This window comes from Solanum verrucosum, unplaced genomic scaffold (assembly GCF_900185275.1).
Source record: "Solanum verrucosum unplaced genomic scaffold, falcon-dt-bn FXZP01000180.1, whole genome shotgun sequence".
Taxonomy (NCBI): Eukaryota; Viridiplantae; Streptophyta; class Magnoliopsida; order Solanales; family Solanaceae; genus Solanum; species Solanum verrucosum.
Window position 1 is genome coordinate 630322 of NW_026020402.1, and position 61317 is coordinate 691638.

The window sequence follows — 61317 nt, forward strand, 5'->3', positions numbered from 1 at the left end:
TGTGACAGAGAAATAAATGAATCTATCTTAGAAAATGGTCCCCATACCTAGACCTCCACCACCTTTTCCATAGAGGTTAGTGAAGAAGACTGAAGATGGTAAATATCGCAGGTTTATTACTATGTTGAAGCAACTTTCCATTAACATTCTGTTGATAGAAGCTTTGAAGCAAATGCGTGGGTATGCGAAGTTTATGAAAGATATGGTGACAAAGAAAAGGTCTGTGAGTTTTGAAGATGATGATAGATTGCAGCATTGTAGCGCTATTGCTACAAGGTATCTTGTGCAGAAGAAGGAATATCCTAGTGCTTTCACGATTCCATGTACTATAGGGTTGTTACATTTTGCTAAGGCATTGTGTGATCATGGTGCTAGCATCACTTCATGCCATTTTCTATTTATAAGAAGTTGAGTCTAGGGGATCCAAATCGTACTACGAGGCGGTTACTTATAACCGATCGAACCGTGAAAAGGCCCATTGGTGTACTCCATGATGTGCTAGTGAAAGTGGAGCCGTTCATCATTCCGACGAATTTTGTGATTCTTGACTGTGAGGTTGATTTTGAAGTTCCCATCATCCTTGGGAGACCAATCCTTGCCACATGACGTGCGTTGGTTGATATGGAGAAGGGGCAGATGAAGTTCAGACTAAACAATAAAGAAGCAACTTTCAATATTTGTAGGTCTATGAAGTAGAGTGGTGAGCTCCAAACGGTATCTACTATAACTTACAGAGTTGAGAGTGAAACATAAGTGCAAATTGAAGAGCGACTAGGTGTTGAGGCACTAACAATAGTTATGATGAATTTCGATAGTGATGGTATTGAAGAGTACGATGAGTTGGTAGCTGCACTCGATAGGTGCGAATATCGATTAAAACTAAAGAGGTATGAGTTAGACATAAAGAATCATGAGTCCCCACCCGCGAGACCATCTATTGTGGAGGCACCGAAATTGGAGCTTAAGGCTCTACTACCGCATTTAAGGAATGTATTGTTGGGTAGAGATAATACTTTTGCAGTTATTAATGCGGCATATTTAAATGCGAGACATGTAGAGTGTTTGGTGCCTGTGTTAAAGAGGTTCAAGCGAGCTATTGGGTGGACTATTGCGGATATTAATGGGATTCCTCTCGATATTTGTTCTCAAAAAATCCAATTCATGCCAGATCACAAGCCTAGTATCGAGCACCAGAGAAGATTAAATCCACATATGCAAGAGGTAGTTAAAAAGGAAATCATCAAGTGGTTGGATGCCGGAGTTATTTATCCCATTGTAGATAGTAATTGGATATGTCCTGTGCAGTGTGTGCCTAAAAAATGTGGTATTACTGTGGTTCCAAATGAGGGAAACGAGCTTGTTCCAATGCGGCCCGTGACCGGATGGAGAGTCTGCATGGATTACCGGAAGTTGAATGCGTAGACAGAGAAAGACCACTTTCCTATGCCATTCATGTACCAGATGTTGTTTAGACTTGCATGCAAGGGTTGGTATTATTTTCTTGATGGGTATTCGGGCTACAATCAAATTTCTATAGCTCCGAGAGACCAAGAGAAGACCACATTCACTTTCCCTTATGGAACTTTTGATTTTAAACGAATGTCATTTAGGTTGTGCAATGCTCCAACGACCTTTCAGCGCTGTATGATGTCGATATTTTCTGATATAAAGGAGGACACTATTGAAGTGTTCATGGATGATTTCTCTGTAGTAGGCTACTCTTTTGATCGATGTTTGGATCATCTGGTTGAGGTTCTTAAAAAGTGTGAAGACTGCAATCTGGTGCTAAATTGGGAAAAGTACCACTTTATAGTGAAATAAGGGATAGTTCTGGGTCATCGGATTTCTGATAAGGGCATTGAGGTTGATAGAGCAAAAGTAGAGGTAATAGAAAAGCTTCCACCACCTATCTCTGTAAAAGGTGTTAGAAGTTTCCTTGGGCATGCAGGTTTCTATAGGTGGTTCTTTAAGGACTTCTCTAAAATTGCACATCCATTGTGCAAACTGCTCAAAAAGGAGTATAAGTTTGATTTTGATGATGATTGTCTGAGAGAATTTGGAGAGTTGAAGGAGAAGTTGACTACTGCACCTATCATTATTTCACCGGATTGGGGATAATCGTTTGAGGTAATGTGTGATGTGAGTGGAGTGACGCTTGGTGTAGTATTAGGACAGAGGAGAGAGAAAATTCTTCACCCTATTTACTATGCTAGCAAAGTACTAAATGTGGCCCAGAAGAATTATACTGTGATGAAACAAGAACTTCTCGCGGTGGTTTTCGCATTTGAGATATTTCGATCCTACTTGTTCGGTACTAAGGTCATAGTGCATACTGACCGTTCTGCATTGAGGTATTTGATGGTAAAGAAGGATGCAAAACTGAGGTTGATTAGATAGGTATTGTTGTTGCAAGATTTTGATTTTGCGGTAAAAGATAGAAAAGGGACTGAAAATCAAGTTGCCGATCACTTGTCTAGATTAGAGAAAGAGGCTATGCTAAAGCTTGGTGATAGGGCTTTAATTAGTGATGCTTTTCCAGATGAACATGTATTGGCTGCTTTTCATGATCTGATTCCTTGGTTCACAGACTTTGCTAATTATTTGGCAAGCGATTTGGTGCCCCCGAATTTGTCTTTTCACCAAAGGAAGAAGTTTATGCATGATGTGAAGAAATTCTTTTGGGATTAGCCTTACTTATATCGTAGTTGTGCTGATGGGATTATTCGTCGATGTGGGCCCGAGGTTGAGATGTTGAGTGTACTTGAAGCATGTCATTCATCGCCTTTTGGTGAGCATCATAGTGGTATTCGGACTGCGCATATGATTTTGCACTGTGGGTACTACTGGCGTACCATCCACCAAGATGCTCATGATTTCACCAAGTCTTGTGATCGTTGCCAAAGAGAAAGAGGGATTTCAAAGAGGCAATAGCTTCCTATGAATCCTATATTGGTGATAGAGTTGTTTGATGTATGGGGCATTGATTTTATGGGTCCATTTGTGAGTTCACATGGGATGAAGTATATTCTTGTTGCGGTTCATTATGTATCGTAGTGGGGGGAAGCAGTTGCGCTCCCCAACAATGAATGTAAAAGTGTCATCGCATTTTTGAAGAAGAATATCTTCTCCAGATTTGGTACACCGAGGGCGATTATCAGTGATGGAGGTTTCTACTTTTGTAATAAGTTGTTCAAGGCGCTACTTGAGAAATATGGTGTCCGCCACAATGTAACCACTCCTTACCATCCGCAGACTAGTGGGCAAGTTGAAGTGTCCAACAGAGAGATCAAACAGATTTTGGCGAAGACTGTGAATGCTAATAAAACGGATTGGTCAATGAAGCTTGATGATGCTCTATGGGCATATCGCACTGCATACAAGACTCTCATAGGTATGTCTCTTTACCAACTTGTATATGGGAAGTCTTGCCATTTACTGGTAGAGCTAGAGTATAAGGCTTTGTGGGCGATGAAGAAGCTAAATTTGGATTGGGGAGCCACATCTATCCAAAGAATGAATGACTTGAATATTTTGATGAGTTTCGCCTAAAAGCTTATGAAAGTTCACCTTTGTACAAATAGAAGATAAAGAGGTATCATGATCAAAGAATTGAAAAGCGAGAATTTGTTGTGGGTGATCTTGTGCTTCTATTCAACTCTAGGTTGCGCTTGTTTTCGGGCAAACTCAAATCCAAATGGACCGGGCCATTTTCGCTCACAAAAGTGCTCCCCCATGGAGCGGTTGAGCTTGAGAACAATGAAGGAACAAGGTTCATGGTTAGCGGGTAAATGATCAAGATCTATTTGGGAAACGTAGAAAGTGTGCAAGAAGTTGTTGAGGCCTATCATCTTGATGAAGTCTGAGTAATCAAGAGGCATGCGTCGTGCCGCGACGTTAAATCAAGCGCTACTTGAGAGGCAACCCAATATGTACAATCTAGCCAACGATAGGTTTTTGTTTTCCATCTAGTAGTTTTCTTTGTTTAGTTGATTCTCTGTATTAAGTGTATGTAATTATATGCTAAAATTTAAGTACTAAAACCCTTAGAACGATAGATTGTGATTGTGTTACCTAGATAGTGTGATAAACCTGTCTAAATGCTAGTCTATATGTAATTTTCGACTTAGGGTTCTGAACCTTGTATGAAATAATTATCAAATTGAGTAATTGGAACCCTTATAATGATGAACTAGTATGGCTAACTATTGAAATGCATGGTTAGATAGGATACTATTGAAAATGGTCAAATATGTGGGCTTGAAAATAAAGAATGTCTAAAACATGGCACAGAACGTCCACGAGATCCCGTCTACGGACCATAGTTCAATCTACGGACCGTAGATCAGGTTCGTGGTTGGATGCACTTGAAAATTTTACCAAGTGCAAAACTACGGAGGTGAAATACGATCCGTAGATCAATCTACGGACCATTCTGTACAGCTGTGGTTTCCATCTGTGGCCAATATTGTTGGTCCTCTGATCCACGGAAGGGTTCCACGGATCGTAGATCAATCTACGGACCGTAGGTCCTCATCATAGATGACCATTATAGCCACTATCTGAATTTTTTTTTGGGTCTTTGTTGTTGTTCATTTTTAGTTCTAAAATTATTTTGGGTGTGTTTTTAGTTAGTTTTGGTACTGATAACGCTTCCACTGTGTACTATGGCACCCAAAAAGCTTGTCACCTATACAAAACAGGGTAAGTCAAAATCTGTTGCCCCCTAGCTTCCGGTTAATCGACAAAGATAACGATGTGGAGACGGATCCGGCATACGTTCCTCGCAACAAAAAGACCTCTCCCACGCACCCCGAGTCACCAGAGGCAACCCTCGGAAGGTGATTCCCGACGTAGTCATTGTCTCCCAGTCTGATGAGGAGCACACACTGATCAGGTCACCAACTGGGCTGCTTCCAGTTCAGAGAATGGGTCTACGTCCGGCTCTGAGTCTGCCCATCCTTCGAGCTTTGAGTCTAGCCATGCTTTAAGGTCCGAGTTTGCCCATGTTGCAGGGGCCATTGCTAAATCAGCCACATGTTCTGGTGAAAATGAACAAACAACCTCGTTTGATGAGGCCACTAGCTCGGAGTCAGTCCCAGCACCACAGAATGATGACCCTACTCCAGTGGACGGCGATCCAAATAGATGGTGTGTTGAGGGCTAATGGCAAATATATCGGGATGCCAAGATGAAAAATTACAAAGAGAAGATGGTCGGACTTATTACATAGGAGCGCAGAGTCCTCACGGGGAGCTTGCATACTGTCCCCGACATCCACTGGTTTTTTAAACTTCACAAGTGTGACTGGATGGATCGAGACCCAGGGACTTATAGCATGGAGATTGTGTGGGAGTTTTACGCCTCCTATGCTGCCATTCTCCGAGGTTTGAACTCCAAGCAGTCCAAGACCACAGCCCAGGACCCTCTCATTTCCACTATGGTTCGAAGTTGTTCGGTGGACATATCACATGCCACCATCAGCCGCTTTCTCTATGGCCCTACCACTGGACTCTTTTTGTCACTGAACACAACAAAGTTTGATTACCGATGGGACATCGTGCGGGGCAGCGCTTTATAGAGAATTGGCTAAATATATTTCTGCAGATGGCGAGTGTGCGGAGTGGGTCACAACACCACGGTTTGGTATCTGTAATGCCATATTAAATTTTGTGTCCAAGTTCTTCTGGTTGTTGGTGCGTAACATGGTGTCGCCTACAAAAGCTGACAACCAACTCACATGGGACAGAGCCGTCATGGTTGCTGCATTAGTAGCAGGATTGGAGATTGACTTTGCCCGCATGCTACTGACAGATATTCACGAGAAGGAATTCAAGACCTCCACTACTTACCCCTTTCCATGTTTGATAATTGTGCAGGGCCTCTGGAGTGCCGATCTGGCATTGTGATAGGTTGATCCACCCCACTAGGACTTTGGATATAGGCCTCATTCGAGATGAGGCAAATGTGGCGGCACCACGTCGAGAGCCCCAGGTTGAGGTACCTCCCTTGGGCACAGATTTTGTAGACACGGTAGAGCAGGCACATGGTGGTGATCCCATTATACCAGACCACACCGAAACTGTCCCGACCTCCTCTTCTCATGCAGCTAGTAAGGCTCCTAGCTCATCAAGGTCCACACCACTATCAGGAGTTGCCGTTGTCCCGATGGCCAGAATATAGAAACTAGAGGCTCAGATGGCCACGCTGCTGCACTACATCTAACCTTGGGTGTAAAAGTCGATAGCAGATTCTAAGGCTATAAATGAGAAAAGGGTGGCAAAGTAGACAGAGCAGCAGATTCAGGCCGTTCATAAACGCTTGGATGCGTTTGAGTTGAGGGTTCTGACCTGACCAACCCCCGACACCGATCTTTCCTCCATTCAGGCGGAGTTGGCTAGTCTCTGAGCTGATGTGGATGCCATTCTTGAGATTCATGCGAATGAGCCAGAGCATGCACTGACGGTATTGTGTGCGGATACCGTTCTTGATGTCTTATTCTGGGTGCACGCATAGACACAACCCAATCCCACCCGTGCTCGTGGAAAGAGACACCATTGTAGTCACCCTTCTGAGGCCATTGATGATGCTCGAACTAGAAAAAAGGAGCATTAGCAGGAGGAGCAGGCTAGGAGAGCATCGATATTAGATGAAGAGTTGCACCAGAAAAGGGTGCTTGAGGCTGCTGCTGGGGCATCGAGTTCTGTGCCCGTGAGGATTGATGTGAGCACCACTTAGGGTGCAGTTAGAGTGGCAGATAGCACTACTGATGGTGTTGTCCTTGTTGATGTGGGCACTATTGAGGGTGACCCGAGTGTTGATTTAGCGGGCTCCAAGAAACCAAACCCACCCGATTGTTGATGGTTGGTTCGTTGACGCTATGCGCCACTGGTTTGCTTCACCCAAATCCATTACTTTGGTTGTGTGCATTGGGGACATATGCACCTATTTTTTGTTGGGGGTGGGGTAAATGGATTGTGAGTGATAGAGTGAAGTTTGAGTAACCCAACTCATAATTCTCTCTTGAGGTTTTCTTGCCTGTGTTCGTTTTCCTCAAGAGACTGTTTAATTTCTGTTGAACCGCTATGTGTTAGGATCGTATGTGTCGAAACATGAAAAAGAATGAAGCATAATGGCTTATGAAAAATGGTACCCGTCCAAAATGTGTGATGTGTGCTAGAATTTGTTGGCTAAGTTAAGTTGAATGTGTTGGCTCTGACTATGACATGATAATGAATCAGCTTCCTGGCATGACTTAAGCTAAAACTTGAACTGGGTAATCTGATAACCTGATAATGAAACTATGTGCCAAAAGTGTGTGAGAATAGTTGATTGTTCAAACAGGTTTTGTGCCAATCTAGAACTTTCCCGGTTAGTCCTGCTAAGACAATCTACTCTAGAGGCTAGGAAGTGATCATAGACCCCTGTTCTGATAAGTCCACAAATTGCCTAAAAGATAAATCCAACCAAATGAAATAAATGTTCCTTTTGATCCAAATGCTTTGAGCCTAAATTAGACCATTTTTTCTAAACCCCAACTTACCTTCCCATTATCTACTATGTTGGCCCCGGTCCCTTCTTGGACATGTGCACCTCGACTTAGGTCAAAAGCCTAAGTTGAGGGTGACTAATGTAAAAAGTAACTTCAATCTTGGCCCTGATCGACATCGGGTATTGTGCACCTCAACCAATGGAAAATCCATAAGTTGAGGGTGGCTATGAAAGAGGAAACCAAAACAAAAATGGATATGAAAAAAGTTTGATGTTGAAAAAAGAAAGAAAAGAGAGGAAATGATGTGACTTGTTGAAAGCTAAAGAAAAGAATAAAATGCACGAAAAAAAAGAAAGTGAAAAAAATAAAATAAAGAGCTACAAGAAATAACGTTACATCCATGGTTGAAGAAAATCAAGGGAAAGAAGGTAAAACAGTAGGATGTCAAAAATAGGGCAAAAAGAGGTTGAAAGCCTAGTGTAATGTCAAGGAGGGCAGAAAGTCATTAAGAAGTACCCAAATGTACCACACCTGACCCTGATCCTATGTTACAAGCTAAGAAAGTCCTATAGTGATCCTAGAATCTAGTTTGGAGAGTCTAAGCAGTGAAAATAAGGGCAAACCTATGGTATTGAGCACTAATTGTATTTGAAGTTACTTCTGAGTGTGAGTGTTGAATGAATCCTTGTAATCAAATTTGTATGAATTGTGAAAAAAAAGATTTCGTTTGAAGTACGGGCATTAGTTGCATTGTCGGAAAGTTGGTACCTTGGTGATAGTGAAACAGTGTATGTTGTGTGTTGGTTGGTCGATCTATGTCATATTTGATCGCATAAATTAGCTTGTCGAGTCTAAAAGATCAGATTTTGCTCCCGAAAAGAGAGTTGGGATAGAGAGCCATGTGATTGATTGTGCTTAAGTTGCTTACTTCTGTACAAGTGTCGTTTAGAGTCTTAGTGCGTCGCTAGAGGACAAACAACGAATTTAAGTTGAGGGTGTTCTTCTTCTTCTTCAATTGAGTCTTAGAGAGAAAAATATTTGAGAGGGAGTTTGGGTTCATTGAAGAATAAATTAATTGATTTAGTTTAAGGGTCTATTTGGCTTATATAGGGAGTTTAATAACTAACTAACCAACCTTCCTTAACCCCTAACTAATTACTAATTAACTCCATAACCCTTAACTTAAGAACTAAAGTTGAAAATCTGCTCACACCTACAACTCCCCCACCCACGGACCGTGGGTGGATCTATTGAGCGTGCTGCACCTTCGTAGGTGAGGTACTGCAGCTGAAAAATGCAGGCCAACTCAGGCCTTGACCCACGACCCCAACCCATGGGGAGTGGATCCATCTACGACCAGTAGGTCGCATCCATAGGTGCTGCCAATTTGACAGCTTTTGGGGTTGTTTTGAGGTCCTCCTCAAGGACCCCTTGGGGGGTCGAACCTCGACGTTTTATCCCCTAAAACCTCTATTCTAAGTATGGGAATTATTTTTGTGATTTTTAATCCTCACACCACACTCTAAAACTCTTACGAAAAGCTCTAGAACTCTCTAGGTCAACTTTCTAGTTTCCGGGCTATTATAATATATCCCCATTGGGATCATTCGTCCTCGAATGACAATTCTAAACACTTTTTAAAGTCACAACTCTAAACTAACAGCCCATCATGCATGCACTACATCTAAATGCACACAACCAATAAAGAATACTTCAATTCCAAGCTAAACAAATTCAATGCAACACAAGGGAGTAGGAACTACCTCTACCAACCCAAAATGCATGAAACTCTATATTTACTCATTTTCAAGGAGGAACTACCATCTTCCAACTAAAACAGGCTCAACACACACTCGTGGAGCCTAAATGCAATTTACTCTCATAAAACATTTATTCAAGGAGGAATCTTTCAACTCCAAACAAAGGCATGCTCATATATCCATCTCATGAAATCTATATGGAACTCTTCAAATGCACTACAACATTAGGAAAACAATGCATATAAGTCATTTCGAACAAGACCTAAGCATTTTCATGAACATGCATATTAGGAAGTCATGGCAACACACAAATCACCCATGGCTTCATATAAAAGCAAATCAAGAGGAACTTATAATCTCAAGATCTTAAATGCTAAAGTAGGAATACAAGGAAAAATGATGAGGATATCGGGACATCTCATTGGCCCTTGGCCTCCCAAGTAGCACTCTTAACCAAATTCCTTACTAAAGAACATTCCCTACCACTTCATGGAACAATTTCCTTGATTTTCTATGTCTTAACTTGCCGGTCTAAGATCCCCACTAGTACTTCTAATTTAGAGAGGTTCTCTTTAAGCAATTCTAGCTCACAAACAACCTTACTAACACCACTCAAGATCTCATATGAGCCTACCAAACCGGGACTAAACTTCTCATATTCACTACACCTCTCAAGGTGAGAATTTCAAGAAAACCTAACTCATGAACATCAAGGATACTCAATGACCTTGCTATCTAAGCACATTATCTACCCCTTGGGAGCAAGCCTATACAAACTCTTTTAAGCATCTCTTCTTTCAATTCTAAGGCCGGAGAAAGTCATCACTAAACTTTCACATCCATCACACAAGGTGATTCTAAACCATGGTGAATTACACTTCTACCCTTCTTTGAGTAGTCTACTCACTTAACACATTTAGGCATTACTATAACATCACATTCATCAAATCTATCAACATACCTCAAAACTCATCATGACTAAGTCAGGTCCTATCATCAACTAAACATAACCATAATGTAACCCATTCATACTAATGGCAACATCAAAGTATATCATATCGAATTCATCAAGTGATGAAAGACAAGCAAAACTAGAATCTAGATAAAGCATAAAGCACATACCGGTAGCAACATAAGGAGATCACTCTTGTTCACCTCTAAATTGGAGAACTTAAGGCCTATTCTTCATTGGAGACTTCTCACCCATACCAATTGGACCGGAGAAAGGGTAGGGTTGGGACCTACGACGACTATCCTCTTCATTTCTAGCAACCTTAGGGCAATGCCTTATCTTGTTGCCTAACTCACCACAACTAAAACAAACATTAGAGCTCATTAAGCATTCACCCTCATGCCTTCTATCGCACTTATTACACCTCGGTAATAGAATCTCACTACCATCTTCTTGAGACTTGGGGTTACACACCCTCTTTTGGTTGAACTTAGGAGTACTTAAGAGACCTTGCCCGGGGAACTTTTGTCTAAACCTAGGGCAACCATGTCCATCAGACTCATCATCCAAGGACTTATCATCATCTAACCTAGACCTCTTTTTCTCCTTAGATTCTTTCTTAAGTTTTGACTCTTCCATTCGTTGGGCGAAAACCATAAGACGTGAGATATCCATATCATCTATAAGCATTTCCACACAACATTTATTTTCTACTAATTTGGATACTCCCATCATGAAATGGTTCATCTCAGCCCTTGAATTCTCCACTAAGGTTAGAGCATACTTAGAGAGTTGAGTAAACTTTAGGGAATACTCTTGAACACTCATGCTACCTCCCTCAACTCTAGGGGAAAAAACCTATCAAGGAATGCCTTCTCAAACACATCCCACTCTATAGGACCCGCTTCTACCGGTTTACTCACTTTCCATTGACCATACCATATTTGAGCTACCCCTTTCAATTGGTAAGCGGTTAACTCTGTTTTCTCTACCAAAGTCACCCCCCATGATATCAATAATCCTACACATCTCATCTACAAAATCCTTGGGATCTTCCTCCACCTTGGAGCCCTCTGGAGGTTTCATCTTAATAAACTCCCTCACTCTTAAGGCTGCGAAATTCACATTAGGGTTCACATGGGGCCCAACATCCCTATTGGCTTGAGCTGTTATAGCTTGAGCCAACAATTACATAGAGAACCCAAATTCTACATGAGTCACATTCTCCACTATATGGTCAATTGGAGCTTGAGGAGGATCTTGGGGTGGAACTTGGAGAGGAACCTCTTGATCCACATTTCCTTTCTCATTTCTCATAATATTAGCCCTTGTATTAGCCATACCCTAAAAATCATAGGGCACAGATTAGAAGAAGGACCTACTAAAGCCAAACTCTATGGTACAACTAAGAGAATGAAGAAGTGAGATATCCTAAACAACCAATATCCTCCTATTCATAAATGTGGCACGCTTCACATTTATGAACAAGACTCTACTAGACATGGTTTGAGACAATCCTTGAACCATTCTAAACCGTGTGCTCTGATTACCAAGTTTGTCACGACCCAGGGGTATACCTTAGAGGTAACACGACGTACTTGACCCCGAAGGGATCTCATACAAGCCCTTAGCATATCATGAACATAAGATAATAGAAAAGTACAAAAAATTTAAAACTTTATCCATACAATCAAAATCTTTTTAAAAACAAGCGGTAGTCTTTCTATAGTTTGTCTCAAACTATCTAATACTCCCTCCGTTTCGAAAAGATTGACCTCCTTTCCTTTTTAGTCAGTTTCAAAATGAATGACATCTTTCTTTTTTTGGTAACATTTTAATTTCAACTTTCCATGTGGCATGTTTAAGGCCACAAGATTAAAGGACAATTTTGTACATTTGACATATCTTTAATTTAGGACCACAAGATTCAAAAGTCTTCTTTATTTTCTTAAACTCCGTGCCAAGTCAAACTAGACCATTCTTTGTGAAATAGAGGGAGTACAACTTTAGAATAAAACTATTGGGACACATCCCATACAATAGTCTCCAAAAACATGAAATAAAAGACATAAATGAAATGGTGGGTTTTGTCCTCGAAGCTATGAGGACTCACCAAGATCTTCAACTCCTTAGCTCCTTAGAAACCTATCTCCAAAATAGCACTCAAGTCTCCAAACCCTACATTTGATTAGAATGTAGGCAAAGTATGTGTTAGTACAAAATGTACTAAATATGTTAGCTAGCTGATAACGTTCAAATATACTTCTTGAAAAGAAATATAAACGATCGTATGCAATATATTTACCCAACTATGAGTCGGGGTCGATCCCACAGAGAATATGGAAGAATATTGTCAATAGTAAATATTTAACTCGATAGTCGTTATAAAAATGAGGGATTTAAATTGAAATAAAATAAAATAAAAATAATAAAAAGATAGCTTTGAACTAAGTATTTATTTATATTCAGATTTTGAAAAGTAACTAGGAATGTGTTCCCCATAAGCTCATAACGCAGTAATTCTAATAATAGTAATCCTTTTCTAGTGTATTACATGCAAAGTGATAGGTTAGGTATCTCTATATCCCTGGTCCGACATCTAGAGAATTTCACCCCGTACCTTAGTCCGGCTACGTGTGTATAATTCACTAACCCTTACCTTTACCTCATATTAGACATCATAATCGATGTTTGGCTTAGTTATTACTTCGCACCAATCGACACTAGCCTATTAGATAGTATCACACTAAATCTATGTTGATAATTCTTTTCTTGTTAACTACCTCCTTGGTCCGACAAGTAGTAACAAGGCGAGTTCTAACGTTGGCCACCGTTAAAAAGAGTTCTAAACTAAAGAATTATCAATGCATGCAAAATACTAGTCAAGAATTGCTTATTTACTATTCATACTTTGTTAATCGATCATGGTTCCCACAACCCTAGTTATGAAAGTTAGCTACTCATTATCTCAAAAACACAATCAAAATATATTAAAATAAATATGCTTGTGTTAATCATAAAAATTTAAGAACAATAGCTAAACTATCTTTTATTAATCACGAATACAAATAAATAATAAAGGAGAAGAAAGAATAAACCACAATTCTCCGGCCTCCACGGCGGCTCTTCCAAAGTTCCTAAGCTAGAAGAAAATTTATATTATGTCTTGTATCTTGGTTCTTGGCCCCCTTTTTTTCTCAAATAATTATTTCTATGCACTATTTATAGATGTAGGAATCCTAAATAAAACAATTAAGTTCAAGACAAATTAGGAAAACAAAACCCAATTAAATTGGGTTGTCCGTCTCTTTTTTTTTTCCGCGTTGCTGGAAGTGTGCGCCGCTTCAATACTTGGCACGTGTACAGCAAACATAGCAATTAAAATTCATCAATTTGCAGCCGCCGTTTCCTTATATATATAAATATATTATTTTATTCAATTTAATCCATTAAGCTGTCTGCTTGATTTCCATCTTTAATTCGTTTAAGCTTCAAACTTCTCCAATTTTCCACCAATTTAATCCTACAAATAAAATACCCAATTTAGCATAATCCATCAAATTAATGCTCAAAAAGGACAAATATAAATAATAAATGTGATGAAATAATGATTAAAAATATGTATTTTTAGCCTCACATCACTAGCATAGCCATAAGAGCATAAGACAAGGGCTAGTCAATATAAGACATAATCCAAAATCATATGAAATACTTCATGAAATATAAACTATAAGCATAAGAGACAATATCATAATAATAAGCAAAGTCTCCAACATAAGCATCATATAAACATTATTCAACTCTTGGTCATTTGTACCATAATAGGACTATTCTCAAGTAACCTCCAAAGCATAGTTATGCAATGCATGAATAGCATCCCATAATACCATCCAAGCTAAGTATCCATTTATGGTCATCTTAATCATAGTCTATATGCATAGTCAAGACCTAGGCTTCATGTACTAAGAGCACTATACTTCTAAGTAACCTCAAGACACACGTGTGCCATGCATGAAAGGCATCCCATAATATCATTCACACTAAGCATACCCTTGAAGTCACCATATGCATACTTACCACTCATTGGTCTCATTCTTAGCTTACTTCATAACCAAGGAAATCTCTCACCTTTAGTCAATCATAACGTAACAAGGAAGGCAACTATAACACAATCTTATCTAAGTATACATCATATAAGAGAAACACTTCATGAGTCACCTTAAGGCCAACTTGTGTCATGCATGAACAAGACCCCATAATCCTACCCATGCTAATCTAGACACTTTAGGTTGATCATTCATGTTTATCATCTCTTAACATCATAAAGACAAGGGGAATAACCTATTAGTCATGCCTGTATTGAAGGGGCCTCTAAAGCTACAATCAAATCTAATCATACTCATGCTCATGCTCATGTTCATAAATGCAAGGGGGAGTCACCTCAAGGCATACATGTTTAGTTCATCATGAAGGTGTCACGCCCCGAGCCTACACCCTGGACGTGGTCGGCACTCGGAGACCATTGATGTCCCCAAGCGAACCCTTGGCCTGGCTTACTTACTCATCGGAAGACAATATTCATATCTATAATGATACGTGAACTTAACTGAACTGAATAACAAAATAACTGGGAATGTTTTAAAGATTAAACATTCAACTTGGCCAAAAGTGGCAACCCAAGTATTAACAATAAGAAAAGATAATGAAAAGACTCAAGGACTAACATCTGACTGTCTATGAAACCTCTAATAACAACTGAGATGGATGTTGGGACAGACCCCACAACATCATAATAAACTAAACTAGAAAGCAATGAAATGGATCCTCCGAAAAGCAAGGAGGCTCACCAACAGACTCTCAACTACTCATTGGATCAACAATGCGTCGGAATGCCGATTCTAGTTACCTGTGTTTGCATCATAATAAGATGCAGGCCAACTGGCATCAGTACATTGAATGTACGAGTATGCGAGTTGGAAATCTAAAACAACATAGGCTTGAGAGGGAAATCTGAAAGAAACACTTATCTTGGGTCTTCTCAACTCATGAATACTTTCTGAACTCATTTCAATATAAAGCAGTTTAAACAAATGCAATATAAAGAAAAGCTGTTTAAAAACATGATGTCAACTCTGTGTATATACAAGGATACAACATAACTCTAAAATATATGTAAAAATACAGTAAACTGATGTATATAAAAATACAATAACTTCTGTGGGAGTTTCTCTAACCGACAACCATCACATAAGAGCTATAGTGATGATACAACGATCTACCTCATGCTGCCAGCGCATCCTATACCCGGCCAAAGGTATAGAACTTGAACTGCCTAATGGATCCACTAGTCTATTGCGAAAAGGATTCATCTAGAAAGTATGACCCATTTCTACTCATGATGGATACATGGTTCTATGGTGACGTGAGTTATCTAAACTCATGCTCGTCCCCAATTCGGTGCCCAATACTACCCCTAAAATATACTGGCTCTTATGTTTTAAAATCAATCTTCTTCTGTGATTTAAGATTAGTGCTAAAAAACTTTGCTCAAAGGCTATCTTGGAAATCAAAGTTTCCTCTCTTGCTTCATTTAGAAAGCTATTTCTTTTTCTGAAAACTAGCCCGAAGGCTCTTTGGAAATCTCATTTTCCGTTCTTATTTAAATGTGAAAACATTTAAAATCTCCTTGGGAATACTTAGTCCTCATATATTTTGAAGAAATGAACTTCAAACTTTACTCTTACTCTTTACTCAACTTGAACTGTAAGTCTTCAAACCAAGTTAAAACATTTGGAAAAGACTCTTGGAAAACTCGAGGAACTTATCTTGACTTGACTCTTACTTCTCTTGACTTTGATATTAACTTTCCTTGAATTGGATTATGGATTCAAGGTTCATGATCTTATGTTTATGGATGATTTCATAATGTTTAGATATACCTTAGAGTGTTAGAATCAACTAGGAAATATAGGTACATCACTTAGGAACTAGTACGGAAAGGTAGGGGAAGAATGGGGTGAACTGGCGTCCTTGGCGCTCTGAGAGGCGTGGGGCGCCAGGCCCCAAACTTCAGAGAAGTTTGTGGGGCGCGCTGGCAGGCACGGTGCCCCAAGGCCAAAACTTCAGAGGCTGCTTTGGGGCCCGCTGGCTGGCACGACGCCCCAGCCCCGTTGCCCAAGTTTTCTCGATTTTTCTTCGCCGATTTTCATCTCTAAACCCTCCAACCTTCCCTAGTTCTTTACCCAAACACTTAGGATCATTAGTTCCCTCAATACCCAATATATTTAACTCAAAAAACAACCCAGAAACACGAATTAAATCAACACTAGGCATTCAACAATCAACCAACAAGAATTCAACAATGTTCTTCAAGAACTTCACTTCTTAACATGTAAACAACTCCAAATCGCTTAATTGAAACAAATTGGTGTGTGGGTGAACTAACCCACCACTAAAATATCTCACATACCTTAATAGGGATCACCCCCGATGAATTCCACTTCAAACGCTTGACGTTCTTGGCGAAATCTTGGCTTTTCTCCTTTCTTTCTTCTTTTCTCTTTTCTCCAAGCCCTAAGCGTATTCTAATTTTTCAAAACTGAATTAAGTTCTGTTTTTACCCCAATAAATCCCTAAAATGAATTAGGAAATTAATTAGAGAAAAGACTACTTTGCCCTTCCCTAAATCCGGATTGGGACTTTCCTCAATCAAACAACCCAACTTCCGAAAGGCATATCTCACTCATACGATGTCAAAATCGCGCAAACTCAGCGGCGTTGGAAAGATCTCTCCAAGGGATTTCCAACTATATCAACAACTTCTCCTAACTCATCCTGAGCTAGGAGTTATGGCCGTTTGAAAATGGCCAAAACTCACTTTCTTAACTTAGACAATTTTCTAGATTTCCTTATTCTTTCCAAAATCATTATTTTCAGATATTAAACTCTTTCTAGTCGTATCTAGGTGCGAGATGTTACAGAAGGATCGGGGGAGTCACCTCAAGCCACACATATCATGGAATCATAAAGATATGGGTATTCATCTCTAGTCATACATACTTAATGAGTCATAGGTAATCGCTTCCATGTTCATTTTAATGGGATATAGGTATTCGGCTCCATATCCATTTTTATGTGTAATGTAGGTATTCACCTCCACATCATCACATAAGGATCATAGGTAATCACCTCCATGATCAACATAAAGGCTAATGGGTAAGCACCGCTTGCCTTGGGAGTCACACATATACAAAGGGTAATCACCTCACACTCCTCATGCTTAACTAATTAGGAGTAAGGTAATTCACCACATATTCCTATCATGTAAAGGTCTTTTAGGGGAATCACCACTAGCCTCATCACATCTCATAGTCCTAGGACTTAGATTCATTTTAGGTGAGAATATACTTTAAACTTAGAATCATTCTATGTGAGAGAATCTTTTATGTCATATCATATTCATGCATAATACCATATCTGGAATTCTACATTAGACATAGATACTAGCATAACCCAAGTGATTTGTGCACTTAAGCACTCATAATGTAGATTAGGTAGGTATAGGCCTTCTACCACAACTCTATACTTTTAATCTTCTATTCTCACATATAGACTTTACTCTCAAAGCCTTAACGTTCATAGTTCATCATATTGGATTTACCTTCAAACCCTAGTGATCAACATTCATGACTACAAGCCTTACTCTCAAAGCTTTACTTTTTACAATCATCATTCATACCTAAATTTTAAGGTAATCTAATCACATTCTTCATTACTAGGTGATTCTAGTCATAATTCATCATAAAGGTTCAACTTCAGTTTACTTAGGCAAGATCCATCATATATATACCATGATCTAGTTCAATTCATGTCTAATTACCTTTAATCTTGAACAATTACTATACAAGTCAACAATTCTAGAGGATCAATTAAGATTCATCAACTTCCCTCTACAAGACTTAGACCCACATACTTTGATTTCCTCAATTTGGACTCAGGGTTAGCCATAGAAACACATAATATCATCAATACATCATGATCCAATACTAAAACAATCATAATTGAGTATTATCCAACCAGTTGGAATCATACTCAAACACTACCCACACTTTGGAAGAAACCCTAGCTTAGATTGAGGGTTTTCTTCTCAATTTGGGGGAAATCTAGGGGGCTCTATTGGTGGAAGAACCCATAGATGATTAAGCTAACATACCTTAGGTGAGGATTATCCACGAATTTAAGGAGGAAAGGCAGCCCCTTGAACCCTAGACTTGACCTTCTTCTTCTTCAATGGAGTCTTAGAGAGAAATATTTGAGAATGAGTTTGGGTTCTTTGAAGAATGAATTAATTGATTTAGTTTAGGGGTCTGTTAGGCTTATATAGGGGGTTTAATAACTAACTAACCGACCTCCCTTAACCCCTAACTAATTACTAATTAACTCTCAAACCCCTAACTTAAAAACTAAAGTTGAAAATCTGCTCACACCTACGACACCCCCACCCACGAACCGTGGGTGGATCTACTCATGAGTGTGTTGCACCTTCGTAGGTGAGGTACTGCAGCTGAAAATTGCAGGCCAACTCAGGCCTTAACCCACGACCCCAACCCACGGGGTGTGAGTCCATATACGGCCAGTAGGTGGCATCCGTAGGTGCTGCCAATTTGACAGCTTTTGGGGCTGTTTTGAGGTCCTCCTCAAGGACCCCTTGGAAGGTCCTTGGGGGGTCGTACCTCGACTTTTAGCCCCTAAGACCTCCGTTCTAAGTACGGGAATCATTTTTGTGATTTTTAATTCTCATACCACACTCTAAAACTCTTACGAAAAGCTCTAGAACTCTCTAGTTCAACTTTCTAGTTTCCGGGATATTACACCATCCCATTTTAATATTTTATTTTTATACATTTTATACTTTTAAAAAAATAATACTAAACAATATTTAAGTATGACTGTTATAGAAAGATAATTTTACAAAGAGTATACCGCTATAATTAGGTAGTTTCCCAAATTTAAGTTACTTTCCCAAATTTTTATGGTAGAAAGTAAAAACTAATTTGTTGGTGTCAACTGGCAAGTTAAGCGGGGCTTGGGCCTAATAAGAGGAATGGGCTAAGAGGCCCAAGTTTGATAGAAAAAGCAAGGAATGTTGGGCTTAACTTCCCAAGCGTTTTCGTAAAATTTCAGTTTTGTCCTTTTTAACACATAAGTTAATGAAGGGAACTATTTGCAACTTATGGTCTTACTTGAGATCACTTTAAATTTTGTCCAGCTTACATTGTGAACTTTGAACCTTATGGTAAGTTTTGAACTCCCTAACCTCTAAGTTTATGTTTAAGAAATTCAAATTTATACATTAAAATTTGTAAAAAATATCTTATATTTTCTACAAAGTTGTCTTTGAGTATCAAAGTTGGCTTAGAGCCACTATTTTAGAATAAAGGTCACTATGAATAAACGAAACAGGGACACCTTAATAACTATACATATGTTATACCCCTGCCTAAATATATACTCTAATACTCCATCCGTTTCACTTTACTCTATCTTAATATCAAAATAGATGTTTTATTTTATTTGTTCTTATTAATTTGCAACAAATAAAGTAAATAAAATAATTTAATCTAATTTTAAAATAGACTAAATTAAAAAATTAAAATAAGCTCAATTAATAAACACAAGCGACGTGATCGAGCCATGATTTATTTATGACAGAAATTGTCACCCATACCTTAAATCTCCATCACGAGAGTGTGATTTCGATTAACTGATTTGTCAGGCACACGTGCTTGTTGATTGAACGTGCAATATATTAAAATTATTTTTATTGTATTAATGGTTTGATTTCTAATTGTATGATTTTAGTTAACAGTTAAATCGATAATTTAATAATGAGAAAATTTCAAAAATAGCAAATATTAGGTATTCTATAGATTTAGAGTTTAATTTGTTTATTTACGAATAATAGCAAAATGTTAGGGGAAGAGAGAGGCGAGCGAGAGAGAGGCGAGCGAGAGAGAGGAGAAAGTGTATTTTCTCTGTAAATTTTGGAGAAAAAAATACAAATACAAAATGTTTTGTATCAATATGAATACATATTAAGAGGAGAGAGACAAACGAGATCGAGAGAGGGAGGAGAGAGGCAAGCGAGATCGAGAGAGAGGAGTGTATTTTGTATTTATTTTGTATCAATTGTATCTGAAATACAACGAATTGTATTTTGTATTTGTAATGCATTGCATTCTTTATTTATTTTGTATCAATTGTATTCGAAATACAACGAATATGATTGTATTCATCCTCTCTTTGATTGGATACAAATACATTTGACAGAGAGGATGAATGCATATTATATTCATACGAATACAAATACAATTATATAAAAATGTAAAATATTCCTTTTCAAATACAATTGAAATAAATACAAAACTCTCACATATATTTGATTGAATACAATTGATAATAATACGTTTGAATGAATTTCTTCCTATTGACATGAGAGAAAAATAGAGAGGGGGGCGAGAGAGGGGAAGGATTTGCTATAATAGCAATATGTTGCTTCTTCTATTTATATAGTCAATTTTGCAATTTTGTGAGTATGTTGTTAGGCATTGAAAGCTTTATCATAATATTCTTTCTTTAAGGGTATTAGTCTAATTATTTCTCTTATATATTCTAGAATGTATTCTATGTATTGTATATCTTGGGTTTTTTTGATATATTTATGTATTTTCTTTTATTAGATCTCGTAGTAAAGTTATTTCTTTAGTAGTTTCTTGCCAATATTGGAAGTATTCGTAATTTATCAATAGTCTGAGTATTCTAATTTTGTAACACCCCGTATCCGAAACAGACCAAAAATGCAGATTTTGAGAAGTTGCAGGTGCAACTTACGGTCACCATCCACGGACCGTAGGTCAGACCACGGCCCGTGCTGGTGGTTCGTGATTCACCACTGCAACCCCTCCCCAAACCAGCTCAGAAAATTGGCTAAGTCCCGACTCACGGACAGACCCACGGTCCGTAGATCAGACCACGGTCCGTGGTCTGTGTCCATGGATCGAGACTTCCCTTACCCAGCCTCTGACACAAACTACAGTCGACCAGCACGGACCGTCATTCGATGCACGGTCCGTAGGTCTGACCGTAAGTGAGGGTCAACAGTCAGCTAGATGAATTTTGTGGTTAAGTCAACTTCAGATGGTCATAAATTTTAGCACAAAATGAATTAGGTGTCCCATGACCAATGATATGATAGATAATTGAATTATCTTTCCAACGCCATTGAGTTTACTATATTCCGACCTCCGAGTAAAAAATTATGCTCATTTTAGTGAAGGCCTAGGATTGTTCATTTTCAGTTTCCAGACAAACCAATCTTAGAATGGAAGGGTAGTAGCTTAGTGCCTATGGGTCGATTCATTTCTTACCTTAAGGCCAGAAAGATGATCTCTAAGGGTTATCTTTATCATCTAGTTCGGGTTAAGGATTCTAGTTCCGAATCCCCAACTCTTGAGTTAGTTCCAGTGGTTAATGAATTTCCAGAAGTTTTCCCAGAAGACCTTCCCGGAATTCCTCCCGAAAAGGAAATTGACTTTGGAATTGATCTCCTTCCAGATACCCAGCCTATCTTTATTCCTCCTTACAGAATGGCTCCAGCTGAGCTTAAGGAATTGAAAGAGCAGTTGAAAGACCTTCTAGATAAGGGCTTCATCAAACCTATTATTTCGCCATGGGGTGCACCAGTGTTGTTCGTAAAGAAGAAAGATGGTTCTCTCAGAATGTGCATTGACTATAGGCAGTTGAACAAGGTCACAATCTAGAATAAGTATCCCATCCCCAGGATTGATGACTTGTTCGACCAACTTCAGGGTGCTAGTCATTTCTCAAAGATAGACCTCAGATCAGGTTATCATCAGCTTAAAGTCAGTGATAGTGACATTCCGAAGACAACCTTCAGAACTCGGTATGGTCATTATGAATTTGTAGTCATGTCATTTGGACTAACCAATGCTCCTACAGATTTCATGGATTTGATGAACAGAGTGTTCAAGCAGTACTTGAACTTTATTGATGATATCCTCATTTACTCCTGGAATGAAGAAGAACATGCAAGTCATTTGAGAGTTGTTCTGCAAACTCTCAAAGATCGCCAGTTATTTGCAAAATTTAACAAGTGCGAGTTTTGGTTACAATCAGTTGCCTTCCTTGGGCATATTGTGTCTAGTGAAGGAATTCGAGTAGATTCCCAGAAGATAGAATCAGTGAAACAATGGCCCAGACCTACCTCTGCTACAGATATCAGAAGTTTCTTGGGTCTAGCGGTCTATTACAGACGGTTTGTGGAAGGATTTTCATCCATATCCTCTCCATTGACTAAGTTAACTCAAAATAAGGTTAAGTTCCAATGGTCAGATGATTGTGAGAAAAGCTTTGCAGAACTGAAAACTAGGTTGACTACAACTCCTGTCTTGACTTTACCAGAGGGTTCAGATGGTTATGTGATTTATTGTGATGCATCTAGGGTCGGCCTAGGTTGTGTGTTGATGCAGCGAGGTAAGGTTATAGCTTATGCTTCCAGGCAACTTAAGGTACATGAGAAGAATTATCCAACTCATGACCTCGAGCTTGCAGCAGTGGTGTTTGCACTTAAGATTTGGAGACACTACTTGTATGGTGTACATGTAGATGTGTTCACAGACCATAAGAGCCTCCAGTATGTATTCACCCAGAAAGAGTTGAATCTTCGCCAGAGAATGTGGCTTGAGTTCCTCAAAGATTATGATATGAGCGTGCATTACCATCCGGGTAAGGCGAATATAGTAGCAGATGCTCTTAGCAGACTATCCATGGGTAGTGTAGCACATGTTGAGGAAGAAAGAAGAGCGCTAGCAAAAGATGTTCATAGACTTGCTCGCCTAGGAGTTCGTCATATGAGCATATCAGATGGTGGTGTAACGGTTCAGAATGGGGCAGAATCTTCTTTGGTAGTAGAGGTTAAGGAAAAGCAAGATAGTGATCCAATCTTGCTTGAACTTAAGGGTGCAGTCCACAATCAGAGAGTGGAGGTTTTCTCCCAAGGGGGAGATGGTGTACTTCCCTATCAAGGTAGATTGTGTGTTCCTGATGTGGGTGAATTGAGACAGCATATTCTCATAGAAGCCCATAATTCCAGATATTCTATTCATTCAGGCGCCACTAAGATGTATCGTGATCTGCGGGAAGTCTATTGGTGGAATGGTATGAAAAGAGATATAACAGATTTTGTGGCTAAGTGCCCTAATTGCCAGCAAGTCAAAGTAGAACATCAGAAACCAGGAGGTATGACTCAAGGGATAGACATTCCTACTTGGAAGTTTGAAGTGATCAACATGGACTTCATCACAGGTTTACCTCGTACTCGCAGACAACATGACTCCATTTGGGTGATTGTTGATCGGGTTACTAAGTCTTCTCGCTTTTTGGTGGTCAAGACTACAGATTCAGCGGAGGATTATGCCAAACTTTAATTAATGAGATTGTGAGGTTGCATGGGGTTCCCTTGTCTATCATCTCAGATAGAGGTCCTCAGTTTACCTCTCATTTCTGGAAGTCATTTCAGATGGGTCTTGGTACTCAGGTTAACCTTAGCACAACATTTCATCCACAGACGGATGGTCAGGTAGAGTGTACCATTCAGACCTTAGAGGACATATTGAGAGCTTGTGTGATCGACTTCAAAGGTAGTTGGGATGATCATATTCCTCTGATTGAGTTCGCCTAAAACAATAGTTACCATTCCAACATTCAGATGTCCCCTTATGAGGCATTATATGGACGTAGATGTAGATCTCCAGTTGGTTGGTTTGAAGTAGGTGAAGCAGCCTTGATAGGACCAGATTCGGTACTTGATGCTATGGAGAAAGTGCAACTCATTAGAGATAGACTTAAGACTGCTCCGAGTCGCCAGAAGTCCTATGCAGATGTGAGAAGAAGGGAACTAGAGTTCCAAGTTGATGATTGGGTTTTCCTGAAAGTGTCACCCATGAAGGGGGTGATGAGATTTGGCAAGAAAGGGAAGCTCAGTCACAGATATGTAGGCCCTTACCGGATCTTGAAAATGATTGGTAAAATGGCTAATGAGTTAGAGTTGCCAGCAGACTTAGCAGCAGTGCATCCAGTCTTTCACATTTCTCTTTTGAAGAAGTGTGTGCGTGATCCAGCATCCATAGTGCCATTAGAGAGTGTGGGCGTGAAAGATAGCCTTTCATATGAGGATGTACCAGTTGAGATTCTCGATCGTCAGGTTAGAAGGTTGAGAAACAAATAAGTCACTTTAGTCAAGGTTTTGTGGAGGAGTCAGTCCGTAGAGGGAGCTACTTGGGAAGCAGAAGCAACCATGAAGTCCAAGTATCCTCAACTCTTTGCTTCCGATTCCATTCCAGCTTGAGGTAATAGTTCCTCTTTAGTTTTTCAGTCATTCATGCGTAAATTCAGTCATATAATCATGTTCCTTCAGTTTGTACTTGCATTTTCAGCGTATTTGCATGTTCTTGGAACTCAGTTCAGTCAGAAATTCAGTTCTCAGTGTTTAGTGGTAGGGATTGCAGCCCTCTCCCTCCAATTCAGCTAGTTTAGTCTTCATTCGAGAACGAATGATCCCAAGGGGGAGATAATGTAACACCTCGTATCCGAAACGGACCAAAAATACAGATTTTGAGAAGCTGCAGGTGCAACTTACGGTCACCATCCACGGACTGTAGGTCAGACCACGCCCCGTGCTGGTGGTCCGTGATTCACCACTGCAATCCCTCCCCAAACCAGCTCAGAAAATTGGCTAAGTCTTGACTCACGGACAGACCCACGGTCTGTAGATCAGACCACGGTCCATGGTCTGTGTCCGTGGATCGAGACTTCCCTTACCCAGCCTCTGACACAAACTACGGTCGACCAGCATGGACCGTCATTCGATGCACGGTCCGTAGGTCTGACCGTAAGTGAGGGTCAACAGTCAGTTAGATGAAAATTGTGGTTAAGTCAACTTCAGATGGTCATAACATTTAGCACAAAATGAATTAGGTGTCCCATGAACTATGATATGATAGATAATTGAATTATCTTTCCAACGCTACCGAGTTTGCTAAATTTCGACCTCCGAATAAAAAGTTATGCTCGTTTTAGTGAAGGCTTGTCGAGCAGGCTTGACTTACGGACACAATCTACGGACCGTAGATTGACCTACGGCCCGTAGGTCTAATCCGTAGGTCACTCCGACAGTAGTTAATTCAGGGGTCTTTTGGTCTTTTCCTATTTCGTTTAACCCCTAAGATACATCGTTTAGACCCTAAATCATGAGGTTTTAATCAGTTTAAGCCTAGAAACATAACTAAAACTTACCTAAGTCAAATCATTAATCAAACTTAGAAAAATTAGAGCGTAAGAGAAGAAGAGAGGTCAAGAACCCTAGTTCAAGAACGCAACAAGGTTCCATCGGTTCCAGCCCTGAAATCGAAAGATTTCTCCGTGGAATTCGTCACCAGGTATGTGGGATTTGACTAGTGGGTCGTTTCGCCCATTAGGTCCCTAGAATTCAGTCAGATTCTTGATTCCATGATTATGAACAGACCTAGGGTTTCTAGAATTACAGCAGATCATCATGAATTAGTTATTTAGATGTTCCAAATCAGATTATCATGTTATTACATCGTTTCTCGCATGAATTTCAGAACCCTAGCTATGTATTTCTTTAGTTCGTGAATTACACATGCTAGGTCAGATATTTCAGTATTCAGTTTTACATGCCTCAGTTTATGAATGCATCATTATCAGATTAATTGTTGCATTCTCAGTTTGCATGTTCAGTTTTGAGCTATCCAGTATTTATAGAAATTCAGTCATAACCAGTTAACCACTTAATTCATTGGGAGTATCATAATACCGAGTTGGACTAGGGTTCAACGTACCCATATAGTCCCAGAACTACGATCCACGTAGGTGTAAGTCCCCTCTGTGGGCAACATCAGTTTAGTGATCACGCTAGCATGCCTCTATACCTCTGGCAGGGTATATTGGGTCCTCTCGATGGGGCGTATACATCGGACTCCACATGTAGCTCATGTAGTTTTATGTCGGTTATTAGTAGCTCCTACAGTTCAGTCAGACTCTTTTGCATTGACCATATTTCAGTACAGTCAGTATTTAGTCTCAGCATGTTATAAATTTGGTCATTGCATCAGTTAGCTCAGTATTCAGTATTTTCAGTAACTATATCATGTCCAGATTAGTTCATTACTTTATTGCTTTGTTCAGTTATATGTTATTTCAGCTTTACTCTATCCTGCATGCTCAGTACCTTTCAAGTACTGACGTACACATACGCTACATCTTCTCGTGATGTAGGTTCAGATTCTCAGCATCCAGATCACGCTTAGATTGGTTCCCGATCTCTAGTTCAACAACATCAGTGGTGAGTCCTCATTCTTCGAGGACTAGTGACATGTTTATCTTTATCGCTTTTAGTCTTTCGTTTCAGTTTTGCTAGACCTAGTTGGGGCATGTCCCAACATTTCTAGTCAGTTTAGAGGCTTATTTCAGACATAGTTAGATTCAACTTAGTATTTTGAGTTTGATTTTCTTTTGTATTAAACTCTCAGATTTGATATATTCAGTTATAGTATATGTGTATTCCCCATCTTTTCAGATTTATTTATGAATTAGCTTCCGCATCAGTTAATTATCTTTAGTATGCTCATGATCATGCCAGCAGGGTTAGCTTGAGATCACTTGTGGTCCTAGGTCCCGTGTCCGCGTCTTGGGGGTAGCTCGGGGCGTAACAAATTCTAAATCATTAATATTAATTCGTTCTACATCATATATTTCATCTATTTTGTCTATTTCATCCCAGGTTTGAGTTGTTAGTTCTAATTCTTCTTATTCAAATATTTTTTCCCATATCATTCTTCTTAATTCAATTATTTTATATTTTTTAGAATATATAAAATCAGTGTTTCATAAGCTAATATCATTTTATCATGTAGATAAGTAGTCATATTAATGTTCTGCTGTTTAATCAATAATTCCCTTATATCATATGCATAATAAATATTATTCATATTAGATTACTATAAACCAGATTATTTTCAACCATGTTCTCCTGTCACTATTAACATCGTACTTTCAAAGGTACTCCCTTCCTAACAGCGCCTCAACTCTGTTTACTCCCCTCACGGCTTCCTTGCCTATGGTTTCAACTTTAGGATGACATAGTCTGGAAGTTTTTCCTTTTTTCCTCATGTTAACAAACTAGAAAACATGCTTCAAATAATTCTAGTATATAATAACCAGTATGAACATATTTAATCATGTTATGATATTCAGGAATTAATAGATTTAGCTATGCATAATCATAAATAGATATACTTGTTTTTCTATGAGATCTGGTATATTTTGCTTCATAGCTTAGATTAAAACTTGATATTTATTTATTTGAGAGTATTTTGTTTACAAAGAGGCTTGCTTTCCGTCGAGAAAGTCTTGTCTTAGATGTCCCTAATGGCTCTCTATTTATACAAGTAGAGATGCGTCTACTTACTTTACATTTGTCCTATACTATTACATTTGTCTGCACATTACTTTACTTTAATAATGCACATATACTATTACATTTGTCTGCACACTACTTTACTTTAATAATGCACACTACTTTACTTTCCACTTGTCCTAATTTATATAAAATTCTGAAATCCTATCTTACTTTTATAATAAGACAAACAACTTTACTTTTTCTTTTGTCTCATTTTTATCTTTGTCAATCTTGCTTTTATCTTGTTGGCTCTTTATTCTAGTTGGACAGCTGGAATCACATTATCTTCTCCATAGCACTTTGAGCATTGATGATCTGGATATCTGTGTCCAATTGTTTTGTAATAGTTTGTCATTATCTCTGGTGAAATAAAAAAAATTCGTCTTGCTCTTGTAGTTGATAGTTGTTCTGGTTTTAATAAGCATAATATCAATTGTCGTATTTCTTCCATATCTGCTTCTCTGATTTCTCTAGAATTTGAATATATCATAGTTTGTTCTCTTGCATAGAAGCTTCATACTGAATTTCCATTTAAATAATTGGTTGTTAACTCGTTCAAAATAGTAGCTATTCCAATAATCCGCTTTCTTGCATAAAATTCCGATATTTCTATCTTTTGTATCTCGTCTTGTTGTTCTATTTTTTCAGGTATTATCATTTCTCTGGTTAATCCGATTTTTATGACTTGGATGATAGGTTTAATATCATCATACAATATTTCTGCTGGTGCTGAATAGAACTTTATATAAAAAAGTGCTCCTTTAGTTATCCTTTTGTAGTGCATAAATGCTTTATGTAACTCTGGTATCGTAGATATTTCGTCTCCTGTTTGGGTATATACGGTACTTAACAATCCATAGTTATAGCAAGTTCCTACTAGATTTGTACTTGTTCCTGGTTGTGCAATCAACTTATTATATCCCTGTAGGTTTTGTGTAATGTAATCTTCACGGGGTTTTTTTGTATTTTTGGATCTTGAATTTTGATTTAGAAAGGTCTGTATTTTGTGGATGTTCTCTATGTAGGCTCTGGTTATATGGTTATAAGTCTTTTTGTTTTGTCCTAGGATTTCTTTATATGTGTTTAGCTGAGGTGGTATGAATAATGGATCTTTTTGAATTTTTGGCATAAATGGTTTTTCGAAGATTTTATTCATATTAGTATTAACATATCTGGTTTTATTTTCTTCCTTTGTTGCAGATGTGCTTCCTGTAGCTACATATAACAAATCATTATGAGTTTTTAGGTGTTTTCCAACGTCACCTTGTAGCTCTGGAATTTTTAAGTCTTCTGATCGACTTAGCTCCGCATTTTTATAGTTATGCTGCTGACTTTTTATTTGTTGTAGCTCTTTATCAATATTTTCTACTTTTGTGCAAAGTAGGTTCATAGCTTTGAGTATTTCTACTATAGTATTTTTGTTTTCAGTCTGTGTAACTTTGTCTTGAGATGTAATCTGCAATAACATTCTTGTTAGTACATATTACTTCTATTGTAAATGTAAAATTTAATATATTTAATACTAGTCTCCGTATATCTTTGGTCGTTACTGAATCTTGTACCTTTCTTGTTATCCACCATTTTACCTGCGTTCTATCTGTTCTTACAATAAATTTGTTATATACGATGTATGGTTCAAAGGCTAATAAACATTTATATATTGAATATAATTTTTTTCTATTTATTTCCCATTTTATTTCGGGGTTTGTAAATATTCCTGAATAATATCTGCAATGATGTTCCACCATTTCTTTATTATATCTATATTTTAATACTCCTCTGTAGCTTATTTCACTTGCATATGATTCTACTATATATGTAAATTCTTTATTTTCATCTGGGAAACATAATTTAGGTAAATTTTTACATAATAATTTTATTTTTTGTATTTGTTCTTGGTCTTTATTGTCAAAATAATACTCTACATCTTTCTTTAATTTCTTATGCAAAGGTTTTAAGTTTTCTGCTAAATTAGGTATATATTCTCTCACTTGATTTACTAATCCTAGAAACGATTGTAATTTCTTTTTCGTATTTATTTGTTCTTCAGAATTTATTATTTTTTGTACTATGTGTGTTTGCATTTTTATACCATTTTTATCTATTTGTATTCCTAGAAATTCTATTTGTGTTTTCATTATTTCTGACATTTTCTTACTTAAACTTATTCCTGAGTATGTTATGATATGTATAAATTTTTCTAGCAATTTTATATGTTCATCTTGAGTTCTTGAATATAATAATATATCATCTATGTATATTATGCAATTTTTTAGTTGGTTAATGTAATTATCCAGAAAATGTTGGTATCTTCCTGGTGCATTTTTATATCCAAAAGGTAATACATTTCATTCATAAAATCCTTGTGGTACTGTGAAATCTGTTAACTTTTTAGATTCTTCTTCTAAGTTTAGATGGTAAAATTCTGACTTACAATCAAACTTGCTGAAGTAATTGTATTCTTGGATTTGTCTTATTTTTAATACTTTGTTTGGTATTGGGTAATTATATATTTTTGTATTTGCATTTAGATTTCTATAGTATCCTACTTTTTCCTCTTTTTTGTTCACTATGCTTATTTACTATAAATGTTGGACTTGTATGTTTACTATTACTTTCTTGTATATAATTATTTTCCAGTAACTCTTTTATGTGCATTTTGAATTCTGTTAAATCATTAAAATTATATTTTAATGGTTTTTGGGTTATTATGGCATTATCATCAATCAATTCGATTTTTATTTTTGTTTTATGTTTTTCCCATCCTTTCAAGGGATTTTCACTATATAGTGATTCTAGTTTTTCTTGAATTAGTTTTAGTTTATCTATAGAAAAGACAATTAATTCGATATTATGGTTAATTTCTTTGATATTTTCTAATTTTTGGGTAATATTCTCACTTCCTTTGATCCATGGTGTGGTTTTCCTATTTTTGTTGTTTACTCTTTTTGCTCCTACCTTTTGTTTACATGGTGTAGTGAACCACTAGTGTGGTTTTGTTATCACATGGGGATATAGTTTTTCTAAGAATTACATTCCTAAAAGCATATCCTTATTTATGAATTCGTAACTATATATGTCTTCTATAGTTAATATTTTATCCCATATTTGTAATTTTATATTCTTTGCTTTATATGTTATCATACTTCCTTCATTATTGAATCCTGTTACTACTATAAGTGTTTTTAGCTTTTCCCATTTTTCTTTTGGTAGGCAATTGTGTTTGCACATATTACCTTCTGCTCCTGTATCTAACATAGGGGTATAATGTCTATTGTAGTAATTTTCTATTATTATTTTTTCAAGTATGTATATTTTCATATTGTTCTTTTTATTATGACTTTCTTGTTTTTATATGTTATGGTTAATTGTGTATTTTCTAAATTATATGGTTTCATTTCTTCTAACCATTTTATTCCTAATATTATGTTATCTCCTTGATAAATTTTGAATTTTATTAGTATTACTATTCCTCCAATAATTATTTCTTTTTCAGCTGTTTCCTCAGAATTTATTAACTCTTTTGGTAATTCTGAGCACGTTCGTTCTTTAGAGGTTATTTCATCTTCTGTTACTAACTCTCTTGTTATGTAATTTTCTTCTTGACCAGTGTTTATTATTATAATATATTTTCTTTGTTCCATTATTCCAGTTATATAGTAATGGTATGGTTCTATATCTTTTGTCATTTGATATTCTATTGATTTTCTTAAAGGTTGAGGTGTTTCATTACTGTAGTTTATTCCTTTTATTCTTTTTGATGTGCTTATTCTGTCACTTACTATTTCTAAATCTTCTTCTATATCTATTTCTTTGTAACTGTAATCATTATTATCTATTACTGTAACAATTTGTTCAAAAGGATTTTCTATCTTTATTCTATTTATCTTATTTTTTGCTGTTATTTTATGCTTTGTTGTTAGTACATATAGATTTTTACATCTTGCTGTAAATATCTTACTCCCTAGGGCTAACTCTATTCCTGACATTTTCCAATATAATACTAGGGATTTATCTATGTTTCTATCATTACTGCCACTAAATAATTGGCGCTTATTATAAATTTGAATTTTTGGTATATTAGATTTCCTTTTTCTGCACTTATTATACTTTTTTCTATAGGTTCTACTATTCTGTCATCTGCTAGATATATTTCTATTGGTGTATCTATTCCTTCTCTGAAACATGCTTTTATTAATATTTCTGTTCCTCCTAGGTGTACATATTTTATTGGGTCTCTAGCTTTAATTTCTTATATTTTTTTGTTTATTATTGGTATTTTTGCTTTTTTTTTGGTATATTTACAATCTATTATATGTTCTTTTTGGCTTACCACGTAATATTCTTCCTTTTGTCTTTTAAACAATTTTTTTATTATTGGTACTTTAAATATTTTTTCTACACTTAAGTCTAGTTCTTTTCCTTTTATTTGTTCAAATATATTAATATCGAATATTACTTTTTGTTCCGTAGATTCTTCAGTTATATGATCGTCTTGAGTTATTATTTGTACGTCTTTTTCAGTCATCTATATTATCATAGAAATTATCTTCTTCTTCATTTTTGGATAGTTCATATATACTATCATCACTTTCTAACTCATAATCTATATATTCTATTTGTGTATATTCTTCTTCATTATCTATTATTACTTCAGATATTTGTTTTTCTTAGGATTTGGGGTAATTTACAATCTTTAGCTATATGTCCTAGTTTTCCACAATTATAACAGGTACCAGTTATTTTTTTCTTTTGTATAAATGGTCTTTTGTTATTATGATTTTTTATGTAGTATCTTCTTCGAGGTCTTTTGTACTTATACTGGGTTTTATATTTTCTATATTTACCCGATTTTCTATATTTCTTTTTATAATAATTATCATTACATCCAAATTGGGGTGCTATCTTATCTTTACAACATGCTAAGTTTTTTATTATGATTTTTTTCATTTTTATTTCTTCTCTATATTTTCCACATATTTCTGAATACCATTTTTGTAAGTATCTTATTTTTGCTCCTAAAGTATCTTGTAGTCCTGCTTCATTCCAGTCTTTTATTAATTTTGAGCTAAAGGATTCTGGTAATTTTGTAAACTATAACCTTCGTATTTCTTTTCCTTCTTCTGTACTATATGTTCATTTATAATAATATTCTCTAAATACACATTCTTCTATATAACACATATTACATATTGCTAATTTTAACATTAAATATTTGTTTAGTTATTTTTCCTTATTTTGTTCCTCTATTTCTGTAGTCGTACTACTAAATTCATTCCGTATAGCTATTTCATATTTATTTAATATGTCAATTGGGGTTGTTGCTATTTCACCATCTATCCTTTTATTATTTTTTAATGTTTTTATACTTTCGTCTGTTAGATTTTGTAACCATAGTTTTACTGTTCATATAAGTGTCCTTTCTATATATCCTGGTACTTCTGTCATTCCTATTTTATTATCTATTAGTTGTTTTGATATATATTCTACCCATAATTGAATTGTTTTATTTATATATGTTACGTAGTCTAGATCTAAAAAATTATTTTGTGTAGTAACTGGAGTTGGTGTCCATTTTCTGTTTAATATTTTATTCCATATACTATCATATCTATCAGATTGTTCATAATTAACCGTATAATAATTGAGATTTACTTCTCTGGGGTTTTTAACTCTTGATGTACTTGCTTTTGTATCCTTAATATCTCCTGTATTTATTTATGTAGATTTTTTATCTTCTAGATTTGCCAACATTTTTGTATATGTTTCGCTTATATCTGAACTTTGGTCTTCATTTATATGATTTATATCATCTATTCTTATATCTGGTTCTTCTTTTTCTTCGATTTGTAATCTTTCTTGAATTTTTCTATTTCATCTTTCAATTTTGTTTCAAGTTCTCTTTCTTTTTGTTTAGTCACATATAGTTCTTTTAGTGTGGCTAATTCTTTTTCTAGGGCAATTATCCTATCATTTTTTATTTCTTCTATTTGTTTTATTTCTAGTCTTGCTTGTTGTTTAATAATTTCTATCTCTTTTTTCCTGTCTATTTCTTCATTTTCTTTAGTTATTCGTACCATGACTGTTAGACTATCTTCTAGTTTCACTGTTTCTTTCTCTATCATAAATATAAATTTTCATCTATTTTTTTATATCTCCTTCCTAAGCTTGAAAATATTGTTTTTATTTTTAATCCGTCTTGATTTTCATAGGTTTTTTCATCTATAGCAAATTCTTCTTTATTCATTATAGATTGAGCTTTAGTTTATATTCTATTTGTTGTATTTGTAGTTGTATTTCAAATATTGTTCTTCTTTGAGCTAGTAGAGATTTTTGGCATACTCCTGCGTATATGTTATATTTAAGTCTTTCTTGTTTATGTTTTAACTCATAGCGTTTCTCTATAATCGTCCTGATTAATTCATATTTGTGTTGTTCTTTACTATCCATATCTTCTATACTACTCATATCCATAGCTCTGATACCAATTTTGCAATTTTGTGAGTATGTTGTTAAGCATTGAAAGCTTTATCATAATATTCTTTCCATAAGGGTATTAGTCTAATTATTTCTCTTATATTTTCTAGAATGTATTCTATGTATTGTATATCTTGGGTTCTTTGATATATTTCTATATTTTCTTTTATTAGATCTACTAGTAAAGTTATTTCTTCAGTTGTTTCTTGCCAATATTGAAAATATTCGTAATTTATCATTAGTCTAAGTATTCTAATTCTAAATCATTAATATTAATTCGTTCTAGATCATATATTTCATCTATTTCGTCTATTTCATACCAGGTTTGAGTTGCTAGTTCTAATTCTTCTAATTCAAATATTTTTTTTCCATATCATTCTTCTTAATTCAATTATTTTTATATTTTTTAGAATATATAAAATCAGTGTTTCATAAGCTAATATCATTTTATCATGTAGATAAGTAGTCATATTAATGTTCTGCTGTTTAATCAATAATTCTCTTATATCATATGCATAATAAATATTATTCATATTAGATTACTATAAACCAGATTATTTTCAACCATGTTCTCCTGTCACTATTAACATCGTACTTTCAAAGGTACTCCCTTCCTAACAGCGCCTCAACTCTGTTTACTCCCCTCACGGCTTCCTTGCCTATGGTTTCAACTTTAGGATGACATAGTCTGAAAGTTTTTCCTTTTTTCCTCATGTTAACAAACTAGAAAACATGCTTCAAATAATTCTAGTATATAATAACTAGTATGAACTTATTTAATCATGTTATGATATTCAGGAATTAATAGATTTAGCTATGCATAATCATAAATATATATACATGTTTTTCTATGAGATCTGGTATATTTTGCTCCATAGCTTAGATTAAAACTTGATATTTATTTATTTGAGAGTATTTTATTTATAAAGAGGCTTGCAGTCCGTCGAGAAAGTCTTGCCTTAGATGTGTCTAATGGCTCTCTATTTATACAAGTAGAGATGCTTCTACTTACTTTACATTTGTCCTATACTATTTCTACTTTACATCTGTCCTATACTATTACATCTATAGCTATTTTCCAAAAATAGATTGCTAATTTTGACTATTTCATAATTTTTCATTTAATAAATATGTTAAAATTATTATTTTATTCCTAATTGTATGATAGTGATTTTAATATATTATCAACCCTAATTTCTAAACTGTAATATTACTTTCCGTCGTAAGCAATATACATTGACCTCTCAGCCTCTTTATTGCGACGCCTTTCTTCTAGACACAAACTAGTATTACTTTTTATTTTTTCATTTGATTGAGATAAAGATAAATAATTAATGTTATTTTCGCAATTTATTGCATAAATCATTAGAGACAATTTTAACTTAAATAAAAGTGATTAATATAGAAATTTGTGTTGCACTTGTATTTTTATTTATAAATATACACTCATATATGATTGTATGAAGATTTTCTTATCTGTTAAATCAATACAAAATTCGATAATAAATATCTTAATATTTGATTTAATATATTCACAAATAAAAAATCAATGAACAAAATAAATAATACTCTTATAAAAAATCAAATAGAAATGACACCGCTATTACATCAAAGATGATAGATGAATATAATTGAACCTTTTTCTAAAGCAATGAAGGCCGGCGGCGCGCAGCTAGACAGCCAGATCAGAACAATTGACAGATATTTAGAGGCAAACCCAAAACAATCCCCAACTCCCAGATATATATATTCATTCATTCATTCACACTAGTTGTGACAAGTCAACAAAAGAATTGTGTGCCGCCCCCACCCACTAGTCTCTTCTCCCATCGGAATCTAGTGAAATGGACAACTACTTGAATTTATTTGTAGAGGAGACGTCGTTTTTTAATAGGATTGTTCTGGGCACATTCTTGCCGGAATCATGGTGGGGACCACTCCCTCATTGGTTTCAAGGATGGCTTCGCAACTACATCGGTGGAGTCTTGCTTTACTTTCTTTCTGGTTTTCTTTGGTGCTTCTACATCTATTACTTAAAACGCAATGTTTATCTACCTAAAGGTAACTTCTTTTTTTAATGGTTATGAGATTTAGATTTAAAATTAGAGATCCAACTTAAGTATTAATTGATGATCTCTAAGCCATCAATTTCTCAATAAATATGACTTATGCTTTAATAGTGGTAAGTCTGCATTTTTGCTTCATATAGTCAGTCTCATGTGATTGCAGATGCCATTGCTTCAAATAAAGCTATGCTCTTGCAAATAGGAGTTGCAATGAAAGCTATGCCATGGTACTGTGCCCTTCCATCACTTTCTGAGTACATGATTGAAAATGGGTGGACTAAATGTTTCTCAAGAATAAGCGATGTCGGATGGATGCCCTACCTTATCTATGTTGCACTTTATCTGGTAATAGTAGAATTTGGTATCTATTGGATGCATCGAGAGTTGCATGACATAAAACCTCTGTACAAGTATCTCCATGCTACACATCATATATACAACAAGCAAAATACACTCTCCCCATTTGCTGGTAAGTTTCATCTCATAACTATCTTCTATTTTGAAAACAACTTCAGCTGCCCCACTTCTTCCTCCTGCTTTGTAGATAACTTGTTGCTCGTTGTGCTTTGACATTTTCCTCTGTGATTGCAAACCAACTCACAATCTAAATTTTCACATCTCAATCATTGGTTAGAGGGGATCGAAGGGGGGATGAAGTGGTTACATATCGTTAAGAGGCCCACTATATTAATACTAAACTGAATTAGAGAGCATTGTAAGAAAACGGTTTATTGGAATTTCTTCATCCACTACTTCTTTTTTTCCAAGATAAATCTAGTTTCGAAAAGCTTAACTTGCTTCATACATCTCATCACCATTTCAATGACTTGTAAAGTCTAACTGCATGACATTGAGAATAGATATTGATGCATCACAAGACTGGTTCCCCTGTTGAAACCATGCTAGGATTTTCTGAATCGAGGAAATGTTTTACCTATTTCCCCAAAGCTTAAATGTTCGAGGAAATTGGTTGTCAAATCTTCACCACATTGTTTTAGCGAGTACTTGTTGCTAGTGAGGGCTGACATGTATCCCGTGGAATTAGTGGAGGCGCGCAAAAGCTGACCTAGACACCATGATTAACAAAACAATCTTCACCACATTGCAAGTTTAGTCCAATAAAAAATGATAGGTTTTCTCTGTATTCTAATTGTATGATATTTTCTCTCGAGCTTGTACGATATTCAAATGTCTCTTAATCCCGGAGTTGTGTTCCAAGTTGATCACTAACATGAATGGCTTGCTGCTTTGGAAATCAGGTTTGGCGTTCCACCCATTGGATGGAATACTACAGGCAGTGCCACACGTAGTAGCTCTTTTTCTGTTGCCTGTGCATTTTACCACACACATTGCTCTCTTATTCATAGAAGCCATATGGACTGCAAATATTCATGACTGTATACATGCGAAGGTTTGGCCTGTAATGGGTGCCGGTTACCATACCATCCACCATACTACGTACCGCCATAATTATGGTCACTACACAATATGGATGGACTGGATGTTTGGAACTCTTCGCGATCCTGTTGAAGATGAAGTCAAGAAAGTGTAACATTCATCTCTGTAACGAATTGTTATTCATCATCTTATTTATTAGGTTGCAGAATGGTTGGTGCTTCATTTAGAATTTGTTGTGTGTGCATTTCATGGATGTAAATTTTACTAGTGGTTTTTCAATGTTTAGACAAAAAATATTATCCAGGAAAAGTACTGTGAAATGCTCTTGATGCACTTGAGATATTGTTATTGAGGAAAGAAGCAAGAGATTCAAAGAGAAAGTATCTCGTGGATTTGGAATCTGTATCGAACATTTACGATAGTGCGGATAGGACTTAAATCTTGTTGTCTTCTTATGTTGTACAAAAGTCATTACTTTACGTTCAGCTAGCACTAAAAAGGCTACTCTTGATAGAAAAGTAGAATTATTCTTAGTATTTCAATTGGAGCAATTATGTACATATTTTAACATTCACTCATAATGGCAGAATTCGGGTGGGTGAGCGTCTACCTTCTCTCTCATGCTTGATGAATGCAAATGGTGCTAGATCTACCAAATATATAATCAAGTTGTATCCAAATGTCTACACTCTCTTGTTAAAGAAAGTTAAGATACCTCTTTAATATCCGCCGTTGTAACAATGGGAAAAAATACATTTGCCCTAATGGAAATGAAAGGCCTTATGATTGTCCTTCGACCATGAAGTCTGCATTGGCAAAATTCGTATGGCTTGACAAATTTCAACGGCAATCAATAGCATTTGAATTGATCAGGGTCAGAAGGACCTATTTGTTTTAAGTTAGAATTGGTTCACAGGGTAAAATACATACGTATCCCAATAAAATTTTAAATTAAAAAAAATATAACTATGAAAGTTGTAAATTTTTTGAATATTTAACTTCAAAATTTAATGACCAGAAGATAAGTGATATAATGTCATATTGTGTTATTGATTTTCCAAGAAGGAGACATCACCCGACCAAGTGTAGACAACATCACCGGCCAAACAAAATGAAGGCATGTACCATCAGATGTGTAAACATGTGTTCCTGCGGCCTCTCAGATTACATCACCCCATACATTGCATTATCTTTTCTCATAATCTAATCACTTTGATACATATTAGTTTATGATATTACGAATCTATCAGATTTTGATGGATTCATAGGTAAATTTGTTCTAGATACGCTATAGTGAATTCACATATATCTAGGTAAACAAATCTCGCTCGCCTCCCTCTTGTCTTGCTTGTCACTCTCATATCTTCCTTACGTATTTGATATTCTACATACATGCGAATCACATCAAATACATATCTATATAGAGTGTATTTAGTTGTATCTGATGTGAAATAATAATAATTTCAAAATACAAGGAAAATTAATAAATGTGATAAAAATATTAGATATTTATTCCTATTATAAAGGTGTTCTGTCTCTTACCACACAAGGTTTTCTAAATTAGGCAATACGTATTTGGCTTCTCAGTCTCTCCATTTTCTACGTTCATACGACACAGCTTTTTCAGAAGGATTGTTTGGTTTATTATATACATTCACACGCATTTCCCTCTTTTCTTAAAGACAAAAGCATAAATTAGACTCATTCCCTTGTATCAATTACAGAATTTTGTCAATTATGCATTACTACAAATTACTTGGACGGAGCAAATCTCACGATTCAGACAACTCTGATTCGGAAAACACTGTTAATAACAACATTCCAGCAGAATTCCTCTGTCAAGCAATTTTTGCTGGAGGTACGTACTCTGTTTTTCTCTCTTTTAATTTGTATCTGTTTCAGAGCAACTGATAATATGTACACACGTAACAGACGCGTATATGTCAATTTGGTAAAATTGTAGATAGTTTCTATGATGTTGAAGCAGCATATGGTCGATTCGAAGGAGTCGTAAGAACTGCAACAGGATATTATGGAGGAACTATGAGAAAACCTTCCTACAAAGATGTCTCTGAAGGAAACACAGGACATACTGAAGCAGTGAAAATCACATATGATAACAGATTTGTATCTTACAAATCTCTTTGCGATTTTTTCTGGGATACTCATGATCCAACCAATAAAAATTCCCTTGTTAGTCTCTCAATCTTCTAGTAACATATTTTTGCTACCTATCCATTAAAAGTCTTCCTTTATTTCTTATACATACAAGTGACACGAGGCATGTTATTGTTATGCAGAATTTTGGGTTAAGTACGCATCTGAGATCTGCTATATTCTGTTCAACAGAAGAAGAGAGGAAACAAGCACAACAATCAAAGATAAGGCGGCAAATGAAGCTTAATAGGAGGATTCTAACGAAATTAAGTTTCTTAATTAGTGATTGTGAATTTTTTGTTGCGGAGAATCAACATCAGAAGTATTATCTCCAGAAGCATTACAGGCTTTGTGAAAGTTTGAGCTTAAGAAGCACTGAACAATTTGTGGACTCTTACATTGCCTGCAAACTTAACGGGTATGTGAACGTGTTAACTAAAAGTCATGATAAGTTTTTTTTTCTAATATAGTGAAAATTTGGCTTTTATTAATTTTTGACACGCAAGATTTGGGACCCATATTGAATAAGCACTTCCAATTTGACAAATTAATTTTGAAATAAAGTTGACTTTAGTTGGCTTTTCTTAGACTTTGAGATATATATTTCCAACAGAGTTTATGGCTTACCAAGCATTATATTATTTTTAATTTTTTTTTACTTTGATTATCGTTAATATTTATGTCGCCATACTTTTTCTATCTTTAGTATTTATATCATAGTTCATTATTCTTTTCAATAATTTTCTGAAAGATAACTCTCTCGAATAAAGGATCTTTTAGAAACAATTTTTTTATTTCACAAAGATAAAAATAAAATATATGTTTACCCTACTAGATATGTTATTAAATTTATTATAAAGTTTTAGTTTTACGCACTATCTTCCTACTTCTTCTTTTTTATATTATGAGGCTAAGTTTGAATATCTACAATAATAAATAGTACCAACTCTTAATTGCAAGCATGATTTCATATGAACTGTTTGGCCATGAGAAATTTTTACTGATTTAAAAAAACTAAAATTTGGCCATAAAATTTTTAAATACAACTTAAAATTCTATTTGAAATGTAAAATTTGAAAAATACCCCAAACCCTATTTTCAATTTTTTAATTTTATAATTTTTTTTCTTTTTCAAACTTATACTAATTTTTTTATTCTTATAAAATAACACCATTTAATTTATATTTCATGTTTTTTTTTTTTAAAAATATTCAAATTCTAAATATTTATTACAAAAAGTATGATCAAACACAATATCAACTCCAACTATGAAAATTTCAAATAAAGTAAACAAAGTATTATTATTTTCATGGCCCGTATAATCTAGAAAATAGCGTAATAACTTAATATAATCTGTTAAATTATACACATAATACAAATATTATTTATACGCAATGTGTGCAACTTTAATCCTTTTATCCACTCCTTTGCCATGATTACTTTGGGGCGTGCTCGCCAGCACTTCTAGACGATCACAATATCTTTTATTGGAATTATATATGTAGGATGTATAATTGATTAATTGTACGCCCCTAAATTATAATCGAAATTTTAGTGACACGTCTTAATTTAACTAGGATCTTATTGTCCATGGACACATTATTTTTTTTACTTTTATATATATTTTAGGGAAAAAGTACAAATATATCCTCGAACTATTGTAAAAGGTATGCAGATACTCTCCGTCATACTTTTGGGACATTGATGTCCTTGCAGTCCAAAAACTAGAGCATATATACCCTTTATACTAACGGACATACACGTGTCATAATTTTATCCACCGACCTGATATTTATCAAATATCGGATCAACGGATAAGATTGCGCCACGTGTCCGTATTTAGTCTTCCGTTAGAGTGAAGGACATATATACTCTAGTTTTTGGACGGCAAGGGCACCAATGTCCCAAAAGTATGACAGAGGGTATCTACATACAATTTACGATAGTTCAAGAATATATTTGTCCCTTTTGCCTATATTTTATGCTGACGTAACACATTCAAATTCAACCGGATAAAGTTGACCGTATAGCACACACCTTCATGTTATACTTATATTACGTAGGCTATTTCAAGAGTAGTTGGTACAATGATCTTTGCACTAATTTTTGTCTGTAATACAATTCAATGCATGTGGCAGAGTATTGGCATTGGATGGGGAACTCATATTGGAGAAGCTACCACAATTAACGAGGACTTGTCTGTTGCCCAAGCAATGCAAGTCCACTTGTGATGAAATTATACAAGATTTAAAGACAACAAGTGCTCATGGCTCCACTATTTCTTGAATAATCTCTTTTCCATTCTTATTTTAACACCATTTGTAATTTGCATATTATCTATCAACTATCTATTCCGGCAAATTGATTCTATTTCTATTGCTAAAATTACTTTGTTACATTTTACCATGATATTTATAGGTTTTTAATTTTGAAGAAAAAAATAAAATAAAAATGAGATGAATAAACTATGTAGTTGGCAAGATACTCGGAAGTGTGATTTCACCCCACCCATATAAATGGCACTAATTTATTTATGATGAATAGAAAAAGATCGCCACCAAAATGTATAGTTTAGTGATATTGATGGAAGTCTTTGACGTAAGAAGTGTTAGTTCAATTTTCACCGTCCCCTCTTCTTACTCTAATCCCCTAGTGTAACAAAAAAAAAAAAAAGATCGAAAGAAAAATTTAGACAACAAAAGAATAAATTAAAGGAGCAAAAGTTTAGTGTACTTAGCGCAACTTGGCTTGAAAACTAAAAGAGGAAATAAAAGTTTGGCATCGGGTTAGACAATTGTTATATGAGGAGTCTTCGTGCAACACATATGATCTCTCGGTCTAAGCTAAATTTAAAATAAAAACAAAGAAATTTGGCACTTTAGCAATAGGTATCGAATCATAGTCTCGCGGGTGGCTCCTCTGCCTTGTAATAGCAACACAAGAACACCCTTATGCTCCTATCGGTGCACTATTAATTACTTCCTCTGTTTAAAAAAGAACAACCTAGTTTCATTTTTAGTCTGTTTAAAAAAGAATAATCCCTTTCATTTTTTGGCAACACTTTAACTTCAACTTTCCATGTGGCATGTTTAAGACCACACGATTAAAGGACATTTTTAATACATTTGACATAACTTCAATTTAGAACCACAAGATTAAAAAGTTTATTTTCTTTTCTTAAATTCCGTTCTAAGTCAAACTAAACCATTCTTTTTGAAACCGAGGGAGTATATCCTAGTTTCTGCCAGCTTCTCAATATATATATATATATATGATTTTTTTCGAAGTTAACGGGTGGCACCCACTAGCAAAGGTGGGTTCGCCTCTACTTGTGGGGCCAAGAGATAGCAATAAAAACTAGAAATTAGAGATGATATGCTTCATTGATGTTGTTTTTGAAATTATAACAATCAAAAATATAATTTTCTAAATTTTTAGCTATTTTCTAAGCAGTGGAGAAATAAAAGAAAATGGAATCTCATAAAATAGAGTTAAATATTCGATAGAAAAATTCAAATACAAACTCGTTATACAAGAATATAATAAATTATAGGCAATTTATGTTTGATTTTCAAACATCCTTTCTATTCCCGTCCTTCCCCAACTATTCTGACTTAGATTTTAAAAAAATCCACTTCTTCTTCACCAAAACCTACTACGAGCACCACATGAGTTTCAATCAGCTTCCCTTCTCTCAATCTTCTTGTTTTCAATTTCAGTTTTTTAAAAAAAAAAAATTAGCAGTTGGTCTCATGTAAATTTCTTAAATTTTTAACAAGAAAGTTATAGATAATAAGTGTTAAGTGAAATATTACAAAATAACAGAATTACAAGATTACAACTGAAAATAAAATGAAGAAAATAAATCTCTTCAGGCTGAGGCGCGGATATCTCGCTCTCTTTAAGGAGATTCAAGCTCACTGCAACAAATGTTTTCACCGGTCCAGCAGTAGTCCTTCTTGACTTGTCTCCTTCAGGATACAACAGTCTAATCACAATATATAACTAAACAACTCTGGACAAAAGTTGAGTACAAAGCTCCACAAAAGAAACACATTCCTTCAACTAATAAGAACTCTCTTTTTTGACAAACTTTATGCACTTTATATTTTTCTTGTGTATTGTGTGTTGTATATTTTCCAAACCAAATGAAGACCACACCACTATTTATACTAGAAGAAGTCTTCCTAGCAATGAATAGGAAGATAATGGGGTAGTAAATAGTGAAGATAATGGTCTTAGGAGTTACATAGGTTACAAGGATAATACAGGAGTAAAGAATGAATTAAAGTTGAGGGCAACAAATGCACTAACGTGCAGATGCCAATGTTCCATTGCCAACGTTCAGAAAGCAATATGCCTTATGCCCTCTGGTCATTAATTGACCATGAGTAATTAGGCACAAATGCCATATATTTCAGCAAAGACTTAGTGTGGCAATGGCAATGTGAATATGTAACAATTTGTATAATATTAAAATGGTCACACCAACAATAAAAATCAATTAATTCAAATATTGATAGAGAAAGATGAATGTAAATATTATGTTGTTTTCATCCTATGATCTTTATTATAAGATTGACTCTAATTAACTTGCATAGATAATGATATCATCGCAAGCTACTCAATTAATTGATACAATAGAGCTGGCATTTTACTCTCTGCAATATTTCTATAAAATAAAAACTAAAGATGTGTTTTGTAGAACCAATTTCAACTAGTATATCACTTCACAGTTTCATTAACACTTTCCATTTGATTAATAAGATGTAATCCATTTGTTTGTCATACAATCTGTTGGATGATATCGTATAAAAAATTATTTAGTAATATGAAGATGTGACGGTACAACTATCAATATGGTCTAGCCTAGATCTTTTAGTTTAACCCACACGTATTTTTGAAATTTGACGGGTCAGACTGAGTTGGTCTTTTCTTTTGTTGGGCCAAAAAATATCAATTTCAACCCATTATTATTGGGTTGTTGATCACGTGGGGTCAACCTACTTATTTAAAAGGAAAAATTGTATGAAATAGCAAATTATTAATTCAAATTAAATGTTATAGTCATAACTTATTTTATTTGTAATTCGCAACAAACATCCAATTTTTTGCCATCTGATTCGGTATACAATTAGTCATTTTATACATTTCGGTATAAAATGTGTTTGTGTTTGTATAAAGCGAGAGAAAAGTGTATATACAAATACAAATACATATATTTTCGTCCTATACACTTATAATTATACAAATACATATCTTATTATACAAATTACAATGTATAAATGAATTTATACAAAACTGAACAATTTATATAAAATTAGATGTATCCAGCGAATTATACAAATCAAAAGCTCAATAGCAAACAAACTTTGCTATGGAGCGCAATTATACAAACTATAGCTATAACATACAAATATGATTTTTGTTTGCTATATGTGAAAGTTGCTCTATTTAAAATGGGGGAACCTACATGTATTCCACTAGTTTAGGAGTTAATTACTTAGCTATTCTCTAGTTTGCAATATTACATATCTTACCAGATTCTGGTGCATTCAAATACATGTATCTTAGGTATATAGAGCTAAATTTAGGTGTAATTTGTTCTAGATGCATTGTATCCAAGTAGATTCACATATATCTAGGATACATAACAAATCTTGCTCACCTATCTCGCCTCTATCCCATCTCTCTCACCACTCTTCCATGTATCTGCTATCTCAAATACACGCGAATCACTACGGATACATATATATACATGTATCTAGTGTGTATCTAGTACTGGAATTCGCATGTATCTGGGATACATACGAATCTAGCTTGCCTCCCTCCCCAATCTCGCTCACCTCTTCCCCTATTTTAGTGTATCTGATAAAAAAAATACATGTATCATAATAAAATTGGTAAGATACTTAATATTTTGAAAGTATAAGTAAAAATAGTATATAGGTAACAAACGTCCAGGCCTGGGCAAAGGAAACATGCTGGTAATGAACAAAGGCACAACTGACACTCCCTTAACAAAGTGTTTAGGTATGCAAATTAAAATGTGCAACGCCAGCTTCCCAGTAAAAATAAAGGAACATTCACGCCATCGAGGAATCACCATTACAACGGTTGGTGATCCTACAAGTAGAAAAAAGCTAAATTCAATCAGTTGCACAAATAGTATATAATTTTTCTTCTTCAACTATTTGACGGATTCACCATAAATAGACAAGTTGATTGATAACTCTATCTATAAATGCAGGATAAACCTACATAAACACTTAGGTAAGCAAATTTTAGTAGTGTCTTCAGAATTGTCATAAACAAACAAAAAAAAGAACTTAGATGAGATACAACTTTAGGAGTAATGTAGCTTTCTTTTCTCATACATAATTTTCATTGTTGTCGTGCGTCATGCAAAGCCATCTTTTCCAATTGTTTTGAGTTAGAAAAATAAGAACCGATGGGATTAGATGAGATTCTCAATCTTTAATTAGATATTTTGAATTAGAATATTTGAGAATTAAGAAAATCCTAATATATATAGCTCCTTCTTGTTTAATAAATACATCCTATATATGGCATAAATTTAAATTAGCGGACTAATATTTAAAAATATCTAAAATGGTTAAAAGCAAAAGCAAAAAAGATTTATATGTGTATTATTATTAATTATACAGGTAAATAAACAAGTAAGAACTATGGTCGCGAATAACCCCAACGAACCAACAAAAATTGTAGTCGGATAACTAGGATTCTAATCAATATTATAGGAAGCAATTCGCTCTTAAATGAAGTGAAACTCCAATATAAATATCAAAAAAAAAAAAAAGACGTGTATAGTGCAAAACCGGATATCTATGGACTATGTGATTAATGACGCAATGTTGAAATGCTATTTTCTCATTTTCAAAAGCTTTATTTTCCAACACAAACAACATATGTACCGACTTGTGTGCTAACTATGCTTCTATATTTTCTTCGTTTCAATTTGTTTGTGTTATTCATTTATTCTTTTAGTTTCTCTTTGAGAAAAAATGTCTTTTCATTTTAGCAACTCTTTAGTCTTTAGTTCTAATTTTTCACAAAACATAATTCACAAGATTCAAGAACATTTTGCTTCTCTACGTTCGTTATCTTTAGTTTAAGACTCAAGATTTAAAAATATTTTTTTCTTAAATTTTGTGTTAATTTAAAATCAGACAAATAAACCAAAACACACCCTAAATGACAAGACATATTGTATTGGCATGCATGAAGGATAAGCTAGTGATAAGTAAGAAAGGAAAGCATGCAAGTGGCCAAGCAAGAAGCCATGGAGAATAAAGCAAACTTGGAGAATCCCTATTCCCCTACCACAACTTCCTTATCCTCACTTTTCCCCTATTCCCACTCCCATCATATCAAAATGTTCTTTTTCTCTTTTCAAAAGTGGTCTAATTAGTATCTACGCCTGTCTTAACCCCATAAGCTTGACTTTATGCTTATTCTTCTACCATCTTCAAATTATTCTCCCACAAATCCTCTAGCATATAATCTTTTTATATTAGTATATTTTTAAGAATAAGAAACCTGAGGTTGTACTGCTTATTATTGAACTTAATACGTATAATTAAAGGAGGTAATGGATTTTAAATTGTTAGCTTATTGGCATAAAAGACGATTGATAGTAGAAGCGGAAATATTTTCAAAATTTGAGTCAGATGTGTCTAATAAGAATATTTTATAATGTGTTACGATGCTCAACCAGGATAGGAGTAATTAAAGCAACTAAATGAAAATTTAGTTATAAATTTAACGGAAAATGGTCAAAAATACTCCTAAAGTATGCGAAATAGACCACTTATATCCTCCATTACATTTTGAGATAAAAAATACCCGGCCGTTATCCCAGGACCCTCAAGAGTTAACTACCTAATTTTTTTAGTGATGTGGCAAGCCACACAGAAATAATCACTCCACCTAAGCGTTGCCAACTAGGATTCATTACAAAAGAACTTGACCTTTGGCGGCCACAAAGTCGCTACAAACCTGAAATATTGTCACTAAAGGTTATGAGTGGTTTTTAGTAGCGACTAAGGCTGCAACAACCATTCGCTAGTAAAACCTATTTTTTCAATAAAATAATATAATAATTAATTTTCAATTGCAACCTAATTTTTTAAAATAAATAATTTGCACTATCAATATTAAAAACATCCAATATTATTATGAAAATCATCAAAATTACTTCTCGATTCAAATCTCCTACTACATAATGCATCCTTGTACATTTTATACTTTTACATGAAATAAAAATAAAACATATAGTGTCTTCAAACTCCTCCTTAATCGATATCATTTTTTATTTTTTAAAAGCAATGAAGAAAAAAACACAAAATCAGAATTTAATGTTAAAAAACTTTTTGTGACGATATTCTGGGCTTTTGTGACGACTCTTGTCGCCGCTAAAGGTCGGGTTCTTTTGTAGTGAATCCTAGTTGGCAACGCTTAGGTAGAAGGATTAGTCCGACATGGCTTGTCACGTCACTAAAAATTTGGGGTGTTAACTCTTGAAGGTATTTGTGGTCTCTTAGGATAACTGCGGGGGAATTTTTTATCCCAAAATGTAACGAAGGGTATAAATGGTCTATTTCGCTTAGTTCACGAGCAATTTTAACCCTTTTCCGTAAATTTAATGGTACAATAGATGTGTGTTGCCTATAATATTTATATGACTATAAAAGTTTGTCATTAAGGTTATATAACGTCATTTTTAAATTAAAGAAAATTATTCCTTTTAAAATAAATTTAAGAATATTATCACATACATAGTCAAATAAGGGGATTTTGAAATGGAATCATAGCTAGTTGTCCAAAAAGGGATTGACACCAATTCTTAGACTTGCCCTTTTGGGAATTGCAGGCTTTATCCCATCCCTTCAGCACGATTGGGAGATTCCAACATTAGATTTTCCCATTTATGAACTCATAAATTTATGTTTAATACAATTTTTGTTTCGATTAACGAAAATATAGTAGTAGTGTTAAACCACTTAAATTTGTGTCAATATATAAAAAAGATTTTAAATTACACCGAGTACATTGATATTGATGTTATTTATCAATTCATGAATACTTAAAAGGGAACGTTATATTTTAATATTTAGTATGCTTTTAATTCCAACATTTCAATTTTACACTCTTTTAAATCAATGATATGACATAATTAATACTACACAGTCGAAGAATATTTTTCTTAATTATGTTATACATATTTAATATATATTTTTTTCAATTTAAGATTATAAAAATTTTAAAAGTTACATGCTCAAGGCATAAAATGAGATGAAAGAATATATGATGTCACGACCTTTTACATCGAACCAAACCATTTAATGTTAATAATCATAAATTAAATTGAGAATGCATATCCATTAATTAGTTATAGTTAACTAATGAAAATGCTTGCATTAATTGGTCAAAAGATCACCATCTCTTCTGTTACACTCTCCTGGATATAATCTTCTTTAAAAAAAAAGTAGGAGAAATGGGGATTATTACAATGCAGGGAATCAAACCCTCACAAACAAGGTGGGAGTTCAAGTAGCCAACCAACTGGGCTACTAAAATTATTTCACTAGATAAATGTACCTCTACTATTTCATTTTTATGTCATACGCAACTTGATCAGAATTCAGAAACAAAGTTTAACAAAGGAAGAATATTTTTTTCAAATTCATGGTATTAAACATATCATAATAATTATGTGATTATAAAATCATCCAATTTTAAGAGTGGATGAAGAAATAAAATTTAAATTATTTTTAAATATAAAAAGATGACATTATTTTAAAACAAACTAAAGGGGAAAAAAATAGAATGGAGAGAGAATGAATTAAGTTATATATTAGGGGAAAAAGTCTGAAATATATCTAAACTTTGACCGAAATTGCTGTAACAATACCGAACTTTGAAAAGGATTACCCCTGCACTATTTAATAGTTATTTTAAAGGTATATTTGTGCCCACATGGACATCATAAATATGCATCATTATAAATAGTAACGTGTTCACGTGGGCACATATATACCTTTAAAATACACTATTAAATAATGCAGGGGGGTAAAAGGTCTTTTCTAAAGTTTGGTATTGTTACATCAATTTCGGTCAAAGTTCAGATATATTTCGAACCATTTTCCCTATATATTAATAACAAATTACTCCTATATAGAGTAATATGTGATTTTCAAACTTTCAAGCAATCTACTTTAATTGGGAAAAAGAAGAGGAATATTTCACAAGTATACCACTTCATATCTCATATCTATAAATAGAAGTGCTAGAAACCCATCATATCATCCAAAGCTAGCTAGCTTCAAGATATCATTTGATAGCTATCTATATTCTTTCCCCCAAAAACAAAGAAGAAATAGAAAATTCCAGTTTTAATTTGCATTGTTTGTGCATCTAATTTGCTCTTCTATTATCCCCTCGAACTCCTCAAGTGCATGAAAATTATCTACACCTCATTCATTCATGCACGCTAGTAGTCAATCTTCTTTTAAAAATTTAAAGTATGGTGTGTCAACTATATTTAGCTATTATCATTTTTCTGTGAGAGTTGTCCATATTATTATTATTACATTTTTGAAAGAAGGAGTGATGCAAGATGTTGTTGACAAAAGATAGAGCGGTACATATGATTGAAGTCATAAAATTGTTTGCACCTCACTTCTTTTGTGCTTTTTTTTGTTTTCTGTCACGCTATCCTCAGCCCCTCATTTTTTTCGTGTTTATATATATATCTTCATCTAATAGTAACTCATGATATATCATTTTTATTTTTATTTTAACTGTAATTTGATCAATAAATAATTTTTTGATATAAAATACAAATATATATAGCCATTTCATTAAAAAAAATTATATAAACTATATAGATATTTAAGTGTATAACGGTCTTATCTACAAAACTCAACTATTGAACCTTAACTATAACACCTGCTACAACCATCTTTCTATGATCCTATATGTTAAAAGAGGAGATGTTGTTGACAGAAGATAGAGAGCACAGATGATAAAGTGCATGAAAATTGTCTGCACCTTACTCCTTTGTGCTCTTTATTTTTCTGTCATCATCCTTAATCCCCCCCCCCCCCCCCCCTTTTTTTTTATCGTTTTTTATATTGTTATATAAATATTTATCTTATATTAACGCATATATAATGTTATTCTATTTTTAACTGTAATTTGAATGATGAAAAATTATAGTATATTTTTAGATATAAAATATACATATATTGAAACGTGTAACCATTTCATGTAAAATTATATATTATATATACATATATTTATATCTATTGAAGTGTATAACAATCATATCTAAAAAAATTAAGCTATTGTAGCTCAACTATAATACCAACTTGTATCATTTCTTTAAGAGTCGTCCAAATTATATTTAGTGTATTTTAGAAAAGGAGACGGTGGAAGATGTTTGTTGATAGAAAATAGAGATCACAAATGATGAAGTTCATGAAATTTGTTTGCACCTTACTCCTTTGTGCTATCTAGCTATTCTTCTGTTACCATCCTCAATCTCTCTCTTTTATCATATTTATATTATTATATATTTCTTCATTTTGCATTTACTCATAGTGTTATTCTATTTCAATTGTAGTTTGATCGGTGGAGAATTTTAAGATATACATTTTTAGGTATAATTGTATAAAATATATTTGTTAAAGTGTTAAAATATATTTATTAAGTTATATAACAATCTCATCTAAAAATATTAAATTAATTATGTACGTCAGGTATAATATCAACTAGTAACTTCTTCCTGTGAATCATTCATATATGTTAAAAATTAAGCCAGTTGAAGTGAAGATGTAGTTGACAGAAGATAAGGAGCACTAATGATAAAATGCATCAAATTATCTACATCTCACTCATTTGTGCTCTCTATTCTTCTATCATCATCCTCAACCCCTCACTTTTATTGTGTTTATTTTTGTTATATTGTATTTTATTTTATTTTATAGAGAAAATGGCCAAATGACCACCCAATCTATTATAGGATTTTCAACTACACACTTATGCTTTACGGGGGGTCCTATTACTCCCTGAGCTACTTTAAAGTGAAATTATTTTCTCCCTGAATTATCATTTCCAGACATGTGTCTTGTGGTGAAATACACGCACTTGACACGTGTATCTCACCATTTAATTAAATTTTTTTAAAAAAGTACTCCTCTTTCCTCTTCCTTTCTTCCCCAATCATTTTTTCAACCCTAACTATAATAAACACCATTTTTTACCTTAATAAATTTATATATCTCTAATAATTTATAAAAACAAAATTTCAAGTCACCTTTTCTCTTCCCCATTCTTTATTTTTTCTCCTTCTAAACTTTTCCTGATTAATTTATAATTTGAGTTTTTGATTTTGATTCTTCATGGGTTTTAGGAGAACATGTAGGATCATTCTTTAGAAATGTAGAAGAAATTGTTTTGTTTTAGTTTCTTTTAATAAGTTTGAAGATATTTTTTAAATATACAATTACTTCACTTTGATTTTGTTACTCTTGAGTCCATGACTTTAAAATAAATTAATTAATGGGTATGCTTTTTTTAAAAAATAAATTTAATTTGTTAGATATGTTCTAAATAAGTCTATTGAAAAATTATTTATTCATAAAATGCATTAGTTGTTATAATTTTTATACCAAACATCTGTTGAAAAAGCTTTCAACAATGATAATGGTGAAAAATGTATAGTTGTATAGATAAATAAGAAGAAAGAAAGAGAGAGAAAAAAGAAAATTAAAAAAAACGGAAATTCTTTTTTTTAAAAATAGGCAACTTACTCTCTCAAAGAGAGTGACATACACTCTTTATGCCAACTCAACACTTAAGGGTTATTTATTTCATTTTAAAGTAGTTCAGGGAGGTAATAGGACTCTTGCGAAGAATAAGTGTGTAGTTGAAAATTTGACAATAGATTGGGAGGTCATTTGATATTTTCTCTTATTTTATGTAAACTCAAAGTTCTATTCTATTTTCAAGTGTAATTTGACCAATGAGGAATTTTAAAATATATTTAGGTATAAAATATGTTTGTTGAAATGTACGTATTTCATCTGAAAATATAAAATATATCTATTAAGGTGTATAATAATCTCAAATAAAAAATTTGAATTGTTGTACCTTAACTATAACACCTGCTAATACCATTTTCTTACAAAGGCATTACATTATATGTTAAAAGATGAGGTTGTGGAAGATGTTGTTGACAGAAGATAGAGAGCACAAATGATTAAGTGCATGAAAATTGTATGCACCTTACTTCTTTGTGCTCTTTATTCTTCTGTCACCATCCTCAGCCCCTAGATTTTTGTTTAGTGTTATATTGCTATACATTTGTTTGTCTTATATTAATTCGCTGTGCTATTTTAATTTCAACTATAATTGACTGATAGAAAATTTTAGGACGTAGATTTTCAGATATAAAATATACTCATTTTGTCTCAATTTATGTGATACGTTTTATTTTTCGAGAGTCAAACAATTTAAATTTGATCAGAAATTTGCGCATGCATGATATCTTCAATTTTCTTGAAATGGAATTTGTATCTTTGTAATCTACATAAAATATACTATAAGTTACAATAATTGTCAATTCAAAACATTTAAAAGATATATGAAAATTTTCTCATAAAAAATAGACTAGTTTGAATCTCAAAATATGAGATGTGTCACATAAATTGGGACATAGAAAGTATTTATCGAAGTGTATAATTATTTTAACTAAAAATATAAAATATATCTATTAAGATATATGACAATCTCATGTGAAAAAAGTTAAATTCCGCACTTAAAGAATAATAGCAACTAGTATCATCAACATTAACACTTAGCTTTGTTTAGATGTTGCTACGTATTGCTTCTCATAATCTATGTATTACAAAAAAATTATTATTATTGTTTTCTCTTATAATTTGAAATTTTCAAAATAAAAATATTGCATTCACTTGTTTTAGAACGTGTGTGATTACGTATTTGTCCAACTCAATCATTTTAATATATATACCGCATAAATTCGGTCAATGGTAAGAGGGATTTAAAAAATAGAGTTTTATCGAGTTTAGAAGTTCATTTGTAAAGTGAAAAATAGAAGGGTTCAATTGACAAACGGAGACAAGTACACGAACCTCGCAGGTCATTCCGAGCCGTGTTCATTTTTGCTGTGTTCTTGTTGTTATTGGTTTGGGTTCTTTTTCATTAAGAGTGGTGTGTAATTTATAATTGGGATTCTAAACAAAAGCTTTTTATTAATATATTTTCCATTCTTATCAAAAGACATGTCCTAACATCGGACTTGTAATTTTCTTTATATAGATATATAGATTTGAATCAATCATCAATGAATAATATAATGTATAACTTACCTAAATCTCATAGTGTAAAGAGTAAATTATATTATATCCTTATTATTTTTCTAATTACAATAATCCCTTAAAATTTATACCTTCCGGATACATAAGTTACCATCCGAATACATTAATTCATCATCCAAATATATTAATTCTAATATAAGAAGAATCTTTTTGTTAAAAAGGGAATAAAATCTGAAAATTAATTAAATCTCATAAATTACACTTACGTTTCTTCTTACTCTCAATCATACAGAGACAAATCCTATCAGAATGAAGAAATTCAAAATTTCAAATTGCTCCCCCATCAACAAAGAAATCTTTCAGATTTGATTAAAAAAAATTGTCGAAATTTTGGGTAAGCAATGTGAGTTATGAAGGATACAAAAGTGATGGAATTGTTGTTGGACAAACGATTTCCTTTTGAATCTTCAAGTTCATCGAAGATCCTTTCAATTTTGATTCAAGATTGTCAAAAAATTTGAGATTCAAGATTCTTTCTTCTCCCAGTTCATCGAAGATCCTTTCAATTTTGATTCAAAATTATTGAAAATTTTGAGATTAAAAATTTTCACCTAGTTTATTGAAGATCCTTTCAATTTTGATTCAAAATTGTCGAAAATTTTGAGAAGATACATCATGAATATCTTTGCTACTTAGCATTTTACTATTTATGAATCTCAAAATATTAAAAATTTTCACCTAGTTTATTGAAGATCCTTTCAATTTTGATTCAAAATTGTCGAAAATTTTGAGAAGATACATCATGAATATCTTTGCTACTTAGCATTTTACTATTTATGTATCTTGTTTAAATTGATAAATATCGTATTTATACTAGATACATTAAATAAATAATTGTTGCACATAAGATGTTAGATTTGAGATCGATACATTACCGTGTGGAAATTGCTATGTAATTGATACATTTAGTATAAAATTTGAATTTACGTATCATATCTAAAAAATTAGTGCATGATACATTACTATTTATGTATCTCGTTTAAATTGATAAGTATTGTATTTATACTAGATACATTAAATAAGTAATTGTTGCCCATAAGATGCTAGATTTGAGATTGATACATTACCGTGTGATAGTTGCTATGTAATTGATACATTTAGTATAAAATCGAATTTACGTATCATATCTAAAAAATTAGTACATGATACATTACTATTTATGTATCTCGTTTAAATTGATAAGTATTGTATTCTTATGGGATACATTAAAATTGTTGCCCATAAGTTATTTGGTTTGAGATCGATACATTTAGTATAAATTAGTATTTATGTATCATGCCCGTATAATTTGACGTAGCTATGTATCATATAAAAAAAATTATGAATATGATAAACAATGATTTAGTTAAAAAAATAGTACTGCACATACATAACAAACATATGATACATACCCATTTATATAAGTGACACTTTTTATGATTCAGTTTTGTCCTAATTTTCTCCATATTTGTTTTGTCATGTCAATGTATTGGTGTTTTAATTTGCGTATGAAAAATTACCTCAATATTCACATGATTTTCCTGTAAAAACAAAAGAACTGGAAAGAAAAAATAAATAAAGAACTATCTCTTGATTAACTTTAAATCATTAATTGGAGAGAGAAAATATTTAAAATTCAAAATAAATGAGTGATGAAGGTAATTGGTGATATAGTGGAGTGATTATAGGCATGAAAAATGGGGGGAAATAGTGGAGTTGGAAGATTGAAAGTTATGTATTTGGAAAGGAGAGAATTTGAGAAAAAGGAGGGAATTTTGTAATTTTTTAAAATGGTAGAAAATAGGGTAAGAAAAGATGTGTAGTTAGATAATTTTTCCTAATATAAATGATACTAGATGAAGCACGGGCCCAATACAAGAAACATAAGAGAAAATTTCATAAAGCACCACTATTAGAGATTGTACTTGCTCTGTAAAATGATATTTTTAATAATTACATAAGTTGTCTGGAATAAGTTTTAACTACAGGTATGAAATATTTGATTAGGGTGATGAACGTATTTCAGAATCATGCTCGTTAAAAATAGTCAATTTTTGGCTAATTAAAATCTTGTATATATGAAACAACATTAAATAAGGCAAAAATCGTACCTATAACAATTTTTGAAGATCCTGCATATCTATGAAACAGGAAAACAATTTTTGAAGATCCTGCATTGTATGAGGAAACAGGAAAATTGTATCTGACAACACTGAAACTATTCAGCTAAAGTTCGATCTTTCTCATTCTGCGGAGAACAAAAAGGTGTCCTTGAATGGAATAATTGATAAGTTTATCTAAAAGCATAAAAAGAAGAATAAATTTTAACACCTTGAGAGAGGGATTACGTTCAAAATTGTCCAATCGGTACTAAGATGAGGCCGGGTGATCCTTGCTAAATCAAAGCAAGTTAAAGCTTCATTTCACTCTTTAGCATTTGAATGTCCTGTAATTCAATGAACTTATTTTTGCCAGCAAGCTTTTCACTAAATATTCTGCGTCTTGCTTCAATGGCCTGTAATATTCAAATGCACGAGTGGTAAGAATAAGCCATAAAGTAGTTCCTATATCCAACGAAAAAGTTTCCAACTCTGTAATTGGGCATAACTCAACCCCATAAACTAGGCATAAGGTGAAAATTGGCCAAGTTTTATATAAAGAAACAAGCTTTTATTATGACATCCAATGCAGGACACTTAACAATAACCAAAAGCCAGTAACAAATCAAGGTAAGAGTTGAATAGTTATGAACCTGTTTCTCCCAATTGGTGAAGCCTGTGACAAGGGAGAGTGAAATAGATTGCACAGTTGTTCCAGCCACCAATCCACTCCAAAGACCCTTGCCTTTTAGATGCAATACAAATCCAAGTAATACAACAGCCGGAATTCCAACCAAATAATATGCTCCAAGGTTCACATAGGCTCCAATATGCTGCCACCCGCTTCCTCTGGCAACTCCTGATTAGAGGCAAATTCACGATTTAAATTCTTTCTTTAAACATATGAGTTCAAAACATAGTATATTTGTACAAATTTTTAGAGCTTTCACATTTACATATCTATGATCTAAATAAAGAAGTCTGGGTTCAATTGAGCACATCCAATACACTACAAATCTGTTGCTGCTTAAGATGCAATGAGCAAGCAACACTAAAAGGCATGGGGAGCAACTCTTATTATCTTGTTGATCACTTTCATTTATTGTATTTCAAAATTTAAAAGCTGGAATAACTCTTTTGGTCTCAATACAAAAATAAAACAAATGAGGATAGTCAAAGAGATAACCTGATAGTACAGCTTGGGTGCCGTCCATGATGATTGATATGCAAAGAATAGGAGTAATTTCTGCGACATAAGTGACTACTTCGTTCTCATAAGAAAATGCATAGCCCCATACATCGCGGACTACAAATAGAGTTATACTAGCAAGAACAACCTCTGTAGCTGAAAGAACTATCACAGCAGCGAGAGCAATTTTTGCCGCTTGTGGCCTCCCAGCTCCAAGCTCATTTGAAATCCGAGTACTACGTACAATATTAATTACTTGGAATTTTGCATATTTATATCTCTGTATGCAGCTAACAATATCAGATAAATGCTAGGTTGACAGGACAGGAGCAAACCTTGCTGCAGCACCGAAAGAATAAGGTATATGGTAGTGCACAGTAGTGATTGTAAAGCTGTTCTCCAACAAATTGGACCATGACAATGCATCAGTATATAATCATTTCAAACATCAAAGGAAAAAGAAAAGGAACATTACGTAGGAAAGGAAGCATACCATATGGACAGAACGGATGTTTCTAGCATCGGATTTGGAAACAGACCAGAGAGCAGAATGATTAGCTCAAATGCCCACCATTCCAAGCTATAACCATGTTCCGACAAAAAAAAGTTGAGGTAATACATAAAGGATCAACAGACAAGAATCATGTTTAAACTCAAATCACAAATAGTATTGAGATTACCAAACCATTACAGCAGATGGGATTGCAAACCGGAAGAAGTCCCCTGTAGTCAGGAAAACATCCCTAGAGAATGAAGCTCGAGTCATTTCACAAACCGATGAGTACTTCACATAAAGTATAAGCAAGATCACATTCAACCAATAAGATAAACCGATTGACAATGCTGCTCCGATAATCCCTAAATTCAATTTGAATATAAAAACCCAACAAATCGTAACTTAGAAGCATAAAGATACAACTGCACTTAAAAGCATTGGTAGGATTAAACTCTGTGCCTGCAGATACCGGACTAGTGACTGAAGAATAGCATATGGAAATAGTGTAGGAATGAGCCAAATCGCGTATTTTCCAGCTTCAGTTGCAATGGAAGGATCTTGGCCCATCAATATAAGAAGTTTATCCGTAAAGATCCACAGAACAGAGACTGGTATACATACCAGAAACAGACAAATAATAGCACTATAAGTAAAAGTTCCAAGTTTTCGATATTGTCCTGCTCCATAGGCCTACCCACATAGAGTCTCCAGCGCACTACACATTTCAAACTGTTCCACAAAGTAAATCCATGATGATTCTTCATCTATACAAAGGATAAGAAAGGTATGCAAGCAAGCGATTTCTATGTTAAATTGTTCCTTCATTTTTTCCCTTTTTATAGGCAAGACATGGGGCAATAATCCCAACGACAATAACAACAACATACTCAGTGAAATCCCACTAAGTGTGTATATAAACCTTACCACTACCTCGTCAAGATAGAGAGGCTGTTTACGAAAGTCTCTCGGCTCAAGTGTATCAAACTCAAGTGGAGGAAGAATAAAACAATGAAAAAAGTATAGTCAATAATTAGAAAAGTGCAAAGTGTATAAGAAAGGAATTCTAACAAACATCAAAATAGTATGATAATCAAAAACACAATAAATGGCAGGAACTACACGGGTACGACTAGTCCTAAGACTATTATCCCTCTACCCTAATACGCGCCCTCCACTCCTTCCTATCTAGAGTCATATACTCGGTAATATGAAGATGTATCATGTTCTATCTAATCACCTCTCCTCAGTACTTCTTCGACCTACCTATATCCCACAATGTGCCCTCTACAAATTGCCTCTCGCACCTCCTCACTGGGGCATTACTGCACCTCCTCTACATATGTCCAAACTATCTCAATCTCGTTTCTCTCATCTTGTCCGCCATAGAAGCCACTCCAACCTTCTCCCGAATAACCTCATTCTTAATCTTATCGCTCCTAGTATGCCCAAACATCCATCTCAACATCCACAACATGCATCTTTTGCACATGTGAGTTTTTACTGGCAAGCAATCCAACACATACAACAAGGACGGTTTAACCACCACTCTATAGAACTTCCCTTTTAAGTTTAGATGATACTTCTTATCATACAAGACTCCAGAGGCAAGCTTCCATTTCATCCATGTATCCCCAATGCAATGTGTGACATTGTCAATGTCCCCACTAGATCATATAGACTCAAAATACTTAAAACATTTTCTCTTGGGAATAATTTGTGTGACAAGCCTTACTTCTATGACTGCCTTATGTGACGCAACAATGATTTTGCACTCTAAATATTTCGTTTTGGCTTCAGAGTTTGTCTCCAAACATGTAACCTAGCATTAACTCCGTCCAATGTCTCAATGATCAGAACAATGCCGTATGCGAATAACATACACCAAGGAACTGCTCCCCAGGAACAGAATAATATAAAGTAATATGTTTTTGAATAAGGAAATTCAATTGAGCTAATAAACACGATCGATACAATGAATATATGGAAGAATGAGACTTACAAGAACACTGTAACCAGTAACATTGGAAAATGAAGTAGCAATAGAAGCACTAGAAAGTGAGAGTTCACCAAGGTGACCTAACATAATCATTGGCGAAACGCGCAAAAGGTACTGTGATACTGTCACCACTATCATAGGCAAAGCAATGCGACTCGTCTCTTTCACCTCTTCAACAAACACTTTCTCTGTCACCGCCACATCTTCTTTCTCCAGATTAACCAGCGGCTCTTCCTCCGCCATAATCCTTTACTACTAGAAATTACTTTTATTTCACTTCTCTGTTTGTTTCTTCAGAAATTATGAGTATTTTTTTTAGAGGCTTAGTTAAAATTGGATTGCACTGTTTACGGAATTAATATGTCAAATGATTACTTAACTATAGAGTTGTCAAAAGAGGGTCGGCCCGGTCCCATCCGGTCCAAGCCTCGCAGGTCAAGAAATTTGAAGGACTAGGGCAGGCTAGCTCTTCATTTGGAAGGGCCTGAAAATACTCAACCCAACCCAACCTAAGGATCGGGGGTTGGGGCGAGCTAGCCCTTATTTATTTTCTTTTCAACTTAAAATTTATAACACTAAGAAAATAAGAAGATTTTCAAATCAAATATGGCAAACAATGGGATTGTTTCGATAACACTAGTAAAAAATTTAATGTAATTAGCATGTATCTAGGATACTAGATATGCGAGATACATGTATATGGTGTGATGCATCCAGACACACGAGCAAGATAAGAGAGTGGCAAGCGAGATGGGAGGGAGACAAGAGCGCGAGATTTGTCTATGTATCATAATTCATGTTAATCCACTTGGGTAGAGTACATCTAGAACAAATTAACCTAATTTTGAGTCTATGTATCCTGAGATTACAAGTATCTAGACGTACTAAAATCCGGTAAGATTCATAATATTACAACATAACATGAATTTAAGTAATTAGTTCATATACTAGCGAGATTGTTGTAAGTTACCCTTAAATAAATAGTTTTGGCCCATGGGCCGACCCTAATCCGCCCCCGATCAAGCCTCAAGGACAAATGACTTATATAGGTTGAGCTTATAAGCCCTAGTTTTAAAGGAGACATTACTTGGATGGATACCTTTTAGTAAATATTTACTGATTTTAGCGCTACTTTTTATTTATTATCATTTATAGCAATACTATGTTAAATCTGCAATATATATTAAAAGTGAATTATGTATGCAATATATATGTATTATAGTTATTTTTTAAAATTTATTATGCTTGTTTGGTAAAAAATTGACACATTGTATTA

General features: G+C 34.3%; 2 protein-coding genes and 1 pseudogene across 2 annotated transcripts; 2 read left to right on the forward strand and 1 right to left on the reverse strand.

Annotated features, from left to right (window-relative positions):
* Positions 1-35914: 35914 nt before the first annotated feature.
* On the forward strand, positions 35915-38072 carry LOC125840203 (delta(7)-sterol-C5(6)-desaturase-like). The gene is made up of 3 exons (XM_049519167.1): positions 35915-36296; positions 36465-36770; positions 37561-38072. Exons 1-3 carry the CDS (start codon positions 36080-36082, stop codon positions 37851-37853), a joined length of 816 nt encoding a protein of 271 aa, XP_049375124.1. The 5' UTR covers positions 35915-36079; the 3' UTR covers positions 37854-38072.
* A 1337-nt stretch (positions 38073-39409) lies between these two features.
* On the forward strand, positions 39410-42209 carry LOC125840204 (uncharacterized). The gene is made up of 4 exons (XM_049519168.1): positions 39410-39557; positions 39663-39892; positions 40000-40274; positions 41995-42209. The coding sequence occupies exons 1-4, from the start codon at positions 39437-39439 to the stop codon at positions 42140-42142; spliced, it is 774 nt and encodes a 257-aa protein (XP_049375125.1). The 5' UTR covers positions 39410-39436; the 3' UTR covers positions 42143-42209.
* Positions 42210-56652: 14443 nt separating this feature from the next.
* Positions 56653-60284, reverse strand: LOC125840192 (protein DETOXIFICATION 9-like; annotated as a pseudogene).
* Positions 60285-61317: the final 1033 nt, after the last annotated feature.

Coding starts and splice junctions, on each gene's coding strand:
- LOC125840204 (XM_049519168.1), top strand. CDS start 39,437: ATGCATTACTACAAATTACTTGGACGGAGCAAATCTCACGATTCAGAC. Junction 39,558..39,662: donor TCAAGCAATTTTTGCTGGAG/GTACGTACTCTG, acceptor GTAAAATTGTAG/ATAGTTTCTATGATGTTGAA. Junction 39,893..39,999: donor CAACCAATAAAAATTCCCTT/GTTAGTCTCTCA, acceptor ATTGTTATGCAG/AATTTTGGGTTAAGTACGCA.
- LOC125840203 (XM_049519167.1), top strand. CDS start 36,080: ATGGACAACTACTTGAATTTATTTGTAGAGGAGACGTCGTTTTTTAAT. Junction 36,297..36,464: donor CAATGTTTATCTACCTAAAG/GTAACTTCTTTT, acceptor ATGTGATTGCAG/ATGCCATTGCTTCAAATAAA. Junction 36,771..37,560: donor TACACTCTCCCCATTTGCTG/GTAAGTTTCATC, acceptor TTTGGAAATCAG/GTTTGGCGTTCCACCCATTG.